This window comes from Mus caroli, unplaced genomic scaffold (assembly GCF_978045245.1).
Source record: "Mus caroli unplaced genomic scaffold, Mus_caroli_1 scaffold_16, whole genome shotgun sequence".
Taxonomy (NCBI): Eukaryota; Metazoa; Chordata; class Mammalia; order Rodentia; family Muridae; genus Mus; species Mus caroli.
This window is the reverse complement of record NW_028227271.1, coordinates 1,384,639-1,455,731: the sequence shown is the minus strand read 5'-3', so window position 1 is coordinate 1,455,731 and position 71,093 is coordinate 1,384,639. Positions and strand designations below refer to the sequence as shown.

The 71,093-nt window shown below is 47.9% G+C and overlaps 1 protein-coding gene across 2 annotated transcripts; it reads right to left on the bottom strand.

The window, feature by feature from the left end:
- Positions 1-28,121: 28,121 nt before the first annotated feature.
- Calcoco1 (calcium binding and coiled-coil domain 1) lies at positions 28,122-43,921 on the bottom strand. 2 transcript variants are annotated; one of them, XM_021183476.3, is made up of 15 exons: positions 43,803-43,921; positions 41,189-41,368; positions 40,619-40,721; positions 39,462-39,652; positions 37,750-37,908; positions 37,261-37,409; positions 35,273-35,363; positions 32,942-33,097; positions 32,513-32,767; positions 32,002-32,127; positions 31,473-31,568; positions 31,041-31,149; positions 30,672-30,871; positions 30,142-30,248; positions 28,122-29,133 (listed from the first exon to the last, which is right to left on the bottom strand). In XM_021183476.3, exons 2-15 carry the CDS (start codon positions 41,342-41,344, stop codon positions 28,956-28,958), a joined length of 2,076 nt encoding a protein of 691 aa, XP_021039135.1. In that variant the 5' UTR covers positions 41,345-41,368; positions 43,803-43,921; the 3' UTR covers positions 28,122-28,955. The 2 variants fall into 2 exon arrangements, with proteins under 2 accessions (XP_021039135.1, XP_021039137.1); XM_021183478.3 differs by having other exon boundaries at positions 43,832-43,910.
- Positions 43,922-71,093: the final 27,172 nt, after the last annotated feature.

Here is a 71,093-nt window from a genome sequence, read left to right as displayed (position 1 = left end):
AGGTTTTTGGTTCTGAGGGAAGAGGTGGATCTAGTTCAGGTCTTCTGCTTGCAAAGTTCCACCAATGGCACTGCCTCCCCAGTCCTTTCTATTGTTTTCTGAGGCGGGATCTTTCTGCGTAGCCCAGTCTTCCCTGAGAACTCACTACATAGCCTGGGCTGTCCTCAGAGCCGCAGTCTGTCCGCCTCAGCCTAAGTGCTGCGTGTTGAGGTTGCTTATGAGCCACTACCACACCTGACTGGAGCTAAGTAGATCATGAAGGATCATGAAAGGTCGATCTAGCACACGTCTCTTTGTCTGTCTGTCTGTCATTTAACTCCCAGTACTGATCCTTTGTCTACTTCAGAGTGCAGACATATTGGGTTGTTAGCAGAGTGCCCGGATGAGTAATTTCAGCTCCAGTGCTCTCACATCCTTTAGGTGGACTAATTCTTCACTTATTCATGAACTATTTATTGATATTGAATCATACAACACATCCCATGTGTGACTATCCCTTATTACATCCAAAACCCAATTTGGTCCAAACCAGTGGCATATCTTGCTGGACTATGTCCATAGCCTCCTTGTAGGCTCCAGCACGGCCTCCTCAATGAGTAGCTGATCTAGTCTTTCCAAATAAAGCTTAAAGCTGAATGCAACTGAAAGCCTCCTCATGGGGTTGAGGATGTAGTTCAGTGGTAAAGCACTTGCCTAACACGCTTGATGCCCTGAATTCAATCTCTTGCAGCATACATGCTCACACACACACACACACACACACACTGACACACATATGAGTACTGAGACACACATACTGACACACACACACATACACACATTGACACAAACACACTGACACACTACTGAGATACACATACTGACATACACACATTCACACACACACACACACACACACACACATGCCCACATGCACAAAATAATAATAAGTCTTTAATCCCAGCACTTGAGAGGCAGAGGGAGGCAAATCTCTATGAGTTCAAAGCCAGCCTGGTCTACAGAGAGTTCTAGGATAGACAGTGTTACATAGAGAAACCCTGTCTCAAAAAACTAAAAAACAAAACAAAATAACAACAACAACAATAATAATGATAATAATGAAAAACAATAAAAGTTTTCTTCCAAAGAGACAAAAAGGGTCCAGCTATATGGCCCCTACTGATTCTCAGACACAAAGAACTGAGGGCCTGAAACATTCTTCCTTGAATGCACACTTACCACTCTCATCTCACTGACAGGATCACCACTCTCATCTCACTGACAGGATCATCTCTTCAGAGCTTTCCTGACCACCCTAGGTAACCAATGGCTGTGCTTTCTTCTCAGACCCCTCAGCAACTCCTTTGTCTTTCTTTTTAATGATTACTAGAATCTCATTCATTTTCTCATTTGGTATTTGGTTCTTTGAGGCAGTGTCTCAGTTTGTAGCTCAGGCTGGCCTTGAACTCATGGATGGTCCTCTTGCCTCAGCCTCCGAGGTGCTGTGAGTTAGGGGTGTGAGTCACCATACAGGGCTTGTACGTTCGTATGAACACTGAGCCCTCATTTCATGCTAAGCAAATGCTCTACCACCGAACTCAACCACCAGCCTTTATTTTCTTTTTGATTTTTTTTTAATTTTTAATATTTTTTATTACATATTTTCCTCAATTACATTTCCAATGCTATCCCAAAAGTCCCTCATAGCGCCCCCCACTTCCCTACCCACCCTTTCCCATTCTTTTGGCCCTGGCATTCCCCTATATTGGGGCATATAAAGTTTGCAAGTCCAATGGGCCTCTCTTTCCATTGATGGCCGACTAGACCATCTTTCGATATTCTTTTTGATTTTTAAAATATTATGGTCAGGCATGGAACACAGGCTTTTAATCCCAGCACTCGAGGCAGAGGCAGAGGCAGAGGCAGGCACATATCTCTGTGAATTCAAGGTCAGCTTGGTCTACACAGTGAGTTCCAGGGCAGCCTGAGCTATGTAGACAGACTCTGTCTCAAAAAATAAATAAAATTGTCTGAGTACGTGTGTATGCCTGAGTACGCACGTGTACCACAAGAATGGAGGTGTGACAGCCTGGGGGGGATCTTATCATACTGCTGTATGACAGTGGCAGAACTGGCATCTATTCCCCAGGAACTAGAATTAACAGGCTGCTGTAAAATGCCTCATTTGGGTTCTGGGAACTGAATCCAGATTTTCTACAAGAGCAGCAAGCACTCTTAACTGCTAAACCATTCCTCCACTCGTCTGTGTTTTTGTTATTTACTTAGGATTTAGGATTGTGGTGTGTGTGTGTGTGTGTGTGTGTGTGTGTGTGCACGCTTGTAGGCCAGAAGTCAATGTCAGATGTTTCCTGGATTGCTCTTTACCTTGGTTTGTTTATGTTTGTGTTTTTTTTTTTTTCTTGGTGACAGTTTCTCGCTAACCCTGGAATTTATATATTTAGTTATTGCTTCAAAGATCTGCCTGGTTGCTTCCACAGAGCTGGGACCGCAGGTACGACACACTGGGCATGGCTTTCTTACACAGTTGTTGGGAAGCCTAACTCAGGCATCTAACCGGCTGAGCCATCTCTACTACTCCTGTTTTCATTTTTATTGTTCTTTTTCTGTTCTGGATGATAAGATCCCCCAGGGCTGTGAGCCTGTTCAATATTGTTTCTTTAGTATTAGAGTAATATCTGGTACTTACCAGACATGCTATCAATTGAAGTTTTGTGAATGATGAATGTTGCACAAGATAAAGTCCATTTCTGTCTTATTCTTGTCTTGTTTTAGACAGAGTGTCACGATATAGCCCAGCCTAGCATGGGACTCAAGACTCATCTACCTGAATGTTCTGAGCACACGAATTATAGGTTTGTGCCATCACACTTGATTTGGAGACATAGTATATAATCTTGGATGTATGCATCTCAGTTTACACAGTGATTAGCTAGTGTGTATGAACCCCTGGGTTGAGCCCAATCACCTCTTTTTTTTTTTTTTTTTTTTTTTTAAAGATTTATTTATTTATTATATGTAAGTACACTGTAGCTGTCTTCAGACACTCCAGAAGAGGGCGCCAGATCTCATTACAGATGGTTGTTAGCCACCATGTGGTTGCTGGGATTTGAACTCTGGACCTTTGGAGGAGCAGTCGGGTGCTCTTCCCCACTGAGCCATCTCACCAGCCCCCCAATCACCTCTTAAACTAGGCGAGATAGCACATGCTTATGATTGCAGCAGCATTTGAGAGATGGAGATGGGAGGCTCACAAGTTCAAGATCATCCTTGGCTACATATTGAGTTCCTGGCCAGCTTGGGGTCCACGAAACCATGTTAAAAAAAATTGTGTTTGTGCTTTTGTAGGGAATACAAAGATTAGAATGCACTTTTGTTTTCCTTCCTTCTTTCCTTCCTCCCTTCCTTTCTTCCTGCTTGCCTGCCCACCTGTCTGTCCATCCGTCTGTCTGTCTGTTTGTCTGTCTTTCTGGGGGGCATCTCATTGCATCACACATCCCAGACTAGCCTGAAACTAGCCTCAAGGTTTTTTGTTTCTATTGTTTTGTTGTTGTTGTTGTTGTTGTTTTCCAGTGTTAGAGGTCAAGAGCATACTAGGCAAGCACTTTGCCACTAAGCTATAACCCAACCCCCACAGACTGACATTTTAGAAAGACCAGAAGACAGGTGTAAGTGCAATAAGAGACTGTTACCAAATCCAGGAGGGAGATGGTAGCAGCCTGAGCTCTCCCATCATAGCTGCTGAGCTCTGGCTTCAAACTGACAGGTCTCAGTGACTCCTTGCTCTGGAGGGTGAAGGTGTTATGCAGTTTCTGACCTGGGCCACTGAGTGGTGCTATTCTCTGACTCTCCAAGCCTGGTCCTCCCATCTCCAAACTCTAAGAAGCACTCACACAGGCTCCTTAGCCTCCCGAGCCTCCGCTGACCTAGTACTCCTGCCCTCAGTGCCTCTGAATTTGTCTAATCTTTACTTCAGTTATTCTTCCTTCTAAATGAAATTGAAACCTTGCTTAGCTATCCCAATATTTGTGCCCATTTTTCCAGCCTTCCCCAGTCACTATGCCCTGCTTTATAAATCTGACTGGAAACTCAGCTAAGAATAAGGATCTAGGGCCGGGTGTGGTGGTGCACACCTTTAATCCCAGCACTTGGGAGGCAGAGGCAGGCGGATTTCTGAGTGGTCTACAGAGTGAGTTCCAGGACAGCTAGGGCTACACAGAGAAACCCTGTTTCAAAAAAAAAAAAAAGAAAGAAAAGAAAAGAAAAAGAAAAAAGGAAAAAAAAGAAAAGAAAAGAAAGAAAGAAAGAAAGAAAGAAAGAAAGAAAGAAAAAAAAGAAAGAAAGAAAAAGGATCTAGAGAAGGAGAGTCAGCTCTGCGTTAGATCACTTACCTATATGTTCAATCCCTAGCACTAAAAATAAACAGCCCTGTTAGTGACAATTCTGGAATTTGAGGTTTCTTTAAAAAACACAGAAATATTATAAGAATATGTTTTCATTTTAATCCCAGTTGTGGGGATGTGAGGCTGCTTCGGACAGTCTGCAGCAGCTGACTATGACTTGCCTGGTGCTCTGTCAGAGGCGTGGTTTGCCAGCTGCAGATAGTCTCTGCAATTGTGTGGCGTTTGGAATTCTGAGGACTTCTCAGACGGTGTAAAAATATTAGAACGCTGAGAAGTGGGGTGGGTTGGTTGGTTGTTCAGGAGGCATTGGTTGCAATTTGTTAGTAGTTGTGCTCAAAGAATAAACAAAAGGAAAGAAATTAGATTCAAGGGTTTCTATCTCTATTCCTCTCTATTCTTCTTTCTCTCCTATCTACGGATAGAGGGTGAAACTGGGGCGGGGTAGGGTACAGGGTGGGAAAAAGAGCCACAAAGTAGCGAAGACCAGCTACACAGTACCTCACCATCCAAAAAGAGGAAGAAAGAAACAATACAAAAAATCAAAACAACAACAACAAAACAAGACCTAAGGATCTTCCCCAATAACCTCCCACAGAGACTAAGACAGAGTATGGCTTTACTAATGAGTATCCCAGGCAGCCCAAAGACTCTGAGATCTACTGAGCAGAAGAATGGCAGTTAGTCAGTAAAGGGATTACAGGGATGTGGGGGTGCCCTGTACCTTAGTTACATATTCATCAGGTCAGAGGTCATAGCAGCCAGCGAAGCTCAAAGCTAAGAAGTCAGCAAAGCTTCAGGTAAAAGATGGATTTGGGAAGCTGTGCAGGTGCATAGGAGAGGATGGTTTGGCAGACAAGTCCAAGGATGGCTCATCCCTGCAGCACAGAAAGCGAAAGACAGGAAAGAAAGCCTCGAGATGATCATGCTCACCCTCATGTGAGCCCAGGGGGAAATAAAACCCTAGGCCTGTAGGACAAATGTCTAAGTGTGGGAAAGTTGTATATCACACAGGTAAGGAGCCGTTAGAAAATAGGTTCTTGCCTCTGAACCTGTCAGAGTTAGTTAGCTCCCCAAGGCCACACAGTGGGAAGAGAGAACAGACTCCCGGAAGTCTTCCTCTGACCTCCACACTTGCACCAATGCAGGCACATACTGCCTGTCACACACACATACACACACATACACACACAAACACACACACACACACACACACACACACACACACACACACACACACACACCAGCCCAAAAAAATAAAAAATGGAAAGGAAAAAAATTAAAGGAGTCAGTTCTAGCTTATTGATACACATATCAACACCAACTTGAAGGTTTATAGTTAGGACTTTGGAGTTCCCCCCAGCCCTTTGACTCTCCGGTTTTCATTCCAGGATCGAGGCAAGTGTTCAATGCAACTGCACATCAGGGTGCCATCCACTCTGCCAACAGCTCAGCCTGCGTTCTCAGAATCTCAGGAAATGAGCTCCCAGCTGCTAGGCAACGGGGGTTCTGATAACTCAATCATGGTCCTGGGGGTGGGGGGTGGGGGGTGGGGAGAGAATATGAGCTTTGAGTGGACACATCCATTTGGCCTAAAGTTACTCACTCTGGAGAAGGCAGAATCCTGCTGAAACAGATGCCAGAGTCTAAGACGTAGACTGAGCTGGTTCAGCTCTCTGTTCTGATGTTTTATTTCTTCTTTCAACCGGACTCCCTGAACCTGTTTCCTTACTTGTAAAATAGAAAGGATAACACCTACCTAACAGGGCTATCCTGAACAATAAATAAATAAATAAATAAATAAATAAATAAAAAATAGCATCTGGCATTCAACAACCCCGATGTGGGGAGCAGATGAAATTTCGAATGAATGTGTGCAATTGACGGGAGCTTGTCAAATAACGCCTCAGAGGAATGGCAAAGTCTTCCTCTGCTCCAAGTATAATTGTTTCCAAGTATGACTGTGTGCAACTAACTAGCAACTGCAGCTTCCTCTCTTTGGGGATTGCAGCCTGACACTGCCCCCATATCAAGCACCTAGACTAACTAACCCCCCCCCCCCTTGTGCCATAGATAAGAAAAGCCCAGAGTTCCCAGTTGGCAATAGGTACCCTCCACCAGCTTGAGCACAGTCACCCAATACCAGCTTTTCTGTCTGTGTGTCTGTCCTTCCTGAGTAGAGCCAGTCAGGATTCCATGACAGCACCCTATTCAAGTGGCTTTTCCTTCTCACTCATGCTCTTCCCTCAGACTAACCATGGCAAGCTGAGGAGAAAACAAGTTTTTATTTTTCCTTTGTGTTAATTTTTTTTTTTTTTTTTTTTTTTTTTTTTTTTTTTTGGTTTTTCGAGACAGGGTTTCTCTGTATAGCCCTGGCTGTCCTGGAACTCACTTTGTTCCACTCACACAGGCTGGCCTCGAACTCAGAAATCCGCCTGCCTCTGCCTCCCAATGTGTTAATTTTTTTATCTGAATTTTGTCTTCGACTTACTCATTTTTATGTATGCTTGTGTATGTGTGAGCCTGTGTACATCCACCACATGCTTTCAGTACCCATGGTGTTTCTGTTTTTAAGGTGCAACTGTTTTGAAGGAAATAAAAAGCATTTTATTTTGTTTTATATATATATTATATATAATTTAAAAGGAGACAGTAATAACCTAGACATCAATAATCTTAGCTCGGACTGGAACCATGTGGGAGAAGGAGGAAGAAGAAGTTGTCTTGGATGCCAACAAATAAGAAGAGGTAATAGCATCACGGAGCATAATTGCTTTTACAAGCTGTTTGCTTTGCGAAGGATAGCAGCTGGCAATTGTTTTCATTCTTGCTTTTCAGACTGAGTAAGAAGAATCTGAAAGAAGAAAACCCAAACATCATTTTATCATTTTTAAAATAAATCTTTGTGTGTGTAAGTATAGAATGTATGTATGTGTGTGTGTGTGCATGTACATGCATATGTATGAGATGTGTATGAAATACGTGAGCACATGCGTGTGGGTGTGTCTATGTGCATGAGTGTTTGTATATCGTGTGTGTGTGGAACCTGTGTGGGGTGTATGCATGCATATGCTTGCATGTGTGGTGTGTGTGTGTGTGTCTCTTTGTTGGTACCTGCTTTGTATGCCAGGCTAGCCAGCCTTTGATCTTCCTTCTTGGTGATTCTCCTGTCTTTGCCTCCTGTTTTTCCATAGCAGTTTTGGGATTGCCGACACATGCTACTGCATCTGAATTTATGTGGCTTCTGAGGATCCAGACTTGGGTCCTCACACTTGTGTGGCAAACACTTTACCAGCTGTATCCTCAGCCCATTTAGAAGCACATGGTTTTAAACACCTGAATCCTGATTTCAAGTATGATACTCCTGCAGTTACAATGTTCTTTTTTCTTTGAGCCAGTCCAAAATCTACCGTTTAGATCCATTTCCTCCATGTTAGCACCCTTGCCCAATGCAGATCCTGTTTCTTGGGCTCTTTCCTAGTCTATATTATTCAGAGCTTCTCCCTTTCCCTCTCCCTCTTCCCCCCACCTTCTCTCCAGGGTCCTATTATGTAGCCCTGGCTGGCCTGGAACTCACTCCTTAGACGAGGCTGACATCACATTCATAGAGATCACTTGCCTCTGCCTCTAAAGTACTTGGATTAAAGGTGTGTGCCACACTTGGAAGAACTTTTGTTTTTAGATTTATTTTATGTCTATGAATGTTTTGCCTGCATGTATGTGTGTGCACCACATGTGCCTGGTGTCCACAGAGGCCATAAGAGGGTGTTGAATCCCCATGAAATAGAAGTTACAGACATTTGGGAGTCCACATGTGATTGCTGGGAATTGAACCAGGTCCTCTGTAAGTGTTTTTCAGTGCTGAGCCAACTCTTTAGTCTGAACATATTTTCTGAATATGTTTGTGTGCTTTGGGCAATTCTGGATATTGAGCCCAGGATCTTAGGCATGTCAGGCAAATACATTACCACTAGGCTGTGACCCCAGACCACATCTACTTAATATGGTATAAATGTGTTTAGTATCTTCCATTATTTTTCTTTTCTTTTCTTTTTTAAGATTTATTTATTTTATATATGTGAGTACACTGTAGCTGTCTTCAGACACACCAGAAGAGGGCATCAGATCCCATTATAGATGGTTGAGAGCCACCATGTGGTTGCTGGGAATTGAACTCAGGTCCTCTGGAAGAGCGGTCAGTGCTCTTAATCATTGAGCCATCTCTCCAGCCCCCTATTCTTTCTTTTTATGTGTATAAATCCACAGTGTGCATTTAAGCCTATTAAAGGCAGCATATCTCTAGTTCCAAGTAACCAGAAAGTTGAGAAAGGTCTGTTGAGTCTGGGAGTTCAAGGACAGCTCAAAAAACAGACTGCAGCCTTAAACAAACAAACAAATAAACAAAAATGGATATATAGACTTTGGGTCTGGTTAATTTCGGTATGATGTCATTTATTTGCAAGTTTTTATAATAAAGTTTATTTAAAATAAAAAATAAGTAAAAATACATGCGTAATAAAAGGGGGGCCAGGAGAGATGGCTTAGTTGTTCAAAACTCTTGCTGCTTTTGCAGAGGACCCAGTCTTTGTTCCTAGCAGGCACTTGGCAGTTCACAACCATCTGTGACTCCAGTTTCAGGGGATCTGATGCCCACTTCTGGCTTCTATGGACACCAGGCACTGATGTGACACACATCATACATACAGGCAAAGCACTATGGTATACAAAATAAATAAATACATAAATCTTTAAGAAAAAGGCGGAGGGCTGGCGAGATGGCTCAGTGGTTAAGAGCACTGACTGCTCTTCCAGAGGTCCTGAGTTCAAATCTCAGCAACCACACGGTGGCTCACAAACACCCGTAATGAGATCTGATGCCTTCTTCTAGAGCGTCTGATATCAGCTACAGTGTACTTATGTATAATAATAAATAAATATTAAAAAAAAAAGAAAAAGGAGGGAACTATATTTCTTTTCTTTTTTTTTTTAAAGATTGATTTATTTTATTTATATGAGTACATGCTGTAGCTCTCTTCAGCTGTCTTCAGACACATCAGAAGAGGGCATTGGATCCCATTACAGATGATTGTGAGCCACCATGTGGTTGCTGGGAATTGAACTCAGGACCTCTGGAAGAGCAGTCAGTGCTCTTAACCTCTGAGCCATCTCTCCAGCCCCCAAGAACTGTATTTCTAATTCTTTTCTACTTTTATCCTTTTTTTTTTTTAAGATTTATTTATTTATTATATGTAAGTACACTGTAGCTGTCTTCAGACACTTCAGAAGAGGGCACCAGATCTCGTTATAGATGGTTGTGAGCCACCATGTGGTTGCTGGGAGTTGAACTCTGGACCTTCGGAAGAGCAGTCGGGTGCTCTTACCCACTGAGCCATCTCACCAGCCCTCTACTTTTATTCTTGTTGTTTTGTTTTGTTTTGTTTTGTTTTGTTTTGTTTTGTTTTGTTGTTCTTTGCGACAGGGTATCTCTGTGTGTAGCCCTGGCTGTCCTAGAACTCACTCTGTAGACCAGGCCGGCCTAGAACTCAGAAATCCGCCTGCCTCTGTTTCCCAAGTGCTGGGACTAAAGGTGTGTCCATCGCCCAGCTCTACTTTTATTCTTATAGTGTTTATGCACTCAATAAACATGTTCCAGTGAGCTTGAACCAAGCTAGGTTCCAGGGGCACAAGAATATGAGACTGAAGTTGGTCATAATGGTGAATGCCTTTAATTCCAGCATCTGGAAAGCAGAGGCAAGAGGGTTTCTGTGGGTTCTAGTCTAGCTTGGTCTACATAGCAAGTTTCAGCACAGCCAGGACTACATAGAGAGACCCCGTGTCAGAACACAAAACAAACAAACAATAAAAAGAGCCGCTGTCAGAGCTAATGAGGTAATGGACTCATGGTTTGATAACTGCACACGATGTTGAGCACACAATGGGTCTTCAGTGTAGGGTTAGATGGACTAGTGAACCATGCTGCTTTTCAAATAGGCGTTTTACGAATGTTTCAATGAACAACTGAGGAACAAGCCTCTGGTACAAATACAGACATCTTTCTATATGAACCCTAGTCTGGAAGATGATGAAGTAGGCACTATTGTTATCAATACATCATGGAGGGAACCCAGAAAAAGCTAGGAAATGGAGGCGGGGTGGAACGCAGCAAGTCAGATTCTACACTATGCTGTCTACTCAATAGACCAGGATAGTGGAGAATGGAGGTTTTCAAGGGGCTGTACAATTCATTCATTACTATGTAACATACAGAAATCACTTCAACTTTCTGGTCTTCCTCTCCCATACCCACCCCCCAATTACACAGGAATTAAAGCTAACGAATTCAGGTCCAGTCCTCCTTCCACCAACCTCAGTGACAATCCCCTAAGTTTTATGCCCCAGTGACACAGGGACACCTTCTGTATTGTCTCTCATAAGATGGCTGTCCTGTCTTTGATAGCAATATATATAGGCTGAGGTTTCATACATTTTCCCCGAGACAAGAATGGAGAGAGCTTCAGGATGACTTCAGGTGGACCTGGGCTTCATTGTGTGACTTCCCCTCTCAGTTGCTGGTTTAAATGAGAATATTTCCTGGCATACAGAATTCTTGCCACCAGAGGTTCATTCAGAAAGCACATGACCAAAACGAGGCTGTGACTGAAAGACGGGATGGCTCAATTTCTTTCTGATGGACAACTTCAGGAAACTAAAACCAGGTAACAAGAAACAGCAGAGAGAGAGGAGAGTTTTAACTTCCCAGAGGAGCCTCCACATAGAAACAAAAGCTGTCTAAAGATCCCCATGCACGGTCCCTCTATAGGTAGGATATTGCCTCCCACTTATGCAAAGGATGATTATCTGAACACTGTACAGTTGGCCAGCACCAGCCAGTATTTTCAATTGGTACATTCAAACAAAACCTGGCTTTGCCATACTGTTCATGTTGCTATTTGACAGATCTTGTTCCCACATCTCCCTTGCTTGAATTTCAAAGGTCAAGGGTAGCCACTTCTGGATGCTAGCTCTCCTAGGATTTCTGTACTACAGACAGCCTAGCCAGGCAGCAGTTGTGAGCTTTGCCTTCACCACCTTCTTGAGCTCCAAATTCATCCTCTCTCCCTCTCTCTCTCTCTCTCTCTCTCTCTCTCTCTCTCTTTTCAGAAACATTTTCTGTATTCCTTTGTAAGCTTCTATCCTCACCTTACCCTGTCCCTGAATAGAATTCTACAGACACCAGAGGAGAAAGCATAATTAAAATCAACCTCTCTGTCCCTCTGTCTCAGTAGTTGTGCCCCCTCCCCCCTCCTCTCCCCTCCCCCTTTTCCCTCTTCCCTTATCTTCCCCTCACCTCCCACCCCCACTCCCACCTCTAACCCCTGCCAGTGGTAGGCTGATTTCATTTCAGGCCTCCCTGCAGCGCTCCTTCCCAGTAATGAAACAAGTTTACTTCCTCATAGGAGACAGGTCTAGCCTTTACAGGATCCACCTGAAGCTGGATCTGTGGCATCTACTTGTCAGTCTCCCATTAGGGGCCTGGTGACTAGTGCTCTGGGTCGGTGTGCATGTGTCTGTAGACATTTTCTTTAAACAGGACACTTTGGTTATAAGTTAGATTTTAAGTGTATGGAAGGGGAGCTTTTGGGATAAGGGGAAGAATAATTTCCACCAGTGGGAGTGGGGATTCAAAGAGAAGTCTTGATCCCTGTCTTCTTGTCAACCCCCAGTATGTGGAGAAAAACATCAGCGATCAGATGGGGTGAACCAGGGGTTCAAAGGAGCTTGGAGGAACAGAGACACTTTGTATACAAATCTAATACAAATGTGTTGGCAGATGCTTTAACGCTGGGACATCTAGGACACAGGACAGGAGGCATGTGGTACATGGCTCTGGTGGCACAGGTCAGGCCTTTCAGAGAGCTTTGGGGACTGCGCTAAGGGACAGCGTCCGCAGAGGTAAGCTGCGAACCGTAGCTGGGCACTGACATCAGGCAGCCGCCTTTCAGGGTCTGCCGCAGAGCTGAGCACAGGCAAGCTGGGTGAAGGATCCTGACAGACCTGCCTGGGTCTCCGGTCCCTCTAACAGTCTGACCCCGTGGGCCTGGGCTCTCGCCTCTGTTCTCCCATTGCAAACCCTTCGTAACCGCTCCTCCCGCTTCCCCTGGATAATCTTCTGACATCTCTTCAAACCCAATTATCGAATTAATTGACGTGCGACGCGAGAGGCAAACAGAGAGGGGTGGCAAACTCCACGGGGCTCAGATTTATCCTCCGGCCTCTACACGCCCGGGCCGGCGAGATTTACTGGGTCTCAAGCACCGCGACAGTTCAAACCTTTGATTAATCATGTTTTTCTCCCAGCCCTATAATTTAGTTGCTCTTTTTTCCCTCCCTGCCTTTTTTTTTTTTTATCAGTAGAAACAGAGACGAAGTCCTCATCAGCTTCAATTACAAATATTAAGGCTCTGGACAGCACTTTGACAGAGAGGCGGCCGGCCCCGCTCCGTCCCGCCCCCCTAAATCATCGCCGAATTAACATCACAATCGGCGGCTGGCGCGCGTTCAGACTTAAATGGTGGCATATTGTTCGCGCACGTTCTCGGCCAGACTCGCGGGATCGCTGCACCGGGCGGTCGCCTCCGCCCCTCCGCCACGGTCCCCTCGGCCTCCTTGGAGGCTGCCGCTCGCCATCACCGCAGCGCGCCGGGCCCTGTAGCCGGCAGGGGGCGCTGCAGGCGGGGCGGGGGTGCGCCAGGGTGGGCGTCGAGGCGTTTGTAGCGGGGTGAGAGCCCCAGAGCTTCGTCCGGAGTGGGAGAGAAGGACGGTTTATTTATGCAAACCAGATGCAAATGAAGGCTCAGAAGCTGCTGATTTGGGAATACCACTTTCCAAACCTTTGGATGAGATTCTGACCCCTCACAGGTTTTGGCCAAGTGACAAGGAGGTAGGAGCAGCAGAGGATCCCGTGAGGCACGATTTCTTCAATTCCTGGCACATTAGAGAAAGTCGGACCTAAATTACAATTCAAAGGCTTAAAGATAAGCTTAAGGCAGGAAAAGGTGAGGTTCCCTGCCGGGTCTGTCGAATTTAGAAGGCCCTCCAAAATAGCCAGTTTTTAATGATGGATTTGGTTGGGGCGGTGCGGAGTGGGAGAGAGGTATACTTCAATCTCCTACTCCAGAGATGAGAAGGGACAGTTATTGTCCTGACCCTATCAAGCCTTTGCGATTGAAAGAATTTAGGAAGAGAAAAATGTCAATCCAGGTTTCCAGATATTTTCGTAGTCACCTTCCCCTCCAGTTCAGGCCTCATCAATTTCCAGGACCCAAATTTCGCCTAGCAACATCTCAACCAATCAAGATGCAATTAAACCTGCCAAGTCAGCTCATCCTTAACTGGGATTGGCTGCGCGAGGTATGCGTATCCCAAGTTTTCATTGGCTGGCGGCCACCTGTATGGAAATGAGAATTACCCGGGACTCTGAGGCAGTTTTCAGCGGTGCAGACCTGTGGCTTACTGCGCTGAAAACCCCCGCAAGCTCAGAGCCCAACCTATTCTTGCTCTATGATATTCTACCCTACAAAAGAGGTCTCTCAAACTTCCCCCCTTATTTTTCTACTGCGCCCCAGCTTGGGCCCAATCTGAGAGAAATTCAACCCAATAACGCAGAAGTAGTGAAGATGTACAGATTTTGGCAGCTTCACATCTCCTTGAACTGTCAGGAGTTTGCCCTGTGCTTTAATGCCTACCCCTGATCATTCTTCCTCGTCCACCCCAGGGGTGGCTTCTCACCATGTGAAATCCCTCACTCACTTAGCCACTGTTCTTAAAACCCCCTCTATGGCTTCAGCTCTCCCAACTTCCAACAGTCCCCTGCTTGCTACTCAAAATCCAGACAGCTCTCACAACAATCCAGTTTAGGAGGGAGTTAGAGGGGGAGACGACACCCTCCCCTAAAAAAAAAAAAAAAAAAAAAAAGCCTCCATCCTCTTTCCCCATCCATTTTCTCCGAGGGAGCCGAGTTTGACAGCGAATTCATTCCGAGCGGGGAGGGTGATTTATTCTTCAAATATACCGACAAGTGCGGGCATGATGGAGCCCATTAAAATGTTGGGAGATTGTTTTTATGATTGAAGTCTGTATTACTCCAACCATAAAGAAAGAGAGCAAGGAGTCATTAGCATTTTCATGATGGTGTATTTCTGCTTGTCTCCGCGCCATCACTCATCTTTACTGCCCGTCCCTTTGCTCTCGCTCTGCTACAACGAGGAGAGACTGAAGCCTGAGCTGGGGTTGGGGGCTGTGGGAGGCGGGGTCCAGAGATCCCCCCGACGCTCTGCCCTTCACGCCAAATCCTCACCCTCTCTGGGACGCAGATACGGGGGTGAGAGGGACACAGAGGATATGCCTCTACTTCTTTAGCCAGCTCCTCCTGCCCCCGCCACCCCCACCCCCCCGCCCAGGTGGCAACAGGATGTCCTGTCCAAATGGTCCTTGAAGTCCTGGAGGGGCTGGCCTTGCGGATAGGCCTTCTTTTCTTTGGCTCACTCTTTCCTGACCTACACACCCCTTGGAGCTCTCCAGACTCATCTCTATGGGAGTGAATATGGGAGTCCTTGTCAAAGTGCCTTGGCTTGGAGATGTCCTGGTAGGGAAGAACAAGAGGAAGGAGCCCTGAGCCTGTGGGTTGGGAACTGTTGGGAAGAAATTGGAAGTTTGGGCATTAGGCTTTTGATTTTGCTACTTTGGAAAAGGCCGTGTCTCTATCAGTCCCCGCCCCCCAGCTCCCACTTACCCCCAACCCCCTAAATCTTCAATTCTTTGCAACCCTTCACAGCAAGATCCTCCAGCCACAGCAAGGAAGCAATTCATCCCTTCAACATATGGAGATCAAAATAGCTGTAGTCGGGACTGGGAGGTAGCTCAGAGGTAGAGCACTTGCCTGCATTGCATGAATGTCTTTGTTCAATCCCAGTACAGTAAAAAGGAAGCACAAATAACCACTACCATGTTAGTGTGCTGGCAATGGGCAGACAGCCGCCTCCAGGTGCCCAGGGGTCGCTAGAGCCTTTTATGCCCTCTCTACTCATCGGAGGAGACTACCATAAAGAAGTGTTCATTTCTGATTGCGTGGGTACAGCCTGTCTACATGCTGCAACGTCCCCCAAATATGTGATGGCCATTGATGGGGGCGGAGGGGGAGGTTGTGGTAAAAGCTACAGTGAAGGGTGATGGGAAAGAAGAGGTAAGAGAAGAATCAAGACCTGAACTTGGTCTGTCTTCACGACCTGATGCTGCCTAAGAAGGGTCTCTGAAATAGAAGTCCAGTGACACATTGCCCTACCCACCAGGTTTATCTGGGCACATACAAAAGTATGAAAGGCTGGTAAGAATGTGAAAATTCTGAGGAATTTTGGTAAGAGTATCCCTCTTTTGGTCACTGCATCTGGGTAGTTGGGTAATAGTTAACATTGCTGGTAATCCATCCTCTAATCAGCTGGGTAACATTTATTGAGCACCTACTATGTGTCTTGATTTACCGCAGCCTCTCTTTCACACCTTGTCCGTTGGTGAGATAGGTACCTACACGGGTTGTCAGGTCCTGGACAGGGATAGCGGCCCAGAGGGAGAAGGGGTGAATAGGTGAGAGCCCCTTCAGCGTCCTCACAGTGCTCAGAAGCTGCTGCAGTAGCGGCTCCAGATTTACAGCTGCCCTGGCGCTGATGCCATAAAAGCAAACGATCCTTCTCTGTACTAATTTCTGTGTAATTAGATCTCTCCTGGCATGGAAAGTGGGAAGTGGGGGCAGCCTGGAGAGGAGGGTGCCAAGGACTCCTCATAGAGTCTTTCTTGGGAGAAGGGGCTTCAGGACATAGATGACTTCACATGGGCTGGATACATGGATCTGCACGCACCATGACAGAGAAGAGAATGCCAATGATGCATACACAGAGACAAGGAAGCAGCTAAATCTTGACATGTCAACACGGTGAAGCTCAAGATGGGAACAGAGGAACCTGGGGTAGTGTACAAACATCTAGAAACCAGAAGAATATCTCCTGGCTATAGCCCGTGTGTGCACAGAAGGTATTGCAATTCCCAAAAGGAGAGATAAATACAGAGCAAGGCTTGAGCAGCAAAGAATTCCTGCAGACCCACCTACATTTGCATCCACATGTACAACACACACACACACACACACACACACACACACACACACACCTGCATGAGAGCATATGTACACCTCTCTTAATCAAGAGCAAAGTTTATAGGGTCTACACCTAATAGGAGCTAAACAAATGTTTGAGTGCTTCCTCTATTGCTTGCTGTTCACTCTTCCCTTAGAGGAAACTAAATGACAAATAAGGCTCTTTGCTTAAGTAAGATTTCTTTAAGGCATTTGAAGAGGGAGCTTATGAAGAAAAAGATGAGGACTGCAAAAGAAATCAAGGCAAACATAGGGATGTTTAGAGACGGAATGTTCCCCAGACTCTTGCTTTTCCTTGGGAGGAAGAGAATCTCAGAGAAGGAGAGACTCCCATAGTTATGATTGCTGTCCCCCATTCCCATCCTGTGGTGACAAGCAAGGATGTCGGGTATGGCAGTAATGCTGTTTGGAGCAACACTTGTGCTGTGCTAAGTATTCATCATCCACTCAAGTATGCTTGTAGAGGGACCTCAGAGGGCCTCTTACCCAATCTCCCTCTGCAGCCTGAATCTCTTTCATGGTAAGCTTGCCCGGGAGTCAGACAGCCTGCTTCAATATTCCTGCTGAAGTGCAGCTCTGTACTTCATGCACAGTCTGCCCCTGTCACTGGACAGCTGTAGGGGTGAGGATATCATTCGGTAGAAGTGAAGTCTGTCTTCTCTTTAATTTCAGAATATACTAATCCTAACTGCCTGTCATCTCTCCTTGAGTTATTCTAATGTTTTAAGACCGGTTCAATCTAAGCATTAATTGCACCCCCCCCACAATGGCCATAACAATTAGGTACCCATTGGAAAATCAGAGATTTTGATCTCCGCAGACGACTGTCATGTACTTATCTTAAGTCCTTGTTCTAATGGGTAATTTCTGATTAACCCGAGTAATGGAAATGTATCACAATAAAGGAAGATTTGTCATGCCTTGTTATCGCTTCATAAGGCCATCCTTCCAGATACCTGCCATAACATCAGGGTACTTCTATTCCAATAAAACATGATCATGATGTGCGTGGCTAATAAAAAGGAAAAAAAGCCGAGTATTAAAATATGTTGAAAATGATTTGCGCGAGTGGTGTAAATACAAACTACCGTCATCACCATGGTCAACAGCATTCCCATTTATTTGCCTTTTGATATCCCTGCCTGACCTTGACAGTGGGGGGGGGGGAGGGAGGGAGAGAGAGAGAGAGAGAGAGAGAGAGAGAGAGAGAGAGAGAGAGAGAGAGAACAGAGGCAGAGAGATAGAGAGACAGACAGAGAATTTAGCATTTATTAAATGCTTAACATTATTAGGAGCTGTGCTCAGCATGCCCCTTATATGGGGAAACTGGGTTCAAACACTACGAATCACTTGCAGGTTTTTGGGGAGGGAACTAGACAATTGGGATTTTAACCCAGTCTGATTTCAAAGTAGTCATCCTTTACTCTTCTTCTTATGCACGGGTTAACAGGTCTCTCACCCCTGCAGAGCCGTACTGAGTGGTTCTGTGTTATTGGCATGGAGCTGGTGGTGAGGCAGGTTGGGCTCTACACCCTGAGTTCTCCAAAGAGTAGTTGGGAGTTTGAGAGCTTGAAGTTCCTTCAGGCTCTGTCTTCTATTCAGTCACATTACTGCCTTCACCTGGGGTGCCCGTACCCTGTCGTATGCAGAGCTGTACACACTGTTATATTGTACACTGATGTAGTCACAGAAAGCTGTCCTGGCTAAATGACGCCCAGCAGGAAGACCCTGAGTACCTACCTCCCGGGCTCTCTGGTGCTGACGCGAACCGCCAGCAGGGGTCGCTGGCACACCAGGAATTACTGCTTTCCAAGTCCGTCTCCAGTACCAAAGGGAAGGAGGAATGTTCCTCTTTGGTTGCTCTTCTCCTAAAATCTTTGGCTGACCCCTCCCCTTCCCCGTTTCCTTCCCCTCCTAGCCTTTTACAGTCTGAGATTTCTAAGGTACACCCAAGCAGTTACCCCTCAAATCAGCACTCTGCCTTCCTGAACCCCAAATCAGACAAGGGACCAGGAACTGGACTATCGGTGGCCAGATAGCAAAGAAGAAACCTGCAGCCCCCAACCTCCTGGCTCAGCCTTGGGTGATAATAAGGTCACTTTCCTCCTCTCAATACTTCCCCAAACCTGCCCTGGCATCACCCACTAGACATGGCCCTGACCATCTTTGTCTCTCCCGATACCCATGTAAGCATCAATCTCAATCCCCCTCAAACCTCCCAGGTCTTTAGTCTCCTCATTTCTGGCGCTATCTGTGGTCAGTGGTTCTAGGTCGGAAGCCACCCATTGGGGGTACAAGAAGAGGACCTGCCTTACAGAGCATAGAGGGGCCAGGTGTCTGTTTTCTGCAGGGAAGGGGTTCTTCTGTCCAAGAAGGGCTGTTGCAGGCAGTTTTGGCTGTTTGCTGGGAGGGGTACTTCTCTGCTCTTTTCTACTCATATCCCCTCCCTTGTTGTAGCAACAGTGCCCTTGCTCTCCCACCCCAACTCTTTGCTGATTCCCTCCCTTCAACTCTTGGAGCTCAGTGATTGGCGGCTGCCTGCTGCAGAACAGGCTAGGTTTATGGCTTTGCGGCAGCTGGGGAGAAAGCAAGGCCAGAGATAGAAAAATGGAAATCAACCAAGAAAACTGAGAACAATGACACAGAGAGAGAGAGACAGAGACAGACAGAGAGAGACAGAGAGAGAAACAGAGACAACAGAGACAGAGACAGACAGAGACAGAGACAGACAGGGAGACAGAGAGACAGAGACAACAGAGACAGAGAGACAGAGACAGAGACAGACAGGGAGACAGACAGACAGACAGACAGAGATAGAGACAGAGACAGAGAGACAGAAAAATGTCCACAAGAATATTGAAAACCAAAATGCTCGGAGGGACCCATTGGAGCAGAGCCACTGATTTAGGCCACACAGATGGGACAGAGAGGAAAATAGCAAGAAAGACACCATTCTAGGATAGAGATATGCTGAGCATCCAAGGCAGGCTGGGGAATTGCCAGTAGGCTGGCCCTTGTGTGTATTTAAGGTCTCCAAAGATCATTCCATGATACAGACCAGAGTAGACGATCTTGCCGTGGGTTCCACTTTCCCCCACGAGAGTGCTGCAGTTCAGTCATCTTCATGGTAGCCTCCTCCATGCACGTCTTCCTGGAGTTTTAAAGCTACTGTAGAAATGCCCTCCTTGAGAGCAATTGGATTTAGTGTAGAAGCATCTTGTTCCATGTTCCTTGAAATGAATAGGGAAGGGCTGTGAGATTTGGAGGGATTTGGGTATTACAGTCTCCCTTGGTTGGGCATGAATAACTTGCGATGTCGTTACGCGGCCTGTCTTGGCCTCAGCCGACACACACCATGTACACCTTATAGTTACTTCTGTGATTTTGTTAAAATATAGGCCTCCTTAATGGTAGGACCCGTGTCTGCCCTTCTTTTTAGTGTCTACCGAGTCTTGTTTTTGTTCATCAAGTGAGCCAGTGAATGGCCCTGGAGAGGTTTAAACAGAGGGTGGATGACTACCAAGGAGGGATTAGTCCAAGGAATTTCTGCACTGAATGGCAAGCTGGGGATTTGTTGCAAGGAGCCTATCTATGGTTTTGAGGTTCTGTGAGTCTTTTTAAACAGAATGGAGTTTACTCTTCAGCTTTCCTTAATCCTCTCAATCTGCAGGGTGAAGGGACAAAGTGGGAAGCTGAGAATTACACAGACTGTGAACCGGACTCCAACAAGGAGCTTTGTCCTTGTGGTATCTTCTCAGTGACTTCCAGGGAGGCTTGATCTGCATTTTCTGTCAAGGGATCAGAGCCAGGAATGTTTTACCAAGGTCAAGGGATTAGGAAATATGTCATATCTGGGTTACAGGAGTGCATAAGAATGCAGTCTGAGAGGAGTGTGATGACACGTACCTGTAAGCCTAGTTAATGCTTGAAAGGCCAAGGCAGGGGAATCTCAACGTCATCTAGAGCTATAGACTGAGCTCCAGGACAGCCTGCATGTGTGTGTTCATGGGTGTGTGCACATATCTGTGTTCCTGTGTGTATGTGTGCGTGTGTGTTCATGCATGTGCATTCGTGTGTGTGTGTGTGCCTGTGTGTGGTGTATGTGTGGATGTGTATTCATAGATGTGTGTGAGTTCGTGTGTGTGTGTGTGCCTGTGTGTGGTGTATGTGTGGATGTGTATTCATAGATGTGTGTGAGTTCGTGTGTGTGTGTGTGCCTGTGTGTGGTGTATATGTGCATGTGTGTTCATATATGTGTATGAGTTCATGTGTGTGTGTGAGTGTGTGTTCACACATGTGCATTCTCTTGTGTGTGTGTGTGTGTGTGCCTGTGTGTGGTGTATGTGTGGATGTGTATTCATAGATGTGTGTGAGTTCGTGTGTGTGTGTGTGCCTGTGTGTGGTGTATGTGTGGATGTGTATTCATAGATGTGTGTGAGTTCGTGTGTGTGTGTGTGCCTGTGTGTGGTGTATATGTGCATGTGTGTTCATATATGTGTATGAGTTCATGTGTGTGTGTGAGTGTGTGTTCACACATGTGCATTCTCTTGTGTGTGTGTGTGTGTGTGCCTGTGTGTGGTGTATGTGTGGATGTGTATTCATAGATGTGTGTGAGTTCGTGTGTGTGTGTGTGCCTGTGTGTGGTGTATGTGTGCATGTGTGTTCATATATGTGTGTGTTCGTGTGTGTGTGTGTGTGCCTGTGTGTGGTGTATATGTGCATGTGTGTTCATATATGTGTATGAGTTCATGTGTGTGTGTGAGTGTGTGTTCACACATGTGCATTCTCTTGTGTGTGTGGTGTGTGTGCCTGTGTGTGCATGTGTGTTCATATATGTGTGTGTGTGAGTGTGTGTTCACGCATGTGCATTCTCGTGTGTGTGTGTGTGTGTGAGTGTGTGAGTGTATGCATGTACTTAGTGAGATACTTTCTCAAAATACAAAACTATAACAAGAAAAGGAATGAAGATTTGTGCATTCCAGGCATTTGTCTTCCTGCTGGGGAGACATTGGGTGTTTGAGGGTGAATCAGAATCTGCGGAGTCTGGGCATGTCTAGGGTTCCAGGAACTAGGTCATTAATAGAACTCAATTCTACCAATTTGGGAAATTTTTCATAGTTACAGGTAGGATAAAAAGAAAAGAGAAAAAGGGATGGAAATATAGGAAACAGGGAGGACATGCTCCCTAAATCCAGGGTTGTAGGGCCGGTTCTGATCTGTAAGCCAGGAAAACACCATTGCATGTGTATATGCATACATATACATGTGTGCATGTGTGTTGTGTATGTGTGTGTTCATGCATGTATGTGCACATAAGTGTATTTATGTAATGTGTATGTGAGTGAATATCTGTGTTCATGCATGTGCATTCATGTGTGTGTGTTCATATACGTGTGCATGTGTGCTCATGTGTGTGAGTATATACATTTCATATGTGTGTGTTTGAGTGTCTTATGATACTTGGAACGGGTAAGACATCCATGCAGTTGGGCAGCCCTCCAACAGGGATCCTTTGTATTTCCTTTATTTTGATATAGACCTCACTAAATTACTCACAATCTTCCTTCCTCAGACAGATTTCTGAGTAGCTGGGATAATCTGTGTGTGTCACCACAGTTAGCTGAAACTCACTTTTGTGAATTAAGGCATTTCTACTCTCACCTGAATAACAAAAGAAAAAGAAAAGTAAAGAAAAGCCTGGGTGACAAGAACAGGAGAACCCTGGAGACAGCACAACATAGATGGAAGTCTGCCCTGACTGTGGGGTTGGGATTATGTGGCTCAGGGCTACGCCAAGACTGAATCTTCCAGGTTAGGATGAGGCTCAGTTGGCAAAGTACTTGTTGAACATGCAAGAAACCCTGGTTTTTATCTATAGCACTACACAAAACCAGGTGTGGTAATATGTGTCTGTGGTCCTCAGGGAGGCAGGGTAAGAGTGGTTGCAAGCAGGAGGACCTGAATTTAAATTCCTAGGTCCACATAAAAGGCTATGCATGCCTGTAACTCCAACAGGAATGAACACAGGCAGTGATCAGACAGCCAGCCAGCCTCACCAAAATGGCCTATAGGTCAGTGAGAGGCAACGGGGAGATACTTGATAAAGACGCCTTGCATCCTGCTCTGCGGCCTCAATACACACAAAGTGGGCACATTTGCACACACACACACACACACACACAAAGAAAGAGAGAAAGAGAGAAAGAGAGAAAGAGAGAAAGAGAGAGAGAGAGAGAGAGAGAGAGAGAGAAAGAGAGAAAGAGAGAAAGAGAGAAAGAGAAAGAGAGAAAGAGAGAAAGAGAGAAAGAGAGAAAGAGAGAAAGAGAGAAAGAGAGAAAGAGAGAAAGAAAGAAAGAAAGAAAGAAAGAAAGAAAGAAAGAAAGAAAGAAAGAAAGAAAGAAAGAAAGAAAGGAAGGAAGGAAGGAAGGAAGGAAGGAAGGAAGGAAGGAAGGAAGGAAGGAAGGAAGAAAGAAGAGAAAGTGAGAAAAGAAAGAAAGAAACAAAGAACAAAGGAAAGACTAGAGTCTTGGAAATTTCATGTATTTCTCTTCCTGATAAGAAAGATAATGATAGTTTGGGGACACAGGGAAGTCTAAGCATGTCCTGGCTGTAAGGGTCCTGTTCTGTAGTGGATCTTAGGCTAGTGCTGTGTAGCAGAAACTTAACTGTGGTCATACACATCATGTAACATTTCCTAATGACCTCATTTAAAAAGCAAAGATAGTCCAGAATAATATTTGTTTATCCACCCTATTTATGATCCCTAGAGATGAATGATTATGCCTGTGGTTTGAATGTGTCCTCCCAAAATGTATCGCTTCAATCTGAATATATATAACGTTTTGTTTTTAAGTATTAAGTCTTTGAAATCTGTTATATACTTACGCACACAGCCTGTCAGTGTGGAGTGGCTACAGTTCAAACATTCAGTAATGTAGTAATTGTGGCTGGTGGCTTCCCTAGTGAACAGAGCAGGACTTTAAATCATTTTAGCTTTTAGGCTTGGTGGTGCCTGTAGTCTTAACTCCTAGAGAGACTTGATGCAGGAGGATTACTTGAGCTCAGGAGTCTAAGGCCAGCCTGGCCAAACATAGCCAGACCCTATCTCAAAGATAAAGAAAATTAGTGTGTTCCATATTCTGTTGGCAGGAGAATCTCTGATGTTGGAGTTCTAGACATTTTGATTTCTACTCCTTTGGTTTTTTTGCTGTTTTGTTTTGTTTTGTTTTGAGACAGGGTTTCTCTGTGTAGCCCCGTATGCCCTTGAATTCACTATGTAGGCCTCAAATCCAGAGATGTACCTGACTCTGTCTCCCAAGTGCTGGGATTAAAAGTGTGCACCTCCACTGCCTGGCTCCTGTTTTTTCTTACACTTTGGTTCAGGGACCTTTGTTTATCTTATTACATTAAAATTTCATTTATTCTGTATGTATATGTGTGTGTGCATGTGCCATGATGCAGTTGTGGATGTCAGAGGACAACTTACTGGAGTCAGTTCCCTTCCTTCAACTGTGCGGCTTCTGAGGGCCGGTCAGGCATGGCAGCAAGTGCTTTAAATTGCTGAATCATTTTGCTGGCTTAGCCCTCACTTTTTATGAGTCTGGTTATATTCTCAATCCCCAAAGGTCGGAACTCTGTACCTATTGCAGGGGCTGTGAAGTCCGGCTATGCAGCCACTGCCACCTGAGTCATGTGTCCTTGCAGCCAGTGTCCCAGCTGTCAGTCCAGTGTCTTCCAGGAGTTATTTTCCTGCTGAACCTGCTTCTGTTGGATCTTCTCTTTGTCACCTCTCATAAGTAGCTTCTTATCTCTCCCTGGTCCTTTCCCATCATCTCCATCATTTTACCTTCACCTCTCCCTTCAATGTTAATATTTTCCGTTCTGTCCCTGACCATCTGGCCTTCATTTCATGCAAGTTCCCCCAACCCTCTTCTTTTTTTTTTTTTTTTTTTGGTTTTTTCAAGACAGGGTTTCTCTGTATAGTCCTGGCTGTCCTGGAACTCACATTGTAGACCAGGCTGGCCTCGAACTCAGAAATCCGCCTGCCTCTGCCTCCCGAGTGCTGGGATTAAAGGTGTGCGCCACCACGCCCGGCTCCCCTCTTCTTTTTTAATGTGGAGGTTTAGATGGTTGTAGACCACCGTGGGAGTTGAACCTGTATTTACTGGAAGAGCAGCCAGTGCTCTTAACTGCAAAGAGTTAAACACCGTATCTCCAGCCCTGACCAATCAGCTTTAAATCACCAAACATCACTTAACGCCATTGCAGTGCTATAGATTGCTTGACAAAAACAAGATAGCTGTTGGTTACTATTGAGTTGTTTTTTGTTAACTTAAGAATCATTATGGAGTGTTCTTGATGAGTAGATGCAACCACCTGTAACTCCAATTCTGGGGGATCTGATGTCTTCTTCTGGCCTCTTCAGGTACTAGACATGCATGCAGGCAAACTACTCATACACATTTGAGATAGAGATAGAGATAGAGATAGAGATAGAGATAGAGATAGAGATAGAGATAGAGATAGAGATAGAGATAGAGATAGAGATAGAGATAGAGATAGAGATAGATAGAGAGAGAGAGGTAGATAGATAGATAGATAGATAGATAGATAGATAGATAGATAGATAGATGATAGGTAGATAGGTGTGATGGCACATGCCTTTAATGATAGCACTTGAGAGACAGAGCCAGGAGGATCTATGAGTTTGAGGTCAGCCTGGTCTACAGGACAAGTCCCCAAACAGTGAAGGCTACAGAGAAACCCTGTCTTGAAAAAAAAAATCCAAAAAAGAAAGGAAACAAAAGAAAACTGGTTGGTGAGTCCAGTGTGATGCTCATTTTATTCTCTATGTATTATTTTGTATGAATGAAGTGAGTCTTTTTTTTTCCCCATACAATTTTTAAAAACGTTGAGGACTCATCTTCTGTGTCAGTTTCTGTATTAGATTGGAGCCACAGGGTGTATAAGCCCAGATCCTACCTTCATGCTACTTACAGAGATAATGAGCTTTTGTTTGTGGTCTGACTAGGGCTTGTCTAGGCAAGATCTGCACTGCTGGGTTCTCTATTCCTAGACCCTGGGTTGCCCCCTTCCTTTTTTTCTTTAAGGATGGGGTCTCACTTAGCAGTTATGCTGGCCTGGACCTTGCAAATGTCATCACACCTAACCAGCCCTTGGCCTTTTGAAACAGGAATTGATATTGTCCATTTCGCAACTACTGGGATTCCAGGCATGTGCAGCCGGCAGAGTGTGTGCTTTTATGAACATGCCACACATGTTCTAGCTCCTTTTTCAGGATACTGAGAACTCAAGCGGGCTTTGAAGCATCCTTTGGGTGAATAGAAAGGCAGCTGCTCAGAGTCACTCGAAAACTGCACATTTCTGGGAAACAGTTCTGTTCCGCTGTAGCACAGGGTTTCCCAGGGCAGGATGGGAAGAGGAAAAGCCCCTGGGAACAGCTAATGAAGACCCTGCGCTGTGTGCTGGCACACTAAGCCATCCACACTTCAAGTTCCTGTAGACAGGGGGCAGCCACAAGGTACTCAGCAAGGACTGGATTCATCCTCTGAGGACAAATGCTGACAGGAGTATCTGCTGCCACTTCATCTGACTTTTCCTTTCGCTCCAGGACCTTCAGTTTTCTAAGCTTCTGCACAGATGCTGCAAAGCTCGAAGATAAGGACCACATCCATTTCAGAATGGAGGTGTGACAGGGTGGGTTGCCAAACACCACACAATATGTAGGATCGGAGCTGGATCTGAAGGCCAGCTGTCCCCCTCCCTGCTCCGAACACCTGCAGAAGTCCCAGTGTGAACACTCATATACTGCACAGGAAGAGACACGTGGATCCAAAAAATTGGAGCTGGAGATGTTGGAAGTGCTTGGTGTCAAATTAGGGAGTGGGGGAAGGGTTGCTTCTGGGAGGAAGATGTGTGGAACAGCTGTGGGAGGGTGAATCAGGACAGAGCCGAGGAGATGGCAAAGGGTAGAGAAGGACCCATGTCAGGGAGAGCAGGAACAAAGCCCATAGTGTGGTCCTCGCCAGAGCCTCTATGTGTCAATGGCCTGGTTTGGTTAGCCATGTGCCTTTTGTGTGAGATGGAGGGTTGGCAGGGAGCAGGCGCCTGGCTCTGGATCCCTGTTTCTTCTTTAGCTCTAGGGGGACCAACCTCCTGGAAGCCAGAAGAAAGTGTAGGTCCCAGATTCTTCCCTCCCAACCTCCCCCAATCATAAATCACGAGTGATTTCATTAAATGCACCTCCTGCTGGGGATGTTGGCTCATAATTCCTCTCTGATTAACCCCCACTACCCCGGCAAGTTTATAGGCCAAGAGAGGGAGGGGGAGAGGGGAGGGGAAAAGGAGGGATGGGGGGAGTCCTGGGCGGGTGATGGATGCCTCTGTCAGCCCAGCTCGTATTTATTAATAGTCTTAATACGGGAAGCAATAAAGGAAGAGAGGGATTCTATTAATTAAATCATTGTTATAATTAACTTTCATTAAAGGAGGATCAATAAAGAGAGGTTGAGATGGAGAGAGGAGAGAGATCCATTATCTCCAATTTCCTTGGAAAGGATTCAGGGAACGAGATGGGGTTGCTAGGAGACAGACATGAGGGAAGAAGACGGGATGTAAGATTGTCATCCAGGTGCGGTAGGAAGGGGGGGGTGGTGGTGGATGGGTTAGTTTCAGGTAAAGACAGGATTGTGGGGGTGGTCCAGTGAGTGAACCTGAAGGGACGCAAGGTGCTGACAAGGGTGTTCTGGGACAGAGAATGAGAGAGCTATGGGTGTATGCCCTGCTAGGGCACACAGAGAGCATCAGTGAGCACAAGGTCCTTAATATATGCTCTGTGCTGCTATGGATGTCTGTGTTACCTAGACAACTGGTTGGGGTGGATGGATGTGTTGCTCTGATTGTTGTCAAGGAGTGCACGGGGGTATATGGGATGTAAACAATGGTGGTAGGGAGCTCAGAGCACATCTCATTTGGCAGAACCCAAAGACATGTGCTCTTGATGGGAGTAGGGTATAGCAAGGATGACCATGGAATCTGGCGGTCTTTGTGTGTCCCTTCCAATCCCATCAGCCACCTGTTTGCTCCCTCCTTAAAAGTGTGTTCCAGGCCGGAGATACACAGCTTTCTTTTTTTCTCCCCCTGTGGCCTCAGGTGGCTAGCACACCAGAAGGCCTGGTTAGAACGTACCTATCTATCACTCTCTTCCCTCCTGACAGGGACCAGGAATTTGAAGCCCTTCTTTTCTGTAGCAATGTCTTTTGATAAGAACATACGTATGGGGCTGGTGAGATGGCTCAGTGGGTAAGAGCACCCGACTGCTCTTCCGAAGGTCCAGAGTTCAAATCCCAGCAACCACATGGTGGCTCACAACCATCCGTAACGAGATCTGGCGCCCTCTTCTGGAGTGTCTGAAGACAGCTACAGTGTACTTACATATAATAAATAAATAAATCTTAAAAAAAAAAAAAAAAAAAAAAAGAACATACGTATGACAACGGTTACACATATCATATAAATATATTTGTCCAAACTACAAATAAGAGGAGAGTTTAAGGGAGAAAGTTCTTATTGCTGTGGGGGGCGGGGCTGGAGAAGGTGAGGGGATGGGAAGTGGGGACACCTGGGATCCCTTGTCCCCCTATCCCTCACAGAAGGCACAAATACATTTTCTTTTCTGTTTGAGGACTTCAGTGTGGGGTGGCAGGAGACGGTATAGGAACCCTTAAAAATACAAAAGAATCTTTCAAACTTATGGCCTAAGGCTGTGGGAAAGGCTGGGGCGGGTGACAGAAAGAACAAGGGTAGGCAAGAACCGAAAGACCTGAGAGGTCATGAAGCCCACGCTGCCACCTCCATGCAGGCCCCAGAGAAAACTTGAATAAACAAACAAAGTCTGAACAAGAGAGGGTAGGGTACCCCAGGAGTTGGCTTTGGGGCATCAGAAGGGAGTAGTGTGTGTGTGTGTGTGTGTGTGTGTGTGTGTGTGTGTGTGTACTTGGGCTAGCAGTAAATAAATTGTGGGAATAATTCTTTTCCCACAAGGGAAAGCCATCTCCATCCTGGTTCCTCTAAACTACTTTTCAGAAAAGTAAACTCAGCCACTGCTTCCAAGACAGATTGCTGCTTGGGACAAAGACGTCAGGATGGAAGATGGAGTTGTAAGGCTTGGGATGAAAGCAGGGTGCAGGCATGGTCTGTAGGAACAGAACATTATAAAGCCTGGTGTGATTTAAAAAAAGAAAAAAAAAAAAAGAAAAAGAAAAAGCATGAGATCAAACTGCATATATGGCTCTGTGTGTGCGTGTGGGTCTACATAAGAGGGAGAGGTGAGGTCACTCAAAGGTGAAAGGGTCCTGGGTGCTGAAGAAGAAATGCCCATCCATGTGGCCCTCTAGGGCGTCCTTGTCACTCTCAGCAGGAAAGCGCTCCTTGCAGATGGGACACTCCTTCCATGGAGGGTTGGCTGGGACCCCAGGGCTGGCCTCTGACAGGGAACTCACTGTAAAGGCACTAAAGAGAGATGAGGAAAGACAGACAGGGTCAGGGTTCTCTGCTGCCTTTATTTTTATTTCTGATATAAGCCTCAAACTTGCCATATAGCAATGGAAGAAGGTTCCTGAATTCCTGAGTCTCCCCTTCCCCTCCCAGGGACTCAGACTTCAGGCAGCACTGCAGAGCCCAGCTTCTGCTGCCTACTTGACCCGGGGACCTCAGGGAACAAGACCCATGTGGTTCCTTGTTCCTAACGTGCCATCCTGGTCATTCTCTGTTCAAGCCTCTCCTATGGCTTCTTCTGCTTAAAATATTCTCCAGATACCCAAGTCCTCTCTTCATGAGGCCCTGCTGGCATCTGTAGTGCAGAACCCATCCCCCAGTCTCCCGCTCTCCTCCCTCCATCTCCGTCTGCTGCCTAATGGGGCTGAAAATGAGTCTGACACTGTTCTTCATCTTCCTGCTCCAGCAGAGAGAGAGAATGACAGCACTGGCCCTTTCTGCCTCAAGCCCCACACGCCAGGCAGAGTTGGGGGCCAGGCCATGATGCTCTTTTTCCTGAGGCCCTGTCGGCCTGACTAGGACTAGAGAGCCAGGCAGAAGGCACCACCTGGTACCTGCCCATACTGTAGGTTCCCCTCCTAGAGTTTCCCAGGAAGTCAGGGATGAGCAACATCTCTAGCATAGCCAGACAGATGCTCTGGATAGCGGTCCTTCTCTCAGTCTCCATCTCTTCCTCCCGGAAGACCTAGGTACCTACCTGGTGGCTGGGGAGGGGGAAGGGGCAGGAGAGAGGGGGAGCAGGACAATTTGGGCTCCACGGAAGATGAAGCTAGAACAACACAGAAGCCAGTCAAAGGAGGGAGGGAGAGAGAATGTGAAGCCACCTGGGGTTTGTGGAGGGAGCCGGGCGTTCCTGTCAACCACACTGGTACCTTGTCTTGGCTGAGCCAAGAAGGGGGAGTTAGGGGCAGGGCGCGCAGGCTGCTTGCACACTGACCTCCCCCCTCTTTGTGCTGCTCTCACCTGGCCACATCATAGAAGGCACTGCCGAGCTCAGGAAGCAGGAGGCTGGCTTCCTCACCCCCACTCTGCACTGCTGCCATCAGGACTGACTTCTCATCTTCAGCCTCCTGGGAAGAGACGGGGGAGGATTGGGATGGGTTCCGAGGTGGGCAAGTAGCAAGTAAGGGTGGAGAAGCCAAGGCTGGTCCCGGACAGCAGAGTGGCAGGAAGGGAGAAGCAGAACAGGGCTTTGCCAGGGCTGGTGAGGTTGGGCAAGGGGACAGAGACAGGACAGGACCTGGGAGCATCAAGGCTATTGCACTGGCCTGGGTTTTAGGTGAGACAATATTTCACCGTATAGTCTTGGCTGGCCCCATCTACACCAGGTTGGCCTTGAGCTCTGAGTGCGGAGTCTGAAGCTAGGTCTGCCTCCTCCACCCCAGAGTATAAGTGCTAGAGAACGAGCCCAGAGTATGGTGCAGGCTTTCTCTGTGGTTCAGGTGGGACCCTACCCACTGCTTTCTACTTCCATGTGGGTTCTCACTACTCACTGAGTCTGAGCTGCTGGCCTCCCCTGGCCCTGAGAACTGGGGAGCAATGGGTGCTGGCTGGTTGATGACAACAAGAGAAGAAGCCTCCCGAGGCCCAGGAGGAGAGGAGCTTGTGTTTCCACTCTCACACAAGCCATAGGATGGGAGCCGCATGTCTTCTGGGGACTCATCCTCTGAGTCTGTCAGAGATGCAGGGCAGCCTGAGAGGGAAGGCAGACAGAGAAGAAAGGAAAGGTCAGCCATGGGAATCTGAGGAGGGAGACCCTTCAACTACAGAGGGCCCAGGGAATGGGAAGGGACAGCCAGGCTGCTTCAAAGCACATAAGAGAGGGGGAGCGGAAGAGGTGTCCCAAGACTGGGGGTACAGACTCAGCCCAGCAGTGGCTTCCTCGTCCTCTGTGGCAGCATCTTCAGTCCATTTCTCATCCGCCACCTTCTCCAGGCGGGCCTCCAGCTTCCTCATGTACTCCAGCAGTTCCTGCAATTGGGGAAGGGGAAGCAGATGCTGCAGCCTGCAGATGCCTGCCTTGCTGCTTGCTGGGCCTTTCCTTGGTGGTCACACAAGGCAGATCCTCATTAATGGGTAGTTCTCCTCTATTGTGCGCCTCCTTCCCTTCTCGTGTTCCTCCCCAGCATGACGTCAGTTTCTAAGAAGGGTCAGGGCCCCTTTTCAACCTTTGTATCTTCAAAAAGATTCTAGTTTCTGAGCCAAGATAGTATCTAGATGATACAGAATTTTAAGCACCCAAGCGCTTGGCTTTGGCATCCAGGGTCTCATCTACGGCAACAGGTGACCCTCACCTGTTTCTCCGTCTGCAACTGCTCCTTCTCCTTCTGAAGCACACGGAGGGCTGACCGCAGCTCTGTGAGCTCCCGCTTACTCTCTGACAACTGCACCTGTGAGGGAAAGGTAATAGAACCTGGAGCCTGCAATGTGTCACCAAGAACCTGGTCCAAAAGTTAAACTATGTCCTCTCTTGCTCCATAGCCAATGTTTCTTCCACAAGGCCCTTGTCTTGCTCCCTCCCACCCCCACCCCCACCCCGGGTTCAGGCCAAAGTCCTAAACTCTACCTCTCAAATGCTGCCCTAGCTAACAACTATCTTACGTTGAGGTGAAGAGGTTTAGGTAATAACGGAAGCCACCCTGTAATTCTTGTATGTCATCCCAGAGCCCAGAGGTGCATTCTATGAGCAGGAATGGAATGCACACATTCAAACCAAGAGGGCTGGGAGGTACCCAAGTCAGCCCATGGTACTTCAGAGTCAACGTATAGTCAGACCTATATGTCAGGACATAGGTCTGACCCCGAGGAGGCAAGGCACCTCACCAGGCTAGAATCCTTTTCTCGGGCCAGCTCAGTCTTGAACACGTGACTCTGGCTCCTCTCCTCCTGCACTGTCTTCTCCAGTCGGAGGATCTCCGCACTCAGCTTCAGGATCTTATCCTTTTCAGCCTAGGATGGTGCAGGGGAAGATGGGAGGGAGGAGGAGAAGTGGCAAAGGATGACAGGAAAATAGCATTGCCCTCTCTGGGTCTTTCTTTTATGTCTGGGGGACCAAATTGCTTCTGACCAATATCCTCACTTCTGAGTCACCTGAAAGCGGGAACTGGTACTACGGCAGGGCCTGGTGCCCATGACAGCAAATGTTTCTACACCAAGGATGGTAAACTAGGGATTTTGGTGATCAGGACTGGGACGCCTTGTTGGGCTGGCTCATGTTTGGAAAGCAGAGTGGGCATCTCTCCTCAACCTCCCAGGATCTCACCCACTCTTCTCTCCTCCCAGAGCACCCAACTTACAGTTGGAGTCCCAGACGTAGGGGAGGGTCACCCCCTACCTCCATGCTCTGCAGCAGCCCTGTCCGTTCCTTGCTCCACTGGCACTTTTCCTCCTTCATGTGCAGGCTGAGCTCAGCCAGTCGGCCGTTGACTTCAGCCACCTCCAGTCGGCTGCGGTGTAGTTCAGCTATGGTTCGGTCTCTAGCTCCTGCTGCACTGGCCAACTCCTCCCCAAGGAGGGCCGCTTTCTGCTGGCTTGAGGCTGCAAGTTCCTGGACTCCTCGGAGCTGCTCTTTCAGGGGCTCCAGCTCGGCCTCCAAAGAAGACAGGAGATCAGATCCCACAGGCAACCACGTGTGAGCCAGGGAGCCCCTCCACTGGGTTGTGCTGCTCACTTTAGCCACCTCTGCCTCTTCTCTGCACACCCAAATTTGTCAAGACTACTTGGAACTTGCACTGCTTCCTACCACCTACAGGCCTTCACTCACCACTTTCTGCTGGGCTTGGCCCAGGGTGTCCTTCATGTGGGCCAGCTTGTCCTTCAGTCGCTGGACCTGAGCACCTTGCTCTTCTTGACGGCTCTTGGCCTCCTGCAGCTCTGTATTTAAGCAGCAGTTCTCCTCTCGGACCGTTTGTAACTCAGCCTGGTGCAAATGGAAAGCAGGTAAGGATCAGGGGATGCGTGCTGAGACAGCCACAGGCAGGTAAGCATCAGGGGATGAGTGTTCAGACAGCCACGGGCAGGCTGCCTTCCTGCTACTGTGAGGAGAGAGGGCTGTTTCTTAGATTCAGCACAAGTGGAGCCAATCATTCCTGTCCTGTCTTCTTGGGTCTCAGTCCCAGGCTATTAAGGCAACCCTGCTTTCCCACTTTTCCTTTACGTCAAAACAGTCTGGATGGCCCCTAAAGCTCAGAATACTGCACCTCTCACCTTAGACCTTTTCTTCCCTCCTCTTCTCTATTCCCCTCCCCCAAGGCTCCGTCTCTCTATTCCCTCTTCCTGCAGTCAGACTATGTAGCTGGTCCTCTGCCTGTTTCTGTCTCTAATGCTGAGGTCACAGGTGCATGCCACCATGCTTAGCCTTTCCTCAGACTTCTGTCATTCATGTCTGCTGTACTGAGTACTTCTCAGTTCACCTAACTGGACACTTGGGTGTTATTCTTGGCTCTCTTTTCTCCCCAGCAGTTCACAGAAGAAAGCGATAGCTTTTCCACTCTCCACCCTGGTCACAGCTATCTTTTCTTTTCTATTACTGCCACGACCATGTCAATTCAGGCATGGCTGTTCTTGTGGGCTGACCGGATAGTGTTGTAACAGTTACTCAGAAAACAGGATCAGGCAGTCAGTGCTTCTCAGTACCATTGGTTTTTTGGGTTTGGGTTTTGTTTTTTGTTTGAGAAAGGATTTCTCTGTACATTCCTGGATGTCCTGGAACTTGCTCTATAGATCAGGGTGGCCTTGACTCACAGAAATCTGCCTGTCTCTGCCTCCCTAGTGGTGGGATTAAAGGTTTGTGCTGTCCACCATCACCCGACTTTCAGTACAATTCTTCAACCATGTGCATCCTCTACCTGACATCCACCAGCATGTCTCACTGCTAAAGGAAGGAGGTTCAACTGCAGACCTCCGCACCTTACCTCAGTTCTGCACAAGCTCCCTCGGGCTGCTCCTTGCATCTTTCTTTGTTCTACTTAACTCAATCCACATGTTTGTTTGTATTGTTTTATATTTCTAAGACAGGATCTTGCTATGTAGCCCAGGACCTCGAACTTGTGGCAATTCTCCTGCCTCAGTCTCTCCAGTGCTGGAATTAAAGAACCATCACATCCCGCTCCAATCCTTCACTGCTGTGCAGTTTTCGAGAGAAGCCCAAGGTTCCGAGAAAGTCACTGAAGGTTCTGCAAATATTTTATTTGAATTCATTCTATTTTCTTTTTTTGCCTTGCTTAACACTGAACTACAATCTAAGCTCTGAACTTGCTCTAAATTATTAAAAACTGTTTTTAAAAGTCTGTCAGCACACAGTGAACGCACTGGAGAGCACCAATCCACTGATGTGTGCTTTTAGGTTAATTCAGAATTAAATTTCTTTTGTATTTTCTATCAAATTGAAGAGTAAACCGAAGCTGTAAAGTTGACAGTTTAAAAACTGTTATCATCGACTATTTACTTGTCTATGACTCAAAGTGTTTAAAGTTTGAATTCCTTCCTTTCTTCTTTCCTATCTACTGACATAGTGTCAGCCCAGGCTGGCCTTGAAGTAAAAAATCCTTCGGCCTCAGCCTCCTGAGTGATAGAACAAACGCCAAGCACACCATCATGCCTGGCTCTTATTTCCTCCTTTTGATAGCCTTTGCATCAGTGTGTATGTGTGTGCATGCATGTGCTTGTGCGTGTGTGAGTGTGTGTGTGTGTGTGTGCGTGTATGCATGTGCAGGCACATGAGCCAGGTGGACCAGAGGTTGATCTAGGGTGTCTTCCACAATTGTTCTCTACCTGCCAACTGGCTAGACTAGCTGGCCAGTCCCAGGGCTCCTCTTACACCAGCATTATAGGTCCTCACTTAACAGCTGTTTCTAAGTCTAATAAGAGGTGTTCTTACCTACCTTTCTGGACCCTGTGAGGTTGCATTAGGCTTTTCTTGGGACATTTATATTGCACTTTGACTGCTTGTGATGTGGGCAGGTACTGCACTGTGGGGCAGGGGGTACACATGGTCTCCTTCACATCTCACCCTTGTGTGTGCCCAGCATTCAGAAGAGACTCAACAAACACTAGCTGCATAACTAAGGAAGCAAACACACTTGGAGTCTCTTACCTCACTCTGCTCCTTGTCTGCCTGGAATTCCTTCAGCTGCCTCAGGAGCTTCTCTTGTTCCCGTGTCAGGGCCTTCACTGTGTCTCTAACCCTGTGGATGAGATGACAGTGTTGGGTGGAAATACTCAGACCTCTGACCCACGCTCTTCTAGAACATGATCATCCACTGCTTTCCTTTTTTTTTTTTTTTTTTTGTTATTGTCATTTATTGAGGCAGGGTTTCTCTGGGTAGCCCTGGCTGTCCTGGAACTCACTCTGTACACCAGACTGTCCTTGAACTCAGAGATCCGCCTGCCTCTGCCTCTGGGATTAAAGGCGTGTGACACTATGCCCGGCTTCTTTCCTCTTTATGGATCACTGTACAGGATGATGCCAGTGGCTCCCTGTTTCCACTCAATTACAAGACGAAATCCAATCTTTCAGTGACAATGGGCAGTCACTATTAACCCTGAGTTTGCTGTAGATCAGAAGAGGCTGCAGGCAAATGTGTGCAGGGATGTGCATGGAGCCTGAGAGAGCCTTATCTATTAAACACTGACATCTGAATCTCATACTATTTTTTATTATCACAAAATAGTACTGTTCTTTTATCTGATCACTGGGGACCAAATCATGTAACAACAGGTGGTGGGTAGGCTAGACGAGGTATGTGAAACATAGTCTCTGAGAACACAGACATCTGTCCTGACCTAGGGCAAGCCCAGTACATGGTGAAGCAACCTCTTGGATCACCTTGCTTACTGCCCTGAGACTTGGGGCAGAACATCTCCTTCCTTTAGAAAGGTTTTTGTTGTTTAAGGCTGATCTATAATGCACTATGTAGCCTAGGAAGGTCTAACTGGTGATCTTCCTGTCCCTGTTTTCCCAATGGGAAGATTTTGGCTCTGTACAACAGACACAAAAGTGATAGCTGTTTGATACTGAAAGAGGCTGGACCAAGAGTGACTTTCTTTTAAATACCTTAATGCCACTCTTAATGTTAAGATTCTGTGATTTAGCCAGGCATGGTGGCACATACCTTTAACCCAACGTTTGGGTGGCAGAGGCAGGAAGATCTCTGTGAGTTTGAGGCCAGCCTGATCTATATAGTGAGTTCCAGGCTCTGTTTAAAAAAAAACAAAAGACAAAACAAACAAAAGATCCCTGCGGTTTATACTTTTTCTCAAAGGAGAGATTTTCTTGTACTCTTGGATCCCTGGCTCCAACATTTCTGTCTCTTTTTTATAGTGCTGGGATTGAAATTAGGGTGTTGCATACACTTAAAAGGTGATCCTACCACTGAGCTGTGACACTAAACATTCCCAACAACAAGAACAGAACCTAGCCGGGCGTGGTGGCGCACGCCTTTAATCCCAGCACTCGGGAGGCAGAGGCAGGCGGATTTCTGAGTTCGAGGCCAGCCTGGTCTACAAAGTGAGCTCCAGGACAGCCAGGGCTATACAGAGAAACCCTGTCTCGTAAAACCAAAAAAAAAAAAAAAAAAAAAAAAAAAAAAAAAAAGAACAGAACCTAATGCCTTTCCTGTGCTTTAAATATACAGTTTATTTACTTAATGTAATACATATATGTGTATGTGTGTATATATATATATATATATACATATATACATACATACACATATATATCCTTATTTATATGACTATATATTATGAACTCTGGCTATATTTCCCAGGCTAGACTCAAGTGATCTCTCCTAGATATTCCATCTCCAGTTCTACTTAGCTTCTACCACACAGTAAATAGCAACTGATTTTTCTGAAGGCCTAGAACAGCATCATAGAGATGTATGAGAGCTGGCAGAAGGAAAGCCCTAGTAACCAGGATACCCTGTATGCAACTGTGAAGGGCCAGAGCAACCAGTGGGCCAGAGAGCAGGTACACCCATCTGTAGCAAGGACTGGAGTGGAGGCTTTGGGAAGCAGAGGCCAGGAGGATGGGAAGGAGGACTTGGGGACAGAGGCCACCCTCAGGCTAGGGAGGTCCCCTACCTGTCCAGCTCCACCTCCTTCATCAGCACTTTGTCACTCATGGTCTGGATGTCATCCTCTAACTCCAAGATACGGGCCACATGGTCTCCCTGCTGCTGGCTCAGGATGTCCCTCTCTTCTGAGAGCTCCCCATGGGACCGGGAGAGCGCCTGGAATCAAGGTTCCACCAAAAGAGACAGAGGGTCAGGGCAGGTTTAGGCTTACCATTATACGTATGCTCCGCCTCTGTCCTGCCACCTTCCTTGGGAAAGCTGAGTGGAGGTGCCGTTGCCTGGGAATGTGGCATTGCGCCACCATTCCTGGATACAGAGAACTGAGTCTTGTTACAAACTGGGATGTACCTCTTATCATTCAAAGCTTAGTCTCACCTGTTACCCTTAAGCCTATTTCCTCGATGCAAGGACCATCTTAAAAACTCCATTGACATCTTTCTCCTCTTTGCTGCGTCTAGGCCCTCCCACCCCCACCCCCACTAGCTCCAACTCCCACCTTGTACTGCTCGGTGAGCTCCGAATGCTCCTGCCTGGCCGTGGCCAGAGCTGTCTCCAGCTCCTGCACTCGGCTCCTCAGCTCTGTCACCTGATCCTCCAACTGCAGCTTCAGCTGCATCAGGTCATTCCGCTCCTGCTGGCTCTCATCCAGCTGGTTCTACAAGGGCAGGAAAAGGGGGTGGGGGGAAGAGAGAGAGTGTGTGTGTATGTGTGTGTGTGAAGCACCATTATAGACACCTCGGGGCAGAGAAACCAAGTCAGCATGGCCCAGACCTTAACTGCCGGCCCTCAATCACTTTTCAGCCCAGGTCTGGCACTTTCCTCTGACAGGGCACAGTGACAAGGGGCCTCCTCTAAGTTTACCTTATCTCTATTGAGTCAGACAGATTTGAGTAAATCTGAGATACAGTTTTTACTAGCCAAACCACTAAACTCCTCATCTGTGAGGTATAAATGAGAATAACCAATGTAGAACCAGAACACTGGGTAGAAGCTTGTGTTATCTCTCACTTAAGCACAAACATCCATCCTCCTATCATGTTGGTCCATGTGTTTATCAGGCTCAGGTTCTGGAGAGCAGAGACTGTGGTCCAAATCTCCGAGGAGCTACCAGTTTTCACCTGCTGAGCAGCTGTTCTCCCGTCTGGAGAATGGACGACTGCCTCCTGCCTATCCCTCACGGTCTCTCAGGCTCTCTCTGTAGTATCTGCCTTCGCTCCTGAGACTCTTCTCTGGCCCGGTGGAAGTATTTATTTATTTTTTTCTGGCACAATTTTAAGTTTGAATTTTTTAGCATCCACTTTAATAAGAAGTATATGAGGGCCAGAGAAACAGCTCAGCAGTCAAGAGTGCTTGTCGCTCTTGGAGAGGACCAGAGGTTAGTTCCCAGCAGCTATATCAGGTGGCTCACAACCACCGGTAACTCCAGCTCCAGAGTATCCTACGACACTCAACATTCTGGCCTCTGTATCCATATGTATGCACACACACCATGGCTGGGGAAGGTAATTGAGGGATTGAAGTTAAAAGTACCACGGCTAGGCCAGCAAGATGGCTGATGAGATAAAATACTTATTGCCAAGCCTGGAAATTTGAGCTTGGTCCCTGGATCCTTGAAACCAACGCTGAAAAGGACGAGAAGACCAACTCCCTCAAGCTGATTTCTGACTCCACACGAGTTGTGGCATGCAAGCACTAACATATATACATATCTACACATACCCACACAACTAAATAAATAAATGTTGAGATACAAAGTGTTTGAAATCCAGTATGCTATCTTTCCTGTGATTATACCTCAAACTGGATTAGTCATACCTGAAGTGCCAAAGAGCCCTATGTGGTCAGCACCTTTGGTACTGAATGAGACAGTTCCGAGCCCTGCTGTGCCCACACTCTTTCTTCCCTGGGTTCCTTGAGGCAGTTTTCCTCCACCTTGTGGATCTCCTGTAGGATTTAGGGCAGGCAGCCACCCTTTGGAAAGGCTGGCTCGGTTCTGGAATGCCAGTTATACTGGCCTATGATGACTCGCTTTCCTATTCTGTGTCTGTCTATGTAATGGCTGAGTGTGTTGAGAGCAGACCTCTGGTAACTCCCACCAAAGTCTTCAGTTGAGGTGACAGAGGAGGGGAAGTGAAGGAAGGAGGGGACTCTTGCAATGCTGTCCTTGGTGTCCCCGGCCCAGGAACAAGTCTGCTTTTTTTTTCTTACCTGAAGCACGGTGGCCTTAGGGACAACCAACAGGATGTCAGAGCCTCCATCAGCCTCCTCCAGGGTCACCAGCTCATCCATGGGCCTTGGCTCTCGGAACTGGAAGGGGGGGCTTTGCCCACACACCCGGCCCTGGCGGTTCACATACCGGAACTGGTAGAGTTGGGCTCCTGGTTTGGGCAGGTAGCTGGCTGTGGGAAGAATAGCCCAGAAATCCAGTATGATCTCTGACTCTCAAGTGCTAGCAGGTCCCTGTTTCTATTGAGCAGGAAGAGTATTCCCATGCTACCTACTGTCCACTCCCCTGTGGCGGTCCTTGGGATACGGTCCTTCCTCCTTCCTGTCTAGACACCTGCTTTATTCACACCCGGTCCTCTTCTTCATCACATTGATTCTATAGCTGGCACTGACTGTCTGCTGGCATGCACCACACACCACACATTCAGCATTCCTCAGATCATGTAAAAATCCCTGCACTGATCCTACAAGCTGGGACCCTATTCTAACTCACCTGCTCACTGCCAAACAGCTTGTAAAGCAGGGGGCTGAGATTTGAATCCAGGTCTCTCAGACTGCTGTTAGCACACACTTTCCCTTGTCCTATACTGGGAGTCCCTCTTTCGTTGTGTAAATGAATGGGATTAAAATCCTCCGTCTTTCTACAGTATCCTCTAAGTTACTGGTGCTGACCCTACGATAACTTGCTGAACTCTGTTGGATACAGTCTCACAAAGTCTTTTTTTTCCCCCTTTTGGAGACAGGGTCAGCCATGTTGCCTAAGCCAGCATTGATATCCTGGGTTCACGTTATCTTCCAGCCCTAGCCTCCTTGGTAGCTGGGATGACACTGGAATACCATTAGGCCTGGCAATTAGGAGTTATGTGCCCTCATATTCCTTATCCTCTGTGCTTTTTATGGCTGTTAGCCCTCCGCCTTCCCCCAAACCACCACTTTTTTGGATCCTCCATCTTTATTTTTTTATTTTTTATTTATTTTTATGTTTTGGCTTTTTGAGACCGGATTTCTCCTGACTGTCCTGGAACTCACTCTGTAGACCAGGCTGGCCTCGAACTCAGAGATCCGCCTGCCTCTGCCTCCCAAGTGCTGGGATTAAAGGTGTGTGCCACCACTACCCGACATTCCATCTTTCTTTATACCTTGGAATTGGACACTGGCGTGAGTGGGGGAGCCATCAGTTGTACTTTCTGGTACTGAGGACCACACAAACGTGTGATAATCTCGAACGCAGGCAGCTTCCACCTGGAAGAGAAAGGCACGATGACAGAGTTATCATTTGTGAGTAATAGAAGGGTGGGCAGGACTGAACAAATGGTACCAAGGATGCTAAGACTCAGGTAAGGGGCTGGTGAGATGGCTCAGTGGGTAAGAGCACTGACTGCTCTTCCAAAGGTCCTGAGTTCAAATCCCAGCAACCACATGGTGGTTCACAACCACCCGTAATGAGACCTGATACTCTCTTCTGGTACATCTGAAGTCAGCTACAGTGTACTTATTATAAATAATAATGATAATAATAATAATAGAGTCAGGTAAGGTTGGAGGACATTATACTATCAGGAGAGAGATGGGCAAAGATGAACTTTATACTGACTGCCTCTATGTCATCTTTCCCCCTATCAACCTGAGAATGTAAGGACCTAGCCATTCCTCATAGTCTAACCAACCTGCGTCCCATAATCTTGAGCTAGAAGAGGGTCTAGGGATACCTTAAAAATGCCAATCCAGTCACTGGCACTGGGCATGGTACCCGGAGGCAGAGTGTAGTGACATTCCACCTTGGTGTTGGGGATGTAGGTGCGGGCCACATTCAGGAAGTTGACTCCACCCCGGGATGGTGCCCGGCTTAGTGATGACTCTTCCATGCTGTCCTCAAGATAGCTGATGTCCTATGAAAGAAAGGGTTGATAGACTTGTCTTTCCATTGCTTCCTTCCCTTGACCCCTGTGCACCTAACCCACAGTCTCTGTCACTATACAGGTTTCCAGGCCCCCAAGGTTGTGGGACCTTTTTAAGGTATCAAGGTATCACTTTTAATTCCTGGGCCATAGGTCTTCCAAGTCAACTTCCTACCCTGTCATGTTGTACCCTCTTTGGCTTACGGGCCCTCACCTGTCTAATTTCTAATCCTTTTCATTGCCCCACTGACCCAGCATCTCGGTCTCTGCCCATCTCTGTCTCTCCCTTTCATCTCTCAACATCCTTGGGAATTCCAGATTCTTTTGGCTTCCCAATGTATCTGACCCCCTATAACGTCTGGCTCTAAAATTCAAAAATCCAATGGAAGTGTGGGCCTCTCTCAGTTTAAGCAGGTCTCACTTACATATGCCTAAGCTTCTTTACCACGTAAGAGTAGCCAAACAACAACCAATCTCTCACGATGATGGGTCTTCAGAGGGGACTATGGTTTGGGGGACCAACAACCTAATCCTGGCTCCTCTGCTCTTGGAGCACCTGCTCTTGGGGGCACCAATCCGTGAGTTGCCTGATCAACTCTAGGGAAGCAGCAGAAGGCGGCGAGCTTTGGCTTTCCTCCAAGACTAGAGAAGGGGAGGATAATAGGAAAGACAGGTTCTGTCCTTCCACTTCTATTCCAGGAAATCAAAACTTCTGGAGGTGGCAGTTCAAGGGTGGAGTGAAATATTCAGTAGGAAGGTGGTGGTGTGCAGAGATGGAATGTGGGGGCCTGGAGCCAGGAAAGCCCCACCCTTAGGCAGGGAAACAGGTTAGAAATAGGGTAAGTCAGGGGCCCTGAGAAGGGGAAATATACATTTGGCGTTGAGAAAAGGCAGAGTTCAACGAGGAACATTCTTTTTTTTTTTTTTTTCCCACATCTTGACGAGAGCAGAGCTAGAAAGCTAATGATTTGTTTGGGTGTTAGCCCGCTCCAGTACCCTGTCCCCATTTTCTTGTTGGCTTCTCTTAGCCTCAATTCTAAGAGTCTAAATCTTGACATATGCTTGGGTTAATGGCAGGAGATAAGCAGATAAAATGGAGTTAGCTAGGGAGAACTAATTGGAAAATAGATAATAATAATAATAATAATAATAATAGCAGCAACAACAACAATCAAGAGTTCAGGGGGTAGAATAGCTGGGTGGGTAAAGGTGCTTGCCACCAACTCAAGGTTGGGAGAAGAGAACTGATATCCCCAAGCTGTGCTCAGACTTCTGTACACCTATCTTCACACAGACACACACTGACAGACAGACAGACAGACAGACAGACAGAGAAGTAAAAATAAAAAAGTTAAAACAGAGTAGTACTCAGAGATGAATAAGAACAAAGTATGGATGGTGTGCATGTTTGAAATGAAACTCACTGTATATTAACTTAAAAAAAAAAATACACCTCAGCCCAGAGCGGAGAGGCAGCCCTTTTCTCTAGCCCACACATCTGCTTCCTGTGTCAGGTGCAGCTGATGTGTCCAATCAGACATCACCACTAGTCATATGCACGCCCCCAAACACCACAAACCCACACCAGGCTGAGACAGTGGGGGAGGAACTTTAAAAGAAATTAAACACTCCACGGAGAAGGAAAGATGGGCCAGCAATGCAATAGGAAACAGTTTTGTCGGCTTTTTTTTTCCATCTATGAAAAATCCCTCATTACAGCTACTCCGTGTTTTCTTCAATATAAGTCTTCTTAGGGTAGAGCGAGATCTGTCTCTAAAGTTCTACCCGTTGAGAACCCCGAACCCCTCGTTCCCCACAAAGAAAATCTGTAACAGCTGCCGATATTCTTCAGAACTGAAAGTCGTGGGTGGGCACCTAAAGTGTATGTGGTCAGATGCTGATGTTCAAATGCGCTCTCTCTCTCTCTCTCTCTCTCTCTCTCTCTCTCTCTCTCTGTGTGTGTGTGTGTGTGTGTGTGTGTGTGTGTGTGTCCGTGTCCTCTCCACTGTAGGGCTCTCAGCGTTTTGGCGTTCCACAAGTTGGAAGTTTTCCCCTCAGGGATTCAGCGTAGTAAAGGCCTTTGGATCTTTGGATTTGGGTAAGAGAGAGAAGGTCTGTGAGGGCAAAGACTTGCCTGGAAAAGATTAAGCAAATATTTCAGTCCCTTCAAGCCTCCATAATCGGATCGAGCTTTACTGAGGAGGCCCCGCAAGAAAGTGAGGACAATGCGGGCTACCCCCTCAAGGCTCCCCTTGAAACCAACAAACCCGAAACGTGGGGGAGGCTTCCTCAGTGCGTAAAGTATTAAAACCTAAACGCTCCTACCGTCCTCTTCTACAGTTCTCTCGGACTAGCCTTTCGCAGGCTGAGAAGCTGGCTGACCACCCCCGCGTAAGCCCACCCTCTGTTAGGCCAAGTTTCTTACCCCACGGACGGATCAGCTGTTCCCCTCACCTTTCACCACCAACAAAAACAGCACTCCGACTACAGGAGGGGAGGGGAAGAGTGACGCGAGAGCTTCTGGGGCCTGTGGTTCTTCTGTGACTCGACACCATCTACTTTTCTACCTGTGGAACTACATGTCCCAGGAGGCTGCGCGAGAGGGGCGGGGAAGAGGGCGGGGCAGTGATGGACTCAGCGTGGCACCCCGGGAGGTGTAGTTCTTACTCCCGTGGCAGTTCAGGAGGGTGTGTCTTCCAAAGGACTTCACGGCCCATGATTCCTTAAGAAAGGGCAGGCTGATCTAGTGGCTGCTGGTTCGTAGCATGCTTAGTGGGAGAGTTGACGGCTTTAACGCGTTCTGCACAGCTCTTTTCGGTGGGGCGGAACGCTTCCAGCACAGCCTTCTTGTTCGCTTTTACAAGATAGGCTGTAGTGTTACATCTACTTACAAAAGAAGAAACGTGTCTAAGGAACCCTCTAGGGTCAGGGCTATGAAACTGTAGAACTCTGCCAGGCCTCTCCCAAGCTAGGAGCTACAGCCACCATGTTGTGGGTGGGGAAACTCACAGTGGTGGTAGTGGTTATTTATTTTTAGCTTGCTCTGACTTCAGGGTTGACAGAGCTTGTAAAAGTCTCAAAGCTTACTGTTTGGTTCCAGCTTGAGAAGATTTCCGTGCCAAGGAGTCCGATAACACACACACACACACACACACCACACCTGCACGTGCTCCCCCTGGAGTGGCTTCTGGGGCTAGGATTAGGGGACATAGCTTGAAATGGTGGCTAGACTGTGGAATGAAAAGCATGCGGTCGAAGAGAGAGCTTGGCAGGACTGCCACAGCTCACAACAAGCTACTTAGAGAGGCTTGTTTGCCCAAGCCTTTTAACTGGCTTAAATTAATTAGAGCAACAATACAATTGTTGCTATAGGGTTGTTGTTTGTTTTGTTTTGATAGGTGAAAGAGTCACACTGTTCCCACATCCCAAATCACTTAAGGACTTGGACCGGACCAGCCTCACCGTTGTGGGTGGCCTCCAACCCTGGAAGAGTTCAATCCCCCCTCGCCCCCCCCCGCCCCCCGTCTCAATATTAAAGGATTAAGTGAGATGTAGTGTTACACACCCATAACCCTAGCAATTGAAGATGCAGAGGCAGGGAGATCCTGGAGATTTCGATTCTGACCCAGGTTACACAGGAGACCCTGCCTCACAAATAAATAGTTATGCCGGAAAGACGGTTGTCCTCTCCTGGTTGGGTCCATTCTAATTATCTGTGGCAATAGGTTCTGGTGGCGCCTCTTCTTTTACCCTTTTTTTGGGTAGGTTTTTTTTTTTTTCCTTTTAAGATTGAATAGGGTATTTGATGCTGTCCTTGGGTGCCTTTCATTTGAAGATCTCCAAGCATTAAGTCACTGGGCTGCACAAACATTAAGATGACATGTCTGTGTCATTAGTCAGGATTTATGAGTTAGGACACAAACTGCTGGATGGGGAGATCGTTCAAGGTCCTGGGTTAGCTACGAGTGAAGCCTGTCCAAAGACTCAAGTCTCAAATGTTTATTTTGTCTGCATTCAGAATGAGAGCTTGTAAAAATTTCAGTCTCAAATAGAGCTAAGGTAATAACAACTTACATGTTTGGGATGCTTACAGAGTTTTTAAACAGCCATAACGTATGCCCTATTATCATCCCCATTTTACATGTAATGAGAGCAACACTCAGACAGCTGAGTAATTCGTGAGGTTAATCTAGCTAAGTGGCAGAATCAGGGTTCAAGTTCCAGTAGTCAGCACTGTATTAATGTGGCTTTAAATTCTGTTGTTGTAAGAAGCAGTGTTAGTCAGGGGATAAATATTCACTGAGCTCTTATGTGCTCAGCGAAGGCACGTGGCAACGGGAAGCCCCATCATTCAACAAGTATGTGTTAGTGTTATGCCGGATGTTCCATATGTCTCACTAAAAAGGTAAATACAGATACTGAAGGATATATTTGATTGGGTTAGTTTGTCAAGATGGGGACGGGGTGGGGGATGGAGAGATGGATCAGCAGGTTTTTTTTGGAGGAGGGGGAGGGGTTCGAGACAGGGTTTCTCTGTATAGCCCTGGCTGTCCTGGAACTCACTCTGTAGACCAGGCTGGCCTCAAACTCAGAAATCCGCCTGCCTCTGCCTCCCAAGTGCTGGGATTAAAGGCGTGCGCCACCACCGCCCGGCATGGCTCAGCAGTTAAGAGCACTGACTACTTTTCCAGAGGTCCTGAGTTCAAATTCCAGCAACCACATGGTGGCTCACAACCATCTGTAACGAGATCTGATGCTCTCTTCTGGCGTCTCTGAACTTAGATATAATAAAGTGTGTTTACATATAATAAATAAATAATTCTTTAAAAAAAGGGGGGGCTGGCGAGATGGCTCAGTGGTTAAGAGCACCAACTGCTCTTCTGAAGGTCCAGAGTTCAAATCCTAGCAACCACATGGTGGCTCACAACCATCTGTAATGAAATCTGATGCCCTCTTCTGGAGTATCTGAGGACAGCTACAATGTACTTACATATAATAAATAAATAAATAAATCTTAAAAAAAAAAAAGGGGGTAGAAAAAGGAAGCTTAATCTAGGTTGAAGCCAAGATTCAGAAATGGGACTCAGTGATGCTCACCAGAGCCTAGAGAGGAACTCAAAATGGCACATTCCCTTGAACTTAACACATGCATCATAGCAAAATGAAAACAAAACTGCAGAGGTGCTGGGTTTGATACCCAGAAAGGCGTAAAGTAGAGCATGGTAGCATATACTCATAATCAACTTGGAGCCAGAGGCAGAACTATCAGGTGTGCAGGATCATCCTTAGCTACATACGCAGTTTAGGAGTCAGTTTTAGCTGTAGGAGACCTCATCACAACAGAAGAGGCTGGCGAGATGCCCCATCAAGTTAAAGCACTTGTTAAAGAAACCTAGTAATCTGAGCACAGTCCCCAGCGCCATTTGGGAAAGGAGGATGAGATGGTGTGCAGCATTTCTTTCTTTTCTTTTTCTTCTTTTTCAAGGTTTATTTATTTATTTCATGTATGTGAGTCCACTGTCGCTGTCTTCAGACACACCAGAAGAGGGCATCAGATCCCTATCACAGATGGTTGTGAGCCACCATGTGGTTGACTGGGAATTGAATTCAGGACCTCTGGAAGAGCAGTCAGTGCTCTTAACCGCTGAGCCGTCTCTATAGCCTGGCATGCAGCATTTCTGTGCCAAGATGGTCAATTGCCCTGACCCTCACAGGCCAGCTAGCATAGCAGAGACATCAAGAGAGATGCTGAGGCCTGGAGAGATGGCTCAGTAGTGGTTAAGAGCGCTGACTGCTCCTCCAGAGTTCAATTCCCAACACCCACATGGTGGCTCACAACCATCTGTAATGGGATCTGGTGCCCTCTTCTGATGTGTCTGAAGATAGCTACAGTATAATAAATAATTCTTAAAGTTAGAGATAGAGATAGAGAGAGATGTTGAAAGTCATCTTCTGACCTCCACATGTAACAGTGGTACCCATGCCACCTGAATTCACTCTCACACACACACACACACACACACACACACACACACACACACCACATGCACACACTAAAAAACAAACAAACAAAAATTATTCAAATATGACTTGGAAAATGGCTCAGTGGTTAAGAGTTCTTGCTATTCTTCCAGAGGACCCAGGTTCTATTTCTAACAGTCACATGACTGCTCACAACTCTCTGTAACTACAGTTCTAGGATATTGATGCCATCTTCTGACCTCTGCAAGTTCCCCCACACACGTGGTGTACATACATAAATGCAGGCAAAACAGTCATATGCATAAAATTATAATATTTAAGTGAAAAAAACAACAAGGGCGAGTGAGATGACTCAAGGATTATGAGCACTGACTGCTTGTCCAGAGGACCCTGGTTTGATACCCAGCATCCACATAGTAGGCTAACACAGTAGCTAACAACCGTCTGCAACTCCAGTTCCAGGGGATTTGATGCTCTCTTCTGGCTTCCCAGGGTGCCAGGCACTGATGTGGTATACAAACATATATGCAGAGAAAATACCCATACACATAAATGATAGATAAAATGATTTTTTTTAAAGATTGATTTATTTATTTTATGCATATGAGTACACCACCATTGCTCTCTTCAAACACACCAGAAGAGGGCAACGGATCCCATTACAGATGGTTGTGAGCTACCATGTGGTTGTTGGCAATTGAACTCAGGACCTCTGGAAGAGCAGTCGGTGCTTTTAACCACTGAGCCATCTCTCCAACCCTAGATGAAATTACTTTTAAAAATTAAAAGCAAGCTGGGCAGTGGTGGTGCACGCCTTTAATCCCAGCACTAGGGAGGCAGAGGCAAGCTGATTTCTGAGTTCGAGGCCAGCCTGGTCTACAGAATGAGTTCCAGGACAACCAGGGCTACACAGATAAACCCTGTCCCTAAAAACAAAAGAAAAAACAAACAAAAAAAATCCCAAAAAATTAAAAGCAAAAAACATTTTTTAATTTACTTATTTTATGTATGTGAATACATGGTTGCTGTCTTCAGACACACCAGAAGAGAGCTTCAAATCCCATTACGGATGACTGTGAGCCACCATGTGGTTGCTGGGGATTGAGCTCAAGACCTCTGGAGGAAGAGCAGTCAGTGCTCTCTTAACCCCTGAGCCATCTCTTCAGCCCAACCAAAAACATTTTGAGGGACGTATTTTCATAGTCTTTGCTACAGATGACCGTAAGCTCAGTGACCTTTGAAACCATATATTAGCCAGGTTTATAATTCCAGATACTGAGAGACTAAGGCAGAGAGCTAAACAATTCAGAGCCTCACTGTGCTGTATAGCGAGTCAGGTCTAGCCTGGACAACTGAGTGAAACACTGTCTCCAAAGAATGCTAGGGATGTAGCTCAGTGGTAAAGCACTTGCCAAACATGGGCAAGGTTACATGTTCTAGCCCCAGCATCATGACAAAAACCTCACATGTTGAAGACAGTGGAGTCTTAGGACAGAAGGGATCTGGTTGCCTGTGTCACTATTAATCAGGGCTGTGTTTTGAGACTTCATCTGACATTGAGTCCTATTCATTTACAAGATCAAAGACTTGGGACCTATTTTTGTAGTAGTAAATGTTTTCTTAATTCATCAAAAGCTTGGACTCATTTGATTTGGAAAATAGTTAATAATGATTGTTTTGTTTCTCAAGATAGGGTCTCACTATGCAGCCATGGCTGTCCTGGAACTCACTATGTAGACCAGGCTGGCCTAGAACTCACAGAAATCTGCCTGCCTTTTCCTTCCGATACTTGGAATAAAGGTTTGCACCTTTCTTCAGTTTTTGCTCAGTTGATGTCTTTATATTGTATTTAATGTGTGTCCCTCTCTACATGTGGCAGTCAGAGGACAACTTTCAAGAGTGGGTTGTCTCCCAGGAATGACACTCAGGGCATCAGGCTTGGTGGCAAGTACCTTTATCCACTGAGTTAGACTAAACCATCTCACAGGAAAAAAAAATCTGTTTGAAACAGAGTCTCTCTATAGAGCTCTGAGTGTCCTGGAACACAATATGTAGATCAGGCTAGTCTTGAACTCACAGAGAGCCTCCTGCCTTCTCAGTGGTGGGATTGGAAGTGTGTGCTACCAAAGCCCAGCACTGGACTTTTTGAGCAGGGAGAGACTTCGAAGACAAAAGGAATTTTTGAAAAGAAAAAGAATACTGAATGAGGACTGAAGACTTGGGGTTTTTATTTTCTCGGGGGAGCAGTCTGATGAACTCCTGACAAAGGTAGAGGAAAAGGTGAGCTCTCAGAGGGCTCTCTAGAGGCTGCGAAGGAGGAGGCTGAGAAGCAAATCACATTCTCTTGAAGTTCCTCCCCAGCTTCTCCTGTGCTGGAATGGAACAAGGTATGGGTGATGCTAGGCCAAGTATTCTGTGACTGAGCCGTACCCTAACCCCTTTCCTGAAGTTTTAGGTCTCTTGTCAAATTCCAACTTTGGTGTTTCCCTCATCTAGCTCAGTGCCTGTATGAACAGGATGTGTGCTGAATGGAAGTTGGCTCTAGCCTCTTAGCTGTGAGGAGCCATCATTATCTGAGTGCCTGCTGTGTGACAGGAGCTGTCTCCTTCAGTGAAGCATCCCAATTTCATGCCAGTCTGAGTTCCACAAAGATGGAAGAAACACTGTGAGTGTTTCTGGGCTGGGTGTGGTAGCGTACACCTGAAATCCCAGCACTCTAGAGGCCAAGACAGAAGGATTGCTGTCAGTTCAGGCCCAGCCTGGGCTACAGAGTAATACTGTCTTTTTCTCCAGCTCCTGAAAGCCTGAGATAGGGGGATTAGTATCAGAGCTGTAGAGGTAGAACCTGGGCTTTGACACCTGTGCTCAATAAGTCAACTAAAGAAACAAGAGAGGCAGCCAGCCAAAGATTTATCCAGTGTAATCACACTGGGAAGAGAAACAGGAAAGATAATTTAGTGACCCCCAACCCCATATTGGAGTCCTGACATGAAGTATAAATACAGGGCAAAAGGTATCTGTCTTAGTCAGGGTTTTTCTTTCTGCACAAACATCATGACCAAGAAGGAAGTTGGGGAGGAAAGGGCTTACTCAGCTTACACTTCCATGTTGCTGTTCATCACCAAAGGAAGTCAGGACTGGAACTCAAGCAGGTCAGGAAGCAGGAGCTGATGCGGAGGCCATGAAGGGATGTTCTTTACTGGCTTCCTTCCCCTGACTGGCACAGTTTGCTCTCTTATAGAACCCAAGACTACCAGCGCAGAGATGGTCCCACCCACAAGGGGCCTTTCCCCCTTGATCACTAATTGAGAAAATGCCCCACAGTTGGATCTTATGGAGGCACTTCCCCAACTGAAGCTCCTTTCTCTGTGATAACTCCAGCTGTGTCAAGTTGACACACAAAACTGGCCAGTACAGTATCCATCATTAAGTCCTGGTCAGAGCTGTGACTCTGCCCATCACCATTGTTTGGCTCCTGTCTGTCCTACAAGGCAATCAGACAATGGATCAAAACTGAGCAAAATCTCTCCCTCAGGCTGATGCCAGACTGTCTTTCTCAGCAGGAGACTCCAGGGGAAACTCCAGTTTCTTGGGGCCTGGGAACCATTGTCCCAACAGCCTGATAGTCTCTAAAGCTCCTGGACAATTATTGGACGTTGAAGGCTGGTCTGGGCTACATAGTGACATAGTGAATTCAAAGGCAGTCTTAGACTACAGAATGAGACAATCTGGAAGAGAGGAGAGGAGAGGAAAGAAAAAAGGTAAAGAAAACACAGGGAAGCAGTTCTCTCAGATATTGCAGACACTATTAATATTTCTCAGCTGCAGACTCTTGGGGTAAGAAAAGCATTAGCATAGTGCTTTGAGACAGGGTCTTACGACGCTGCTCAGGTTTGATCTCCAACTTCTGGGCTCAAGTTACTCTCCTGTCTCAGACTCCCAAGTCCCTGGGGGATACAGACACAAAGTTTAAAGTTTGAGTCTTTCAGACATTTATTTATTGTGTATTGGTTTATTTATAGACAGGGTCTCTTGTAGTTCAGGTTAGCCTTGAACTCACTGTGTAGTTAACGATGACCTGGAGCGCCTTTTGCCTCCACTTTCTGAGTGTTGAGTGTTATAGGCATGTACTGCTTGGACAACTTCGGACTGTTATCCAATGCTTTCATTCATTGGTCCTAGTATTATTTACTTTTCTTGTTGTTGTGATTAAAATGCCCCTACAAAAGTAACTTAAGGAACAACTTTTTTTTGGTTTATAATTCTAGGGGATATTCATCATGGAGTGGGTTGGTAGGTAGGGGTAGGTAAGGCTATTCTGAAATCAGGAACCAGAGAGGGAGGGGTGGTGAATGCTTGAGAGCTCTCTCTCTCTCTCTCTCTCTCTCTCTCTCACTGGGAATCTAGCCCAAGGGCTCATACCTAATTAGCTACACTCCAGTCTAGCTTTCTCCTTTTTATTCAGCCCAGGCGCTCCAGCCCGTAGAATTGTACTACCTAGGTACAGAGACTCTTTCCACTTCAATTAACCTAATGTAGGTTGTCCTTTACAGGCGTGCCCAGAGGCTAAGCTAATCTAGACCCTGTCCAGGTGATTCGTCATCACAGCTCTCTTCACCATTGGCTTGGCTGGGTCCACAGCTCTGCCTCCCTCCACAGACCAGGACTGCTAATAACATCACTTCTCCCATCTCTGTCCTCATCTAACCCAAAGGTGAGTTCTCAGGAAGGAATGGGTTTACTTGGCTTACAGTTTCAGAGGCAGAAGATTGGGTAGCCCCTTTGGTTCCTCCTCTTAAAGGCCTACTGGTAGAGCTCAGATGGCACTGAGCGACAGTCAAAGCCAGAGGGAGAGAGAGAAGTCACCGCAATAAAAAGGATGCCATGGAACAAGTATCCTTGGGCTGCCAGACTGACCTGAGTCCCATGAGAATTACCTTAATCCCTTCCCAAGGCAGGAACCCCAGGGCCTAAGGATCTGCTAGTGGTCCCACCTTCTAGAGTTTACACATGGCCTCCTCCTGGGGGCCTGGCTTCCTACTGTGAACACTTTGGGGACAACTTCCACTCAAATGATAGGCGTTGCTAGTTGTGGTGATGCACACCTGTAGTCTCAGGAGGCAGGAATACCAGGAGTTCAAGGCCAGCCTCAGCTATTGAGCAAGAGACCCCATGAAACAAGTAATAACAATCACCTCAGCCAGCTTTTAGCAACAGGGAGTAAGATGTAGCTCTTTGATAATCAAGTCATCTGTTCATTCACACAATTCATTTGTATTTATTGAATTCATTTAGTGTTCATGTGTGTGTGAGTGTGTGCATGTGCAAGTGCGAGTATGTGTGTGTGTGTAGCTCATCTAGTCTAGCTAGTCAGCTCATTCCTGGGATTCCCTGTCCCTGTTTCCCAAGTACTGGGAATCAGGGAGGTGTTTTACCTGCTGAGCCATCTTACTGGATCCCTTGAAAACATTTTAAAATAAGCATTGTGGACTAGCTATAGAAGAATAGCTGGTGATGTTTGGGACTTTCTAGTCTCAACCTTTTACATCCTTGGACTTGCTTGATTTTCAGAACCAATAGAATGAAGTAGGTCATATTATTACAATAATATGATTTTTTTTTGTTGTTCTAGATACTGAAACCTCAGGCTCATACAGGCAAGGCAGGTGTTACATCAGCAGCTCATGGTGTGATTTTTAACAATGAAGAAACCAATACTTGGGAACATGGATAATTTAATCAAAGTCACGTAGCTTGTATGAAAACGCATGCCAAGAATTTCTACTCTCCCGTGATCCTGTATCTCTACCTGAATCACAGACAGGAGAAGTACTGGGGCTCAATGACCACCAGTCTAGTCAGAAACCAACAAGGTCTGCCTGAAGGAAATATGGCAGAGAGCGATACACAGCATTTTCTTCTGGCTTCTTTGCACACACATGCGCACAGCACACACAGAGAAAAAATGAGACTGAAATGAGGGGTGGGATTGGTGCTGGGAGAAGCGCCATGGGGAAGAGCTGTGTGGGATTCGCGGGTGTTAGTGCCAAGAGCGGTGAGGGCTGCAGAAAATAGCTGTGTCTCTGTATTGTGTACAACATTTCGCTGTTCAGAACTGACTGGGCATCCTTCTGCTTTCTGCCTCTGCCTGCACAAAGGAATCATCTTTACTTTACACTCTGGCTGCACTCCACAATTTCTGGGTTGAACAGGCCACACTGTAAAGGAAGGATCGGTCTGCTTGTCTCTTGTTGTCTGTTCTGGGCTATTCCTTTCATGCCTGGGGCAGAGTTGGGGATGGGAGCTCTGCCCAGTCCAGGCTGTCCACCCAAGGGCCTAGACTGGCATGGTCTGCTTTCTGCAGGCACTCATCTTTATCTTCCTGGGTTATTTCTGCATTGTTCTGAACAACATACCTGAGAAAATGATGGAAAGGGGGTAAACATGTACCTTACCTCACAGCTTCAGAGGGTTCAACTCATGGTTGCTTGGCCCCGTGGGATTTGAGCAGAACATCACAGTGATAGAAGTGTGTGGTGGAAGACTGGGAGAGCCCTGGGACCAGATGGAACCTTCAAAGGAGTCACTAGTGACTTCCTTCCTTCAGCTAGGCCTCCGTGTCTCTACCACCTTCCCCAAGGAGTACCACCTACTATGGACCAAGAACTCAACATGGGAGCCCACGGCAGGAAGGGCAATGTTCAAATAGTAACACTCTGTATCCCTCTTTCTGACTCTTCTCTCCTCACAGATTGTGTGGCATTTTGGAGGGTGGAGTGCCTGGGCACCTAGCCCACCACTTCCCATCCCAATCTGGCTCTGGGCACAGGCCACATGGCGCTGGCCATCAGCCTGGCCTCCTGCCCATCTATTATGGCTTCAGCTGCTTGGGCTGGCACACTGACCAAAGGGGCCAGTCTTGCCCTCCCTCAATCCCATTCCTAGGGCAGAAGCGGCATTTTGATGAAACCATGCTGGGCAGGAATGGGAGGTGGTGGTTAGCGAGAACTTAGGGTGGAGAAGGACTCGTTATGCTCCAAGCAGGTGTGTCGAACCTATGGCCCTCATGTGGCTGCTGACAGCGACGAATGTAGCCCAACACAAAACTGTAAACTTAAAACATTATGGGGGATTTTTTTTTTTTAAAAAGAACTTGATGTTAGGTTTCCAAGCATGATTTTGTAGATGACACTGCCATGTTCACGATGCTGCTGCTGCATTGCTGAGTTGCAAGCCTCGGAGGAGAAGCAGCTGGTGAGCTGCTGAGCAAGGCTGGGGGCTAGAGGGACGGTGGTGGTCCCTACTGAACCTACTTGTCTCTTCTCTTACATCAGGGCCAGTACAAAACACATGGGCCTAAGCACACCTCACTCTGGCGGGCATGCACTGAGCATAGCTCTGGTCTGTCCTGGCACAGACCCACTACTATATCTGCTACACCAGCACCTCACACATCCTGGTTATGCAGAACAACGCCTTTCCCTTCTGCTGGCAGCCCATCCTCTGCCGGTGGTGAGGGCTGTTGCTGTGTGGAGCGTGGGCCATACTTTGTTCTTACATCTATGTGCACCGTATGTTCAAATGTGTGAATCCCCTGAAGGGATGCTGGGTATGGGGTGTGTGTGGGGGGGAGCAGGAAGCCTGAAAAAGATAGGGAATTTATGAGGCGCTTTTGTCGGGAGACAGTCGTAATGAAGAAAATTCAATTTTCTGCAGCTCGGAGAGTCAATATGTTAAATCTCGGAGAAGCTGAGGAGTGACAGCGGAATGGCAAAGTCAATGGGACGTGTGTAGGAGGGAAGCCGTCTGCCTGCGTTTGCACCCGGCTGCCTCCTCTCAATACCCTTGAAGCTGGGGGACACGATGGTACCAGATACCTAAGTTCTTGGAACTGCCCTGTCAAAATGTTCCTGTTAGTGATGTTAGTTAGAAACAGCCACTATAAAATAGTAACTGTATAAAGACAGGGTACTGGTTAGATTACAAGAGGGACTTCCGCTGGGTGCAGTGGCATATGTCTTTAATCCTGCCAGCCTATGTGGTTCCTGAAGAGAAACTACCTTTCCTCAAGTTCACTTCTACTCTGGCACCAGCTTCCTTTTTTTTTTTTTTTTTTTTTTTTCCTCGAGACAGGGTCTCTCGGTGTAGCCCTGGCTGTCATGGAACCAACTCTGTGAGTTGGCCTGGAACTCACAGAGATCTGCCTGCCTCTGCCTCCCAAGTGCTAGGATTAAAGACATGCACCACCTCACCCAGCGGAAGTCCCTCTTGTAATCTAACCAGTACCCTGTCTTTATACAGTTACTATTTTATAGTGGCTGTTTCTAACTAAAGTCACTAATAGAAAATTTTTAAAAATTTTCACTCTTTCTCCATCGTCATGTACTTGGCCGGCCTCCCAAGATTCAACTTTCCGAACCCAGTCTTCACCCTCTTTCCAGCTTCCTGTTCCAGAGGCAGCATAAGAAAGAGCTGGGGGGTGCTGGGGGCGCCGGGGTGTCCATAGTGAGCCCAGTGTCACCAGGAGCCGTGATTAGCCGAGCTGCTGGCTGTGTAATTGGCGTGTGCCGGTGTCCCCGGGGTCTGGTGTGTTAACAGCGGGTCCCTGTGGTGAGTAACGAGATCTGGGCCCATGGCTGGTTGCACACTCTAATTAATTAGTGCTCCTCTGGTGTGGAGGAATGAGAAGAGGCTGAGGGAGGCCACGTGGGGGCGCCTCAAAGTGAGAGCCTAGCTCTTCAGAGCCCAGAGGTTCCTGAGGTCTGAGGGACCCTGAGCATCCACCCCAGAGTGAGGGATTCGGTGGGCATGAACTGGGTACAAAGAGACTGGCCATGCGCTGGTGGCCTATGCTTGGTGTAAGCGTCAACCCTCAGCTAAGTCCCAGACTCAAGCCTTTACTACAAATCTTTCTCGGGAAACCCAGAAATATGTGGAGGGCCAAGGCTTCCTGTCCCTTCAGCCTCATTCTTGTCCGTTCACAGCTGTCTCCATTCTGCAAGATGGTTCTCCACCAGCCATTGACAACTGCCTCACACGAGGCTCAAGGACCCTCACCTTCCGGGCACTGCCTGTTCCTGCACATGTGGATTCTCTGCTTTTGGAGTAGCTTTCTAGTTCAGAAGCCTTTCCCTCAGCCCTGGTGTGGATTGCCTCCAGAGCTTGCTCATGCTAGGCGAGCGTAACTGGTCTACAGCAGCAGCCTGTAGATTATAGGACAAGCTCTCACCATGCGGCCCAGCCAGGCTTTGAGCTCTACATTCTCCTGCTTGAGTCTCCCAACTGCACCACCATGTCTGGTTAGTCTCTTTTGAAACCTGGCACCTGGGAGGAATACAACAGAAACTTCAAGCAGAGAGCAGGGAGAAGATTCGGGGAGCATCCTACTCCCCACGGTCTTACCCCTATAGTATGATTATTATAGCAGCAAGAAAAATTAAGTCGAGAAGTGAGAAAGAACTTCCAGAAAGCAGAAAGGCTCTATTTGTCTGCTGAGGCAGAAATATATGCCTGCCCGACCCCTCGAGGAGATCTAGGGGTGACCAAACACCCCTTCCCATCCCCCCTCACAGAGATCTTCCTTTAGTGCTAAAATCAAGCAAGGTGTGTGGGGCGGGGAGAGTGGGGAGGGAAACTAGAGAAAATCCGCAGAATTGGAGATGAGGCTGCGGCAGGCGCTCTGCCTTCCATGTGGCGGCACGAACCCCGTTCTCGTGCCCGGTAATTGCTAAATTACCCGCCATCTGCTCGGCTCTCAGACATAAATTATCTGCGAGGAGAAAAGCCACAGAGGCGGTGTACTTTCCTCCCGCCCGCCCAAACTCACGAGAGGAGCTTAGGGTGGGCTCAGGCAGCCCAGGCCTCAGTCCTGCAGAAGGTGCTGCAGTCCAAGGGCACTAGGAGGCCCCAGGGGCGGGGGGCGGGGTGCGGGGTGCGATGGGCAGGACCTCACATGGACCGCCTCTCGGTAGGCGGGGCCTGATGTGGGTAGGTCTCTCAGTGGATGAGGTGCTCCCCATGGCTCCCTGGAGGAGGTGGGACCTTGTGGTGGGCGGGGCTTCTCACAGGTGGGCCCACAGAGCATGGCGGTTTGGGGGTGCCATTCTTCTCTACCCAACTTCCAGGCCGTGGCCCCTGATGTAGCTTCAGCTCTCTGATAGCTGTCTCTGGAGCAGGGTAGGAGAGAGTGGCACAGGCCGAGGGCATGAGCAGGACCTTGGTTTCCAAGAGTGGGGCAGGAGAGGGAAGTAGAAATGTCAGGCAATGGGTAAAAGGCCGCAGGTTGCAGAGGTTCAGAGCTGGAAGGAAGGGAAAGCCGGTCTCTGGGAGATGGGGCAGGTGCATGTGGAGTGAGCAGCAGAAACAGGGGAGCCAAGACAGGCACTCAGGGATAACAGAGTGAGCCCTGTGAACATGGAGGGCCTAAGGAGAGTCGAAGGCAAAGAGAGCACACAGTATGGAGCCCAGGCCTGAAGGAACCTGGGGAGCTCAAGGCTGCGCCAGGGAAAACAAGGGCGCCTTGGAAGGTCCCAGGAAGGTGGCATCTCCAGAACCATCTGCCGCTCTCAGGCTGAGGCCTGGCTCTCTGGAGCTGAGGAGTCAGGGGTCCCACCCAAGCTCCAAGGCACCTGCAGAGTGTGCCCACGGGGTGGGGGTGGGCGGGCAACTCCCAGCTCCACGCAGGACAGAGTGGGGTTTGTGCGGCGCGATTGTTTAGTATTCATGGGGCGACGCAATCTCTCCCACATCTGCTTAGCACAGCAAGTCCTGTCATATAACTGTCTCCCGCACTGTCTGTCCATAAAGAATGTCTCGGAATTGGTGTAATTCAGAGAAATTAATGACGACTTTCTGCGGGACGGCTCCCTGGGGGATGATTAACACTTCATCGTCCATCTGATGCGCGGGGCCCAGCGCTCCATCGCGAACATTTGGGCCGTGGCCAGCCGCATTAAAGGTTATTACGGAAAACGCGACCTGCAAACGGGCGAGAGGCATGATGGACCAGGGGCGGGGGAGGGAGGACAGGGTGCCCATCCTAACCGGCCAAGTCCGTCCGAGATCAAGTTTCCTGAGGTGTGTGCATCTGAAGGGTCTGATGCAGAGGGAGAATGGGTTTCTGTTTTAGACTATGAAGGACCAGGAGGGCATTGGGGAGCTACTAGGCCCCAACTCACCCCAGAGCTGAGGAAGAGTGGATGCATGGGGGATGCACTGCTCATAGAGGCTTTCCTTGTCTTTAGCTCTCACAGCATCATTAGGTGAGTTTCATTAACAGCCGATTTAACCAAGACTCAGAGAGGTTGTGTCATGTGTCCAAGGTAGCACAGCTTATGAAGACACCAAGGCTGAATTTGAACTCAGAGCCTTAATTCCTGAGATCTTACACTTCCCGCCACACCACAGAGGGTCGGGGAAAGCCTTAGTAAGTGTCTCCTCCCAACTTCCTGCACAAGGGATGATAGCTAAGTGTTCAAAATGGCAGACTAGTGCATGAATTACCTACGAATGCTCCATTCTGGTCTGGACCAAACACCTCAAGACCCTGGTGGCATGAAATGGTACAGGTTGCCATCGGGGCGCCTGGAAGCATGGCTTTCTACAGCTTCCCTGGCAGTCTCAGCCTCTTGAGAGGGTTCTGGTCCGCAGTCTGTAGGAAGGGGTACAGGCATGCACACAGTGCTAGTGGGCATCAGAGTTCAAGTTTGTGTGTGCACATGTCAGCCAAGGTATAAGTTATGAGTAGGTGTGCCTTTGCACGTGTGTGAGAACACATGTGCCACATGAGGAAATATCAGCTTCTAAGTAGTCTGCCCCTCCCAGCTTTTGGCTTACCTTACTCTGTCTTAGAGCAACAGAGTCCCCACATTTTTTATTTTTATTTTTTATTTGTGATATTAATAGACTTGAGCACCATGCCTTTGTAAACTTCTTTCACTGGCTTCACTAAGTGGTTCAGAGCCATTTGTTTGCTTCCTGGAAATTCTGATAAAGGCCATGTGTACATTCTCACTGAACTGCACATGGGTGGAGGTTTTCCAGGCCACTTGTGCTAAGTAGTTCTTCCTTGAGTCTAACCTCAAATCCTCTTGTTATTCTTGGATGTTCAACAGACCCAAGCAAGTTGTTTGAAACGGGAGCTTTGCAATCACCCTCTTCCTGTTTCTGCCATGAGGATAGTTTCTGGGGGTGGGGAGGTGGGAGGAGTCCAGGGTATAGGAGCTAATAGTGATTATTACCTTTAAAAGGTGCCAGTAATGATCTCGGTTGTTTAAAAAAATTGCATTTATTATTTACTATGCGTGTGTGTGAGGATTGGTGGGTTCATATGCCACTGTGTGTGTGTGTGTATGTGTGTGTGCATGTGTAAACACAGGTCATCTTTCTGGGAGCTGGTTCTCTTCTTCCACCTCGTGGGTTCTGGGATTGAACTCAGGTCATCAGACTTGGCCACAAGTTCCCATACTGACTGACTGAATTATTTAGATTGTCTTCTCTACATAATTAAACCCAGTGTGTGTGTGTGTGTGTGTGTGTGTGTGTGTGTGTGTGTGTGTGAAAGCCTGGTGGATCGCAGATCCATCTAGGAAGAGGGGAATGGTCAGCAGTGGTCCACTCTCATAATAGACAAAGGATGGTGTCCTCACAGTGTCCTTGATGCATGGGGCTGTTACTAAAAAGCCAGGTCTCCTGCTTCCTGGTCTAGAACTTTTGGAGTTGCTATCAGTGAATCCTGGGGGCCTGGTACCCACCATACTTTTTGCTTCAATGCCGTATCTTCCTGGCTGAATGCTTGTGTGGTGTCTTGGCTTTACATCCTAGTAGTCAGATGCCCCTCTCCTTTCTCCTACACTTAGACTCCTCCTCCAAACCCTCCCACCCTTTGTAATACAATACCCCATAACCTCCTCCTCTGGAAAGCCCTCCTGGATATATCCTCCAGTGTTGTGTTGAAGTCCCAAAGTACTGTCAAGATGCCCACGATGGTTTTTGTTATTCTCCTCTTTTCCAATTGTGTATCTGCACACCCCTGGTCATAGCTGATTTCATCGTACAGTGGGTCTGCCTCTCCCAGGACCTCTGGCTCTTAGAACTGCAGGGGAAACCACACCACACACACCCCTTTTCCTGGCTTCCGGGAAGGGTGGTAAGAGCTACACCCACTGGCCTGGTCAGTCTGGTACGTGAAGGTGGTGGCGAGGTCCTTTCTTCATCCTGAGTTTGCTTGGGGTTAGGACTCTGCCCTAGGCCCTGGGGGTGCCTGCTTTGCTCAGACCGTGGACACAGGTCTTTGCTGGCTATCTGCCCCATAAAGGCGTGAAGGGTGTGACAGCCTTGCCTGGATTGCTCAGATTGGATCCGCACCTATGCACCTGGTCGGAGCCTTTGTTTGCTTTTACTCTCCCATCTTTCGCCCACGAAGTCTCACCACCCCAGAGAGTCGTTCCAGAACTAAGCCCCTTTTCGGAGACCCTGGGTGACCTGCCCAGAATGCCAAGAGTGAGGAGCTAAGGGTGACTGGTCTCGAGACCAATCGATGGATTGGCCGCCACCTTGTGGCCAATAGAGAGCACGGCAGAGTTGGGGTACCAGTGCTAAGAGAATCTCCTGGAAAGGAAGTGGGGCGGGTGTGACTTCATCCTGAATGATGGGCTTAGATTTCCTTGTCACTCAGAGGGCTTCTCAGGAAATCCCTAAATTCCTACTTGAAAGGGGAATGAGAATGGCGGGGAAAGCCAAGTAGCAAAAACACTTCTAGAAGAATCCTATCTCCCCAAATAACCAAACCGGAAGCAGGAGTGGCGCTGTAGCCTCAAAATACATTTGGTTGCTCTCGATGGACACCATTGCATATTCTGTTCTTTACTGGGGATGGGATCCAGGGCTTTTGCACACGTTTCCAGACTAGGCAGCCTCACTAAACAACTTGGGCTGACCATGAACTCCTGAAGCTCAGGCAGGCCTAGAACTTGTGATTCTCCTGCACCACAAGACCCAGCTTTGCACATATGTTTCAAAGCTTTGATGGTGCCCTGTCAGCGAGTGTCCCATCTTCTTCAGTCCCCCTTCTCTCTACACACTTGGCTCAACAAGTCTTTTCAGAAATCTTAGTTCTATAGTCTTCTTCCTTTGACTTAGGCTGTGTCTATCACCAAGTTGCTGATCTGGGAAGTCCTCTCTATGGTCAAACTTTAATCTTTTCTTTTGTTTTTGTTTTGTTTTGTTTTTGGTCAGGACTGGAAAGAGAGAAGGACCCATATAGAATCACGGGTGGAAAGACAGTGATTCCCATTTTTCCTCCTCTGCCTGATTAGATCTTTGGAGATGATGCAGGTGGGGAGGAAAAAGGCCCACTTCCTTAGAGGCTTTGAGATTCACAGGTGCTAGGGAAAAGAAACCCCTGAGTTATGACTGACAATTGCTACCCCTTCTGTACAGCAGGGTGGGGAGGTGCTTGTCTGATTCTTTCTCATCTCAGAGTCCTTTGCTCTATCAGAATCCCAGGCCCTGGAGCTCCCACAGTGACTCTTGATTTTTTCTCAGTGCCAACCCTCCAGGGCCTAGTCTCCTTCCCGGAGAACCAAGATTCCCAGAATCCTCCCAGCCACCAACTCTCCCTCTCCTGGTTCTCCTTGGAAATTCTGGTCCAGTGGTTTGGCTCTGCAGACCTCTCTGCAAAGTGTGAGTCTTCTCTATGAGATATAGGAGGATCCTTCCTTCCATGGTAGGGAAATCTCCCCTTGGAGCTGAGGTTCTCTGCTGCACCATTTGCTGCTGCTGCTGGCCTTCCTGAGCTAAATTAAAAAGCAATGTTCTGTGCGTGGCTCCAGCCCTGTGGAGCTTGACTCTGGGAAAAAGACAATTACCAGCCCCTGCATCTCCCTCTTGTCTGGCCGCCTTATAATTTCTTTCTGTGGCTGCCTGGTATGCAACATTTATGTTTTTAATAACACCAGAATGGTTTTGACCTTGGGAATTCATAGTAGAATGGGGCATTGTGAGCTGCCCCAACGTGACCAAGATCAGCGTGTCTCAGACCCTCCCAGGATGGAGGCTCTGGGGCATCCTAGATTCTGGGGAGATGCATAGGGACAGATGGGGGTTGTGGGGGCAGAATCTGAGAAACTTAGAGTGGACCCAGAGACACACGGGGATAGGCAGAATTAGGGTTTTGAAAGGTTGGGTGTACCCCCTCCCCAAGGAAAGTACCAAGTGTGTGTGTGCACGTGTGGTGCTGTTGGGCATGTATGGGCAGAAGCCGTTCACACACAAGTGCCAGAACCCATAAAAGGTCTCATTTGTCCTCACGCTCCTTTCTCTTTATCACTGGAAGCTTGGAGGGCTAGCCAGAAGAACTTCCCAGTAGAGGGTATGGACACCAGGAAGGGGCCTTTTCTTCCCTCCAGTCAGATCTCCTTCCTGGGGACAGCAAGGAGGGAGGGGGCTAGAGAGTGTGGGGACATGGCAGGGAGTGGGAGAGAGCCTTCTCAGAAAGACAGCTGGGTCCTTGTGGAGAAAGACCAAGTACAGCACCTGAACAGGGTTTCCTTGCATTTTCCAAGAGCCCTGGAGACAATGAAAAGCCACTCAATGAAAGAAAGTATTCCTGTGCAAAGCAGAAAGTAGAAAGGCAGGGCAGAGAGGTAAGTCTTACCAAGCCAGTGTTCGCAGCCTGCACCTCCGTGCCCAGGCCAATAGTCCTGTAAGCATGAGTTAAAAAGGTTAATGGAAGATCGTGTCTTTGGTTCTGACTTTTCAAAGTCACCAGAAACTGTAGAGTAAACTGGATTTAATTCTGGAGCAGTGGTTGGCACCACGTGGGAAAGACCTGAGCTCCCCGACCCCCCCCCCCAAGAAAACCTGAGTTCTAGTTTCTGCTTGGACTCTAGGGCGTGTCATTCTTTGAGCTGGGGTGTCATTTACTGCACCCTGAGCCACAGGGTCTTTCTATGTCAGTAGTTCTAGGGCTAGGGTAGGGACCTGGGAGGGGTGGGGATGGGAGTTGGTGGTTAAAGGAAGTTGCTGAAGGAGGTGATGGTTCAAGGTCTGGGGAATCTGAGAAGACGTGCTGGTGGACACGGGTGCAAAGAGGTTTTCTCGGATTCAGAAATTCAAGTTCAGCCCCTCAAGTCTGGGACCCCATAGCGGGGTGACCTGGCCTCCTCGTGCGGGGAGCCCTGTTCTCTGCCGCCCTCCGGTGGCCGCTTGGATCTTCTCCTGTGGCTGCTGAGGCTTCAACTCAACTCCGCAGAGCTGCCTCCATTGCCCCCTGGTGGAAATTTCATACATTACAAGAAGCAATCTTGACTTTCTAATTGCGTTTGTGTTTTCCAAGATCCTGGAAGCATCCATGGCCTTTCTGAAGCTAGAAGTCCTTTCTCAAATATGACCTCCCACACTTTTATCCTAACATCGACTTGCACTGTGGAGAAAAAGGATTGAAAATGAGTGGGGAGGAGGAGTAGGCATCTCTTCTTACTTCAGGTTCACACTTCCCTGGTTTTCAGTTTCCTAGGTGAGGATTTTCAAAGATGTCAGGGTCTGGTGACATTTTCAAAGAACATGGATCTGAAGCATGGAGCCTGTTACAGCTTCCTCCAAGGGGCACCTGAGTTCAGTCTGTCACCATCCACAGAGAGACGGATTGGCAGGCGCTGGAAGGCAAGAGACAGGGATGATGGAGGGAGATGGCGTCTTTGACAGATGCTGACAGGGCTCGTTATTTGCTAGCTCTGGATCTCTCCCACCCACCACGCTGCCCTTGGTCTCCCCCTCAGACTCAGTGCTCATTACGGACTGGAGAGAACCCTGTGGGCAGGCAGCTCTGGAGGCGCAGTGGCTGCTGCTGAGCAGTGCCTGGCTGACTACGGTTGGAGCTGGGGTTTCATAATGACTGCGATGTTTGAAGGGAAAAATCTCCCCAGGCCGATCCTGAGATACTCGGGGTGGATGGAGCATGGAGAGGCATATTGAAAGAAAGTGAATTCACTAAACCAGGCACTAGTTTGAGTGCCTACTGTGTACAGGAGCAGTTCATATGTTTCTTGAAGGAGGGGGGGCAAAAAGGGGGCAGACCCCACATTTATTGCTTCTTTTCTTGTATGCTTTTTAAGACACCAGGCTGGCCTCAAAACTGAGGATGCCCTTGGATTTCTGATCCTTTTGCCTCCACTCTCAGAATGCTGGGGTAGCAGGTTTAACTCCTGCTCCTTTTCTGTTTCATCTCCTTGGCAGACAGCTGGGGTGCAGAATTTTGATCCCCTGGTACTTTTCTGTTCTTCACTCCCATCCCCAAGAGTAAGCACCTTTAGTGGGCTTCTTACCTCTCCTCCTGGGTGCCCGGTGTGTGTGTATGGAGCACGGGGCTTGGGTGCTCCTAGTGTCTCTCCCACAGAGGAACTGAGGTTATGGGGGCAAGTCACATTACCATAAAGGCCCATGGAGCAGGCAGGGAGAGGACAGACATTTGGAATGGTAGAGAAGGTTTGGGGAGGAGCCCAGTGCTGCAGTCAGAGCCGGTGCTGCATTCTAATCAGCGCTGCGGAGGCTGCGCAGCGGCCGTCAATCATCCACACAAAGGGCCGCCCGCCCCCTTCCCCCTCTCAGGCCTGCGCACCAGCCTTCCCACGCCATCCTCAGAACGTCTGGGCAGTGCTAAGAGGCTGGGGTTGGGGGGAGCAGACCCGCCAACAGGAGGGACCCACGATACACCCAGTAAATTCAAGCAGAAACTCACAGAGTGGGGGCCATTACCAAGCTGGGTGGGTCCTAGCACCCTGGAGGCTGAAGAGAGAGAGAGACAAAGGGACAGACGTGGAAGGGGAGAAATGGAGGAGAGAGGCCAGAAATAGGAGGGAATTAAGACCGACACAAAGCTAGGTGCATCCTCACATCTGAGATGTGACAGACATAGACTCAGTGATCTGAGAGGAACTCAGGTTCTGGGAAGAACTGAGAGCCACAGACCTAAAGCACAAGACATAGGGACCTGGCCGGCTGAGCAGTGCACTGGGAGGCAAAGGCCTATAGGGAAGGGAAGAGGGGGAAGATGGGAGCAGAGGAAGGAGGGAGGCGATAAGGTTGCCTAAGGTGATGCAGCCTTCTGGCCAGGAGCCTCCCTGGACTCCCAGGACCTGGAACTCAGGTGGAGGAGAAGAACCTTAGCCTGGGGCGGGAAGCCGTAGCCCAGCAATTCAGAACACCACTCAAAATGCCAGACCACCTGGTGTTGAAACAGACCTCCACTCCCACTCAGTCCTAGCGAGTAGCGGGCTCAGGATAATTATGAAGGGGCAGGGAGTAGAGAAGAGAAAAAGATGCCGTGGAGGACCGAGAAAACCCCCAACAGAGAGCAGAGGAGAGGGATGGTTGGTATTGAAGAAAAAAAAAAAAAGAGTAATTGATAGAAAACAGAGAGGAGATAGGGAATGAGCAGCAAACCGCTTGTGTGGGTGAGGGAGGCTTCTAAAGGCTGGAGTTGTAAAGGGGGCAGATTTGGGAGCTGGCACGGGCCACACACCACAGGGAGTGGGATGGAATGAATCAACCAGCAGTGTGTTGGGGAGGTAAAGATTTATTTATTTACTATTATTTTAGGGTGACCTTGCTTTTCTTTTTTGTTCAGTGAGCCCATCTATTCCGGGCCCGTGCCATCTCATTCTAAGTAGCACTTACACTGCTGGGGTCGCCGGGTCATTCCTGGCAATTCCTCTTTGGGGATCGCCTTAAAGCCTGCAGTGTAGCTCTGAGCAGTCTCTCACCAGAGGCAAATTTGTATCCTTTAGGGGTGGATCTAAATTCTGAAAACAGTCAAGTGTTGTTAGGAACCACGGCTGGAGAATAAGGTGAAGGCCCAGCCAGGGAGTAATATTTCCAGTTAAGTACAAGGTGAATGTGGAATGACACCATGTGTGTGTATGTGTGTGTGTGTGTGCCCCCTCCTTCCACATAGCTCTGAAAAGCCATTTTGAAGAACCTTGCTGGGTGTGACAGGAGATCTTGCAGCTGCCGCTGGAGATTCCAGTCTTCTGCCTGTTAAACAGCAGAGCTCCCACACCCCAGTGTGGCATCAGGTAGTCAAGAACTGCCCTGTCCTGATCCTCCATCCCCACCAAGGGTGGCTCATAACCCCGCCCATGTTGAGTGAGAGCACACTCAAGTGCAAGTAATCTGGTGATTCCCCTAGATATATCAGACTGAAAACAGTAAATGACTAGGGTAAATGTATAAGGAGAGCTAGTGAGTTCATGTGAGAAAGCTGCCTGGAAGAGCAGAGTTAGGAGTGGGGTGTGTAAGAAGAAACTCAATAGTGCATGAAACAGAACGACAAGTACCTCTCTATGGCCGTTCTGAGGAGGGTGGACAAATTGTGAGCGCAGCAAACAGCTTTTTTTCTTTTTGGCTGGGTACAAAGAACTGGAATAGATAGATTGGAGGCAGGTTCAAGAGGCAGGCTGGGTGATCCCATTTCTAAGAGGAACTGGGGGACTTCTGGAAGGCACACTGACATGTGTTAGATGGCACTTGTGCACAATTTTCTGGATAGGTGTGCAGTTGTGTGTGTGTGTGTGTGTCTGTGTTTGTGTAGGGGCATATATATCCAAGTAGCTTTGTGCCATGTGGCTTGATGCCCCAGGCTCCTGTCTTTCCATCTGTGTGCGACTGGCATTCAGCTATGTCTGAGCGTGTTTGTTCATTTGTGTATTTCCACGTGGTCGTGTGTGAGCAATATTTCCATTGCTTTCTGAGTGTTTCATTTGGCTACATGCAGCGGAAGGCATCGTGAGAAGTGAATTCACAGGCGATGTGTGCCTGAGTGCTTGTGCTGGTGTCTGCAGGAGCAGCGGGGCTGGAATGGAGCGTTCTCTCTCTCTCTCTCTCTCTCTCTCTCTCTCTCTCTCTCTCTCTCTCTCTCTCCCTCCCTCCCTCCACTGGCTCCATCTGCCCTCTCTGAGGTCGTGACAAGGAGGCAGACAGCAAAACTGGCAAACAGCTACAGTTAGGAAGACCAGAAGTATTGCAAGCCCGGCTCAGACTATCACTGCTGGGGAGAAATAGCCAGAGGGAGACCGACATGACAATCGCGCGCACAGATGCTGCGTGGACGCGCTTGCCGGGGCAGGTGCGCTCGTGCGCGTAGGCCTTCTCTAGCATCAGGGCCTCGGGCACACCGGTCCTACTCTGGCTTCTGGCCTTCCTTCCCCTGGTTATGACCAGATCTCCATCGCCTCCAAATGCCTGTCCTAGTTTGGGGCGCTGGGCGCTGAGGCTGGGGAAGCAGACATCGACTTCGGAGCCAATCGCGGGATGTCTGCAGGCGCCTGGGGCGGTGGAAGAGATGCGTGCGGGGGCGTCCTCACCCTCGCTCCCTCCCCAGCCCGGCCGCCTCCTACCCACCCCCTTCCGGCCCGCGGCAGTTTCCGAAATCGCCCGGCGGCCGCGAATTCATTAGCGGGGGGCGGATGTAAACGCAGAGCGGTGGAACGTTTTAATTAGGCCTGAACAATAAACAAGCTAAACGAGGCGCACAGGGCTCCCTGGCGGGCCCTCAGCCTCCTCCGCGCCGCGCGGACTCATTACGGCTGCAGCCAATTTCATGCCAGCGCCGGGCGCGCGCGGCCCGGGCTGGGAGGGCGCGCGGGGGCGGCGGAGACACTCTGCCCTGGAGCAGAGCGCTGGGCGCTTGCCGGCTTCTCAGGGCCGCTGCTCACTCCACCCCGCCTGGCTCGGTGTCCTTGAGCTGAAGGTCTCCGCCCGCACCCGCCTGCTCTTTAGGGTCTGCCCTCCTCTGCGCGCGGGCCTCGTCCCACAGCTCAGAGGAGGGGTTCTGCTCTCGCCCTCCCCCTGCCTCGAACCCACACCCTGTCTGCCACAGTCTCCCCATCTTCTCTACAGGATCTCTATTCCCCGCGGGTCCCTTTTCATACATCGACGAGGACCGTTGGACGCAGTCATCCGCCCTTAGTGGACCCTGTGGCCTGATGCCTCGGTCTCGCTCTGGGTATCCGCCATTTCTCTGCCCGCTGATGTAGCAGCCTACCAGGGTTCCTCCCAAGGCACTTAGACCCGAAGGTTTAGGTGCAGCCGGAGGCTTTGTCCTTAGCCATTAACAGGGCTGTTCTGGACTTAAGAACCGACCGAGTGGTTTAGCTTTCTTCCTCTTCCCCACCTTTTAGCTAAACTGCAGGCATATTTTGCAGGCGCGTAAGTCTTAGCCAAGATTCCTCAGGCTGGCTATTGATAACCTTAGGTCTTGCCTTGTCCCTAACGTGTGGCCTCTTACCTGGCCTTGCTACCCTGTGAAGGGTGGGAAGTAATTTTAGTGCTTTGTGAGACAGTTGTGAGAAATAGCGCGGGGGATGATGAAGGTAGCGACCTTGGCACCTAGTAGTCACTCAATCAATATTAGCCCTCTTTAGTCTCCGTGTTCCTCCTCAGTCTGCTCTTGTCTCTGTAACCTAAAATTCTGAGCAAAGGACTGGCAAACTCAGATGTAATAGGCCTCAAGGGAATTTCACATGAGCAACTGAACACCTGCACCAAAGCTCCGATTGGACGGACTCACAGAACAAAGGACACAACGCAGATCAGTACACAGGACTGAGCAAATTAAAACCCAGAGGCCAACGAGAGGTGCTGTGGCACATACTTTTAATCCCAGGACTCCGAGGCACGCAACACTCTTATGGTTTCTAGGGCAGAGAGTTACACACAGGCTAGCCAAAGCTACATAGTAAGACCCTGTCTCAAAACAAAACAAAAAAAAATCAAACCAAAACAAACAACAATAATAAAACAAAAACCCCAGATACTACAGGACATGACCCAATCTAGTATGCCTAGCCTGAAGTAGTGGGGCTATGCACTCTTGGAGGCTGCAGTGGGTTGCTAAGATTTTTACTCTCCGATAGGGACCTATTTCCTAGAATCTCGGGACCTCAAGCCTTCCATGCAGCTTTGAACTGGAGATATTTCTCTTTGACTAGCTGTCTCCCTGCCATTTAAACATTGCAGGGCTAAGATGGGCCCTAAATTCTCTTTCCGAATGTGGTTCTCTACCCTAGTGCCTTTTCATTCCTAAGAGGTAGGATCTGAGCCCACAGGTACCTCTCTCTGTGTACCACCCACTGTGGTTCCTGAGGGGAGATGCAGAGAGGCAGAGATCTGGGGTTTCCACAGCAAAGGTTTATGAGTTTGTCTGGAGCAGTTGGATCAAGCATTGTAACTTGGTGTTGGGGAGACTTGAGAATGGCCAGGCAGGGAAGATGGTGGAAGCCATGTAAGAAGTGTAGGGGGCTTCCTCTTGGAAAGGATCATGGTGCTCATGTAGTGGGCAGGGAGCAGAGCAGTTTAACTCTCAGTAAAGTGTATCTTGTTGGGTAAACAAAGGCCAGTGGGAAACTCAAAGCAGAAGTGAGGAAGAAATGGAGAGTGGCATGTATGTGTATGTATGTATGTATGTATGTATGTTATAAAGCAGTGGGGCAGTGTGGGCATGGTTGAGAGGTCATGTTTGCCACGCCAAGGTAGAATGTGTTTGGTGGTGTGTCGTGGAAGGGCTCTGGGATAGGGTGGCAGTGGTGGCAGGCCTATGAGACAATGACATAAGACGTCCCAATGTTGAAACTCCAAAGTGACCCTGGGCTGAATGGGCAAGATGCTAGGTAGCCAGGCTGACTTCCCTGGCCCTGATATGTCCTCAGTGCAAGGATGAATGAGTCTGGATTTCATGGGTTAGTGAACCATGGCTGGGTGGAGACAGCTGTTCAGGCTGTGAAATGTGAGAAAGAGGCCTCTGGGGTCAGGAGACAGAAACAAGGAGAGGCAGACAGAAATGGGAATGGGGAAGGGTTATAGAAAGAACCAAGATTTTGAGGTCTGTCTGACTATCTACTCTTTCTGTGGCCTGAATTATACATTTTATTTCATTTTAGTTTTTCTGAAACAGGGTCTCATGTAGCCCATACTGGTGTCACATTCAGTATGTAGTTGAGGATAACCTTGACCCTTTGGCCCTCCCATCTCTATCTGCACCTCCTGAGTGTTGTGTTTTATAAAAAAAGATAAGGAGAGAGAGAGAGAGAATATGTTTGTTGGAGGTGCGGTAAGGTGTTGGGGAAGGGGTGCCTCTGCAGGCCCATGCTGAGGCATCCCTTCCCCCTGAGGTATAGTATAGAATAGAGTTTATTCAGGGCATGGGGAGGGGAGTTGAGAGAAATGCAGAGAGAGAGAGAGAGAGAGAGAGAGAGAGAGAGAGAGAGAGAGAGAGAGAGAGAGAGAAGAGGAGTAGAAGAAGCCAGCCATGAGCACTTGGTGAGAGATGGGGGAGGGAAGAGGGGGAAGAGGGTAAGGGAGGAAGAGCAGAAGAGCAAGAGAGAGAGAGAGAAGGGGACAAGCGGCCCCTTCTATAGTGAGTCAGGCACACCTGGCTGTTGCCAGGTAACTGTGTGTGTTGGGGTGGGTGGGGTGGAGCCTAGACAAAATGCCAACACTGAGTATTGAGGTTATGGGCTTGCACCACTGTGGCTGGTCATGTGGTACTAGAGACTGAACCAAGAGCCTCCAGTATGCTAGGTGAGCGCTCTACCAGTGGAACTGCATCAGCAGCCTAAATTACACATTTGAAGCCAAACATTCTTCATTTAATTATCTAGTCTAGCCTCCTGCTTTCAGAGGGTAAGATACTACTTTCCTATCTCACAGAGGCCTAAACAAGTTAACCAGCTTGAGCAGA

Bases quoted from the DNA above. Each gene is read 5' to 3' on its own strand.
- Calcoco1 (XM_021183476.3), bottom strand. From the start codon at position 41,344: ATGGAAGAGTCATCACTAAGCCGGGCACCATCCCGGGGTGGAGTCAAC. The intron at 40,722-41,188 runs GTATCCCTAGAC...TTTCTCTTCCAG, and splicing joins ACTGGATTGGCATTTTTAAG to GTGGAAGCTGCCTGCGTTCG. The intron at 35,364-37,260 runs GTAGGGGACCTC...TCTCATCCACAG, and splicing joins AAGGAGGTGGAGCTGGACAG to GGTTAGAGACACAGTGAAGG.